A 69622-nucleotide genomic window follows, 5' to 3' on the forward strand; every position below is an offset into this window, starting at 1 on the left:
TGGACATCCTTGCCTCTTTCCCCATTTGAGAGGGGCATCAGTCTCTCACCATTAAGTTTAATGTTTAGTGTATGATTTTTGTAGATGCTCTTTATCAAGTTGTGATAATTCCCCTCAATTCCAAACTTGTTGGAAGTTTTGATCACAAGTGGGTGTTGGATTCAAACGCTTTTTATGGATCAATTAATTGATATGATCATATAATTTTTGTGTTTTAGCCTATTGGTATGATAGATTTCACTGTTTGACTTTTAAATGTTGAACCGGCCTTGAATACCTGGAATAAATCCCAGTTGGTCATGGTATATGATTAATTTTTTAATGCCTTTTTTTTTTTTTAATTTTTGAGGGAGAGAGAGAGCATGTAGGGGAGAAGGGGACAGAGGATCTGAAGCAGGCTCTGTGCTGACAGCAGCGAACTGATGTGGGGTTCAAACTCACAACCTGTGAGATCATGACCTGAACCAAAGTCAGACGTTCAACCAACTGAAACACCCAGGCACCTCAATTAATTCTTTTTATACATCGCTAAATTCTAGTTGCTAATATTTTGTTGGAGAGTTTTGTGTCTGAATTCATGAGAGAGATCATTCTATAGCTTCCTTTTTTTTTTTTTTTTTTTTTTTACTGCTTTTGGCATCAGGGTAATACTAACTTCATGAAATAAACTGTGAAGTGTTCCTTTCTCTTCTATTTTCTGAAGAAAATATGTGGAATTGGCATTAGTTCTTTAAATGTTTGGTAGAATTCTCCAGTGAAACTATCTGTGCCTGGAGACTTTTTTTTCTGGGAGTTTTAAAATTACTAACTCAGTTTTTCTCATGGTTATAGGAAGAATCAGATTGACTATTTCGTCTTGGTTGAGTCTGACAGTTTGTAGTTTTTGAGGAAATGGTCAAATTTATCACTGTAAAGTTGTTTATAGTATACTGCTATTCTCTTTGTAGTAGAAGATCTACAGCCCCCCTTATTTTTTTTAATGTTTATTTATTTTTGACAAAGAGAGACACAGCACGAGCGGGGGAGGGGCAGACAGAAAGGGAGACACAGAATCCAAAGCAGACGCCAGGCTCTGAGCCGTCAGCACAGAGCCCAATGTGGAGCTCAAAGCCACGAAAAGTGAGATCATGACCTGAGCCGAAGTCAAGATGCTCAACCGACTGAGCCACCCAGGCACCCCTACAATGCCCCTTATTTTTAAAAAAGAGAAAAAATTTGTTACTGTATTGTATGTTACAAAAGAACTAGAGTCTGGAATGCAGTTTAAAGACGACATATACCAACAACTGGCTTATGTAATATATCACTGCCATAATTCAAATTCGTTTTTATTTTGGGGTTGTTTAGTATTAAAAATTTGTGTTCACAGGATACATCAAGGTGTGTACCCTGTGAACACAGAAGCAGTGATTTTTTTTAATTATAATTCTGGAGCCTCAAACAAGCATTGTAACTTCTCTGATTATTATTTCTTTCCTTTAATTATTTCTGGAACATGCCACACTGATCTTTATTTTTTTTAAGAAAAAAATGAGTTTTTTACAATATTGTGTGTTAACAGAGGGACCAAATCTATAGTGATATCCCGTTTCATTCTTGCTATTAATAGTTTGTGTCTTCTCTCTGTTTGTCATTCTTACTAGAGGCTTATCAATTTTATTGATTTTTTTTTTTAAGAACCAGATTTTTGCTCCATTGATTTTCTCTGTTGTTTCCCTAGTTTCCATGTCATTGATTACTTCTCCTGTCTCTATTCCTTCCTTCCTTCTCCTTGCTTTGGATTTATTTTGCTCTTCTTTTTCTAGTCCCTTGAGGCGGGAACTTGGGTTATTAACTTGCGACTCTTCTAATGGAAGCAGTTAGTGATACCTTTCTTCCCCCTAGTACTGCCTCAATGCATCCCACATACTGGGATATGTTGTATTTTTATTCATATTCAGTTGTGTCATCATTAATAGTCAGAAGTGTACGTGATTCGTTGCCCATGACCCATTCTTATACAAATGATGAACTTCAATGAACAGACAGTTCTCAACCACATCTTGTGTTTAAGAAAAAAAAAAAAGGAGGGGCGCCTGGGTGGCTCAGTCGGTTGAGCGTCCGACTTCGGCTCAGGTCACGATCTCGCGGTCTGTGAGTTCGAGCCCCGCGTCGGGCTCTGTGCTGACAGCTCAGAGCCTGGAGCCTGCTTCCGATTCTGTGTCTCCCTCTCTCTCTGCCCCTCCCCTGCTCATGCTCTGTCTCTCTCTGTCTCAAAAATAAATAAAAACGTTAAAAAAAAATTTAAAAAAGGAAAATAAAAACACAGATAAATAAATGCTTTCAAACTCAGTGCACATCTGAGACATCACACCAATCTTGGAGGAAAGTCAGTAAGAAATTATATTGTATTAAATTATATTCTAATTATATTGGAAGAAGGGGGTGTAGGGAATGCTGTTGGCCAGCTGTGTGTAAGTTTTCTTCTGCAAGGGGGAAAATTCAGGTCACATTCTTGCTGGTGCATGACAAATCAGTCTTCTTCTAAGTCTGCCAAACAGCATCATGTGAAGACCTTCATGTCTCTGCTTACAACAGGTTTTATAGGGAATTGGACCTCTGTGGCTTTTAATATGGTATCATCTTGACAGATGTCTTGCTGAGATTGACTGTGTTGGTTTGTTTTGTTTTTTAAATTTCTTTTGAGACTTCCCTTCGACCCATGGATTATTGAAAAGCGTCTTGTTTAATTCCTACATGTTTAGAGATTTTATTTGTCTTTCTGTTATTGATTTCTACTTTGATTCCATTATGGTCAGAGAACACACTCTGTATGATTTCAATTTCTTTTTTTAGTTGACGTTCCTCTCGTGGTCCAAGACCTAATGCTAGGGAATGTCTCATAGGCACCTGAAAGAGAATGTCTATGCTGTTGCCGGGGTGTTCTGTAAATGTAATTGTGCTTTTTAGATCTTCTACATCCTTGCTGATTTTGTGTCTGGTGGTTTATCAGTTGCTCTATCAGAGGAGAGTGGAGTGTTGAAGTCCCTAACCACAGTGGTGGACTTATCTCTCCATTTTTATGTTACATATTTTGAGGCTCTGATGTGTGGTGCACACATATTTAGAGCCATGATATTGTCCATCTTCCTGGTGGATTGACCCTTTTTATCAATAGCTTTTAAAATTCCTTTTTTTAACGTTTTTTTTTATCTTGAGAGAGAGACAGAGAGAGCAAGCGGGGAAGCGGCAGAGAGAGGGAGAGAGAGAGAATCCCAAGCAGGTTTCATACTGAGCACAGAGCCCAATGAGGGGCTCGAACTCCCAAACTGCAAGATCATGACCTGAGACAAAACCAAGAGTCAGACGCTCAACCGACTGAGCCTCCTGGGCGCCCCTAAAATTCCTTTTATTGGCATCGAGCCTTTCACGGTTTCCACATATCTTTTTCTAATGTTTTTTTTTTTAATTTTTTAAATGTTTATTCATTTTTGAGAGAGAGAAACAGAGCATGAGTGAGGGAGGGACAGAGAGAGAGGGAGACAGAATCTGAAGCAGACTTCAGGCTCTGAGCTGTCAGCAGAGCCCCCACAAACCATGTGGTCGTGACCTGAGCCGAAGTCAGACACTTAACCAACTGAGCAACTGATATGCGTCCCCGCCCCCCGCACATCTTTGAGGTAGTTTTAACACTTGTATTTTCCCAGAAAATCTTCAGTATCATAGGGGTTCCCAAAGTGTTCTGTTTCACCTCAGCGCATTGTGGGTGTAGGCCTACATGGTGTTTGAACGTTTATACGAAATGAACAACTATCTGCAAACAGCATAGACTTCACCTGCATTGCTTTGTAAGATTTCATAATGTTCCTAAATGTGACCGTCTCTTTGTGTCCATTTGCAAATCGCTTTTTTTTTTCTCACTCAACAGTTCAGTTTTCAAGATATATCCGTGTTGACACATAAGGATACTTCATTGCTCTCAACAGGCTGTGCTGTAACCCTTTGTGTGAATAAACACGAACACTTTATCCGTTCCAGTGACTCTTTGTGTGGTAGGAAAGCCGGTTCTATTATAGGCCTTCGTAGGGTCTACAGCAGGAGAGTAACCAGGAGTCAGTCCCGGCTTTCCTCTTCTTTCTGGTCTTCTCATCTCTCCCAGCACCCCCATGACCCCCCCCCCCCCACACACACACACACACACAATAGTCTTCCCAGGGCCATCTCTTCTTTTCTAGAATCTGTCCCTGCAATTTCCCCATGCCGGCTCTTTGTTTCTGCCTTGGAATGAATGCCTTCTCTGCCCCCTGTTAAATGCTACTCACCCAGCAAGGTCCAAATGCCTCTAAGACTAATCCTTCCCTCTCCCGCCCTGTCGCAGCATTATATCTGAATCTCAGCAACATTCTTACTTTTATTTTGTGGTTCATGTATTTTCTGCTCTATGGGGCACGATTTCTTTTTAAGGATAAAGAACGATGATTTATTCACCTCAGAGCCCCATCTCCCTCAGGAACTATTCATCTGGCAGCCTCGTGCCTAGAACATACTGAACGTTTTGAAATCAACATGTCAATGAACAAAGCCTCTGGCCTTTAAACAACTCCTCGGTCTCACTGCCACTCAGCTATGCAGGGACCCATAAGAGCATGGATCTAAATTGCATGGGGCACAGTGTCTATTTTCCCAGAGAAGCTCTTCTGGAGCCAGGCCCAGGAGTCCTGCCCTGCCTGTGCCCCTCACAGCTTTCCTGAATGCCAGGGAGAGGGCCTTGGGGGTGGAGGCCATCCCCTCACAACCAACTGGAGGGGATTTAAGCTTCTGACTTTGTTTTTAAATTCTCTTCTGAGGGGCACCTGGGTGGCTCAGTCTGTTAAGCGTCTGATTCAGTTTCAGCTCACGTCATGATCCTGCGGTTCGTGAGCTTGAGCCCCGCGTCAAGCTCTGTGCGGGCAGCACAGAGACTGCTTGGGATTCTCTCTCTCCTTGCCTGCCTCCCTCTCTGTCTCTCAAAATAAATAGACTTAAATATTAAATTCGTTTTTGCTTAGGTGATAGATTCTACGCGCCCCCCCCCACCCCCCGCGGCAAAAAAAAGAAAAAAGAAAAGAAAAAAGAAAAAAGCAATAGATTCCCACAGCTCAGAACTCAAACCGTCTGACTTTCCTGCGCTGTTTCGACCTCGGTCCCTCAGTGGCCCCACCGCCTGTCCTCACTCAACAGGGACCGCTGGGTCCATTCTCTGATCGCCCTCACAGAGCATCTTCATTTACATACACGCCTTTACAAGCGAACTTGCAGATTTTTCCCACTTCGGGCTCCAAAGATAGCACAGTACACACACTGTTTTGCATTTCAACAGTTGTTCATTAACCATTGTTCCATACTGTGTGTTGCCTTCTGGTTTCTGGGAAGCAAGGGAGCAGGGCAGGCCCCAGCCTACATTTCTAAAAGGAGGCGTTTGTTCTGTGATGTTCTCTTATCTTCCTACAGCTCACTCCCACCCCCTGGGTCCAGCTCCCCCACTGCTGGCATCACAGGCTGGGCTCTGGACATCTAAATCTCCTTCCCGGTGTCTCTGCAGGTGCCCCGACCCACAGGCTGAAACTGTCACCCCCTTTGGCCTTACCATACCGCTAGTTTGGACTGTATGGCACAGAAACAGGAGTTTGCTTTTTTTAAATGCTTACTTCTTTTTTCTTTTAATTTTGTTTTTAATGTTTATTTTTGTGAGAGAGAGAGAGAAAGACAGAGCACGAGCGGGGAAGGGGCAGAGACAGAAGGAGACACAGAATCTGAAGCAGGCTCCAGCCTTTAAGCTGTCAGCACAGAGCCTGACGTGGGGCTGAAACTCACGAACCATGAGATCATGACCTGAGCCGAAGTCGGATGCTTACCCGACTGAACCACCCAGGCACCCCTAATGTTTACTTCTTTGAGAGAGAGAGAAGAGAGAGAGAGAGAAAATGCAGGTGCACAGGGGAGGGACAGAGAGAGAGGGAGAGAGAGAGAATTCCAAGCAGGCATCACAGTGTCAGTGCGGAGCCTGACGTGGGGCTCGAACCCCTGAGCTGTGAGATCATGGCCTGAGCCGAAATCAAGAGTCAGACACTTAACTGACTGAGCCACCCAGGAGCCCCGTGAGTATGCTTTTGCTAGCCAATAAAGGTCTAAGTTATGGCCTTCCGGGTGGTATAGGGAAAGTGCATTTGGGGAAGGGGCTTCATGGGCGCCGCTGAAGGGGGACCGCTGCCACGTGGCTGCTGCTTCCTGGGGTGGAGGCAGCCGCCAGGTCCGAAAGGCTGCTTCCTCACGCAGTGCCCACACCGCCACCAGGTGAAGGCAGGACACGGTCTGTTTTCCACAGCTTTTGTTCCTGCCAGACCCAGCCCTGCCCTGCTCCTTTATGCACCCACAGCCGACTCGGTGACTCATCAGTGACCTTGATCCCAGCTGCTCCCCCAGAGGAGCAATCACTGACATCTGGCCCCTCCCTTGGGAACTGAAGCTGACAAAGCCATCCCCAGCCCTGCCCTGGGCAGGCCCCATCTGACCAGGGGTTCCATCTTTAGGGAGCTTGACCCAAAATTGAAGAGCTGGCTGAACGTATCCAACACTGAGATCAGAAACCGCTGGCACGGGGCAGCTGGGTGGCTCAGTCAGCTGAGTGAGTGTCTGACTCTTGAGTTCCACTCAGGTCATGATCTCACAGTTTGTGGGTTCAAACCCCACATCAGGCTCTGTGCAGACAGCGGGGAGCCTGCTTGGGATTCTCTGTCTCCCTCCCTCCCTCCCTCCCTCTCTCTCTCTCTCTCTGCTAAAAGTAAATAAACTTAAAAAAAATAAAAAGAAACCACTGACTTAATGGTGGCTAACACACTGAAATCATTGAATAAATATTTGTTGAGAGCCCACTATGTGCCACGCACTTTCTAGGTCTGTAAACAGAGCAGCAAGACAAAGTCTTTGCCCTTGTGGAACTTACATTCTGGGAGAGCAGCCAGCCAATTAAATCCCCATACCAAATAAAATGTACGAATGTATGCACGTGTGTATTTATACCGTCGATGTGTTGGGCCTGTATTGCCCACCAGGAACATGCGCAGATGAGTGACTTGGGTTTAGCACTTGTTGCCACAATGGAGACCATGCACCATGGTCCAAAGGTGTTAGAAGAGCCTGCCTAGGATCTAGGCTTTGGGTGGGCGGTTTGGGAGAGGGCCCAAGGAAGCGGGGCTTTCTCTGGATTGGGTGCTGTCAGAAAGCAGGGATGAGTCTATTATAGTGTTGCTCAATAAACCCTATCTGAAAAACAGGAGACCAGATCAAGGTCACAGCTGTAATTAATAAACAGTACTTACACTAACTAGGAGAGGTGGATGTTTGGTATTTTGTGACCTGGATAATGCTTACATTTGCTGTGTTCAGACACGATTAGGAAGCAGTCTTATTTTTTGTTTTGACCTATCACGGCCAAGAGAAGACTTGTCTGATGCTGACATTCTGTGAGATTCTTTTTTTTTCTTAATGTTTACTTTTTGAGAGAGAGAGAGAGACAGAGTGTGAGCGGGGGAGGGGCAGAGAGAGAAGGAGACACAGAAACCAACGCAGGCTCCAGGCTGTGAGCTGTCAGCACAGAGCCTGAGACAGGGCTCGAACCCACAAACCGCGAGATCATGACCTGAGCCGAAGTCGGACGATCAACCGACTGAGCCACCCAGGTGTCCCTCTGTGAGATTCTTTATTTTCAGCAGGAGAACATCATGCAATACATGCACGTCCAGTTTCTAGATGTCAGGACTGCTTCCCACTTTTCCCCCACCCCCCAAAATATATACATATATAAATATAATTTCAGGCAGAAAAAAGTGCTGTGGAGTAAGGCTAGGGATTCCCAGGATGGGGAATGTGGTTACTTTAGAGAGGCGGTCAGGGAGGCCTATGTGGTCACGTAACATTTGAGCAGACCTAGAGAAGCAAGGGAGTGTTCCTGTGTGGCCATCGGAGCGGAAGAACTTTCTGGGTAGAGCCAGCCAGCAAAGGCAGAGGCCTCGAAGTATGAATGCGTTTGGCTTGTTTGAGGCCTGGCAAAGGGGTCAGGGATTCTGGAGCAGAGCGGGTGAGGACAGGGGAGTGGAAGATGATGTGTGAGAGATGGTCCAGGCCAGATCAGGTCAGGCCAACAGAAGGACTCTGGCCTCGACTCTGAGAAGAGAGGATCCTAAGGGAAGGACAACACATCATGTGGTAAGATCCCTCTGGCCGCTGTGTTGAGAACAAACTCTAGGGGACAAGAGGGAAAGGAGGGAGGTGAGCTGGGTGTCTGCTCTGATGACCCGGGGGAAAGACGATGGTGGTTTGGAGCAGTCTGGTGGTAGCGGTGAACTTGGTGAGACCCATTTGCTCAGACTTGACAAGGATTATAGGTCGGTAAGGGAGGGCGGGGCCAAGACTTCATTTGAGCAAAAGACCGAGTTGTTGTAGTGTGAGCCCTGACAGTTGGGTTTTCTCTTTTTTTCTCTTTGACCATAAGGGCATAGACTTCAAAGATGGCTATCAGGAATAAATACATGGCCGGCCACACACTGGCTGGAGATCAGACCCAGGCTACCCCCAGCCCCCAACTGAGGCTCCTTTGTTTTGGAAATCTTGTTTGATTTCAATAACTGACCATTTGGGCTACTTACATTTTTTTCTATTCCTGCTCTTGAAATTCCAGCTCTTACGTTTTGAACTTACCAAGAAAGGGTCAGCCCATGAAACCCTAGACCCCAACCCTGAACCCAAGGTGCTGTGTTACTGTGTTATCTCAGTAAACACAGAACCCCAGGCCCATGCTCACTTGCGTGCTCTCTCTCTTTACCTGCAACCTTGCTGTTTGGCCCCAAGGGTGCTGTGTAATTTCCAGGTTTTGTAAGTAATATTATTTTTTCAAAATTTCTGATGGTTGTTGCTGAAGAGTGTCTTGAAATCCTAAGTGCAACTAAGGGCGCCTAGGAGGCTCAGTCAGTTAAGCTTCCGTGTATGGCTCAGGGTCACGATCTCACGGTTGGTGGGTTTGAGGCTCGCACCCCGTATAGGGCTCTGTGCTGACAGCTCGAGGCCTGGAGCCTGCTTAGGATTCTGTGTCTCGCTCTCTCTCTGACCCTCCCCTGCTCATACTCTGTCTCTCTTCTCTCTCTCTCTCAAAAATAAACATTAAAAAAATTTTTTTATACCCACAACACTCGTCACTGACAGGGAGAACAGCATATCTTTCGCAGGGTAGTTTATCAGGGGCTCAGGGGGGTATGTGAGGGAGAGGTGCCCTTAGACATTCAAGCTGAGACATGGAGTAAGCAGTTGGACCTGTGGGCCAGGAGCTATGCAGAATGGGGAGGGGGGCAAGAATAGATCAGGAAGTTGCCAGAGTTTTTGCACACATAAGGCACGGGCCTTAGTGAAATCACCTGGAGTGTGAATATGGGTAGAGAAGAGGTCTTACCTCCCTGCACTCACTTGCTAGGCACCCCAGTATCTGGTCCTCTGGGAAGGGAGTGGGAATCAGCAGAGGAAACTGAAAAGGAACATTCCAGAAGGCAGACGAACCAAGAGTTCAATCATCTATTAACAAATTTGCATTGAATTCTGCACATCATCTGAGAAGTTTTAAGACTTTAGATTCTGAGCCACCAGAACACTGGAAAGACGCCAGAGACAGGAGGAAAAGAAAAAGGTGTGGGCCAGAACTGTTGGTTGACATGAAGAACCCATTCCCTCTTTTCTTTCTTGGTAAAAGACCCTTGACTCTGTTTGGAGAGGCTATATACTCACAAACATAAATGGAAGTATGTGTGGGACTTCTGCTTAAATGGAGCGAACACAGTTGGGAGGCACATATCTGCTCTTCTACTCTATCCCATGCTGCCTCTGAAATGTGGGTGCTATTGCTGGAGTTCCAGCAGCCATTTTGGAACAAGAGGCAACTGGAAAGGAAAATCAAGCATTAAGGGTGGCAGAGTGGAAATACAGCCTATGCACGTGGTAACTGTGGAGTTGCCAACCAGTTCCAGATTACTTAATGTCAGCTTTATTTCGCACGGGCAAGAAACAAACTTCTACCTTTTTAAAATTCATAGTTATTTCTGTCACATGTAGCAAAAGCGAAATCTGATAGATTTGTTCATAGGATTTCAAAACTGTGCAGACGACTTGTAAGAGGAAGCAAGGATTCAGAGATGTCGTGATCCCCACTTTCTCAGAACTCCCTGCGCAGTGGGGTGGGCTAACAGGTGGTAAGTGGTTCATTACAGCACAGGGGTAGGGGCTATGACGGTGGTTATGCCCCAGGGTCTAGAGTGAGGACCGAGCAAAGCAAGCTTCATCTCCTCTTTTCCTCTCAAATCACATCTAAATTCAATAACTCAACACGTGTTCTTGGTCTGGTTTGGTTCCGTTGCCGGCATTTGATTTTAATATATTCCAGTAGCTAATTTAAGCCGTGGAGTTGAAGAGGGGAGAAATGATCACGCAAGCTAGATTTTAGATGCTTGGCACTTATAATCTCTCAGAGAACCTGAATGGAATACTAAGCAATGGTATGAGCTTGCTAAGAATCAATTTTGTATGTGGAACTTCATCCAACCAACAATTATATAAATACTCCAGCTCCGCAAAATTGGCAGGACGCTAAAACTACAAATGTGATCTGTGCCATTTCTCTAACGCGCCAATTATTTTGATGCCGCCTTTTCCCCCTGGAAGGCACCTGAACAGCACACTTGGCCAACTGCTTACCGCTGGCCAAGACTGCTCTTAAATACCAGAACCCTCTCTCCAGATCTAGGCCGAAGGGAGACACAAAACTATATTGAGCACTTACTAAGTGCCAGGTCTATTACGTCCATTCTCTTACCTAATCTTTACAGCGACCCTGCCATAGGTTCTAGAATCCTTCTTTTGCCAGTAAGAGTTTGACACCCAGAGAGCCTGAGCAATCTGCCTCCAGTCCTCCACAGCTCCTGAGGGGGTAGAACCAGAATCCAAACCCAGATCGGGTTTCCTCCGCTCTCCTGTGCACCATGCTGCTTCCCAGACACGCCTCCCCTGCCATCTCACACCCTTTTAAGCCTGGAATCTCTTTTGTCCAGTCTAAACAGCTTTCTAGGCATGGGTTCTTCGTCCCACTTTCCAAGAGTTAAAATCCCACCCTCTTGCAAATCTTTTGTGCGCTCCCCTCCCCCTTTATAAACCTTCCTGGCACCTCCCATCCCGGTGACCTCTGCTTCCTGGGAATTCTCCCCGCCCCATAATTGGCTCCTACAACACTTAGGACTTTATAAACTTTACCAGAGCTTTTTGTATCCTTAAGTAACCTACCCTATTATCAATTTGCAGGGGAAGAGACAAAAGAAAACACATTTATTGCACACTTACCTTGTCATAGAAGTTTGTCTCCTTTCACACCGCAAATGATCCCATTAGGACTTTTTACCTGCCGCGTTACAGATGAAGAAATTGTATACACAGCAACCTGAAGTGGTGGAACGAGATACAAAACCAGAAGTTAAGAAATAGAAATTATAGATCATCTCAGAAACTAGCACATCGCGCAGGCGTCCGGTAAACGTTTGTGCAAGGAATTAATGAATGGATGAATATGTGAATATTTGAAGACTGGCTTACATAAAAAACTTAGTGAGCAATGGCAGGAGAGGGAGAGCTGAAGTACCCTGAAAAGTACGTATTCCAAGTACTAATGGGGTTTCGTGGCTGCAGAAAATCCCCAACTTTGAAACAAGCCCAGATCAAAATGAAAGGGTTTCCCTAACACTTTCACAACGAAAAGCGTGGCTCCGCACACCCGGTGCAGAAGAGGCATTTGCAATCTATAAAGTTGCATCCTTCGGAAAGCTCTAGAACACCGTCGGGTTTTGTCCCCCAACTTCGGCGGCGGGGGCGGGCAGGCGCCTGTGCCTTTAAGAATCTGGTCGAAGTCCTTTTCCTCTCCCCGCCCCGCCCCCTCGCCGTGCCGGCGGGGCCCGGGCGCCCACCCCTTTCTCCCACCGCCGACTGAACTACTGGTTCGGCCGCCCATCCGTCACAGAGGCGCCGCTTCTGATTGGCTTCGCGCCGGGAGGCGGGGCGGGAAGGCCAGAGAAACTAGTTTGTTGGCGGCGCCCGGGCTGTACCGCGGCGGCAACGCGCTCCGGCTGTGGCGAGCCGGGAGAGGGGAGCGGCGGCGGCGGCGGCGGCGGCCGGGGCTGTGGAGCCTCGCGCGGGCGACCAGGAGCCTCTGAGCGCGGCGGGCGGCGGCGCCCCGAGCGGTGAGTGGCGGGGCTGGGCCGGGCTGGGGGCGCCCGCCTCGGGCTGTTCTGGCTGCGCGCCCGGCCGCCGGCTCGACACTTGTCACCTCCCCCCCCCCCGACGGGGCCGGAGGGTGCGGGGATTTGCGCGCCTCACCGTCTGAGCTCCCCCCCCCGCCCCCGGCCGAGAGAGCCCCCGCGGGGCTGCGCGTCCCGGGAGCAGCCCAGCGCTGCTCGGGTCCCCGGAGCTCCCGGGCCGCCGCAGGGTCTCGGGGGCCGGCGGAGTCGGGGACAATGGTGGAGAGAGGGGTGGCCGCAGTCCGCCGCCGCCTCCTCAGCCCCCGCGGCTGCTCCCGCCCCGCGCGTGCCTGGGGACCCTGCGAGGGTATTTGCAGAGAGCTCCGGGCGAGGGAATGAATTGTTTTTGCAAATGGATGTAGCGCGCGGGAGCTACAACTCTTTCCCTTGGGAGTGGTTGATTCATTGAGTCCGCAGACTCTCTTTTTAAAAAATTACTATCGATCCTGGAAAGAGGAGGCTGCTCGGCTTTGAGGATGTGAGCGGCCGGGCTCTGCGCCCGGGCCCGGAGAAGTCCCCGCGCACTTGACGCCGAGGGCCAGATGGCCGCCTGCCTCGTGCGGAGCGAGGGCCCGGGGTCGAGCCAGGGGCGGTTGTCCACGCGAGCCGGGACCGGGTCTGGCGCCCCCGGTGCCCTGGGCCGTTCACGTCCCGCCTGACGGGGGTCCCTTCTCTGGGTTTAGAGAGCTGGAGAACAGCGGAGGAATGGTTAAGTCCCACCCACCTGCCCACCGAGGTGGCGCCACCCACGCAGGTCCAGAGCAAGTCTTCTCTAGACAGCTAGCCCGGCTGTCCCCTTGCCTGGCACAGGACCCCATTCGGGCACGCCCCCCACTGCTCCTTTTCTTCCTCTAGTTGCTTGGGAAGCTTTTCCTTTGAGAGATTGGACCCCTCCCCCCGCCCCCAGGGGGCACCTTACACTTTTTTGGTGCTGCTGCTTCAAAGTCCCCAAGGTGCATTATAGCTCTCTTTGAGCAAAGAAAAATCTTTATAGAGGTCTGATCAAAGGGATTGGTGTAAAGGCCGTTCCAGGCCCCTGCAGGTTTAATCTGGGCACTCTGGTCCTGCTGACTTCCTCTGAGCAGGAGACAGGCTCCCTGAGCTTTGGCCCTCCCTGGTGAGGCAGGGCAGAGAACACCATGTGTCTGGGCCTCTGGTTTCACTCTGGCCATGTGGCACTGGGGGGAGGAGGCGGGAACCCCCCCCCCCCATTCTTATCATGGACTGGGCTGTGGTGGCAGCGATGTGCAGTCACTCCCTTTGGGATCCTGGACCTCAGTCTCCCCCTTCGTAGGTAGGACTGGTGCTCTGTGGCCCCCAGTGTGCTGTTCAGTTTCCTAGGGGTTGTTGGTAAAGGCTTGCATTTGGGGGGTGGGGGTGGAGTCCGCCCCACTGCAGGCAGATTTGGTATCCTTCTGAGACCAGGGGTCCTTAGGTCCCCAAGCTGTGCCTGAGGAGTTTGATGGAGTCAGTCTTCTGGGCCTGGCAGCTCTCTTGGTCTGGAGTCATTCCGTTTGTCAGGAAGTGACTCCAGAGAGGCTCTTAAAAGGAAGGTAGAGAGAAATGGTAGAAACCTTCATCCTGGGGCTCGGGCTGCAGCTGGATTTATGGTTGTGGTGCAGAGAAAGAGGGGCTGTGGGCGAGCTGCACCCCCGGTATCGGAGACAGCCTCTGCAGCCCGATGCCCCTTAATGGCCTCTCAAACCTCTGGACACCCAGTGTGGGGGAGGAGAGCCGGAAGGAGGGGAAGATTACCCAGGCCTGGGACTTCGTGGTCTGCAGTAAAAGCAGGCTTCTCATCTACCACTGTGATGCGCCAGGGGGTGGGGGCGGGGGTGGGAGTGTTATTCTGTGAGTGGTTTGGTTTGTTCATTCATTAGTTCATTCTTTTGTTAATTGACGAATGAGTCATTATTTGAAGGGTCTTGACCCTGTATTCTGGGAGCTTCTAGACCAGGGTGTGTGGGCACATGGATTGGGACCTGGATACACAGACACACCTAGGTGTGCACAATACCCCAGTGATAAAGGCAGCAAGGGGAGCTGAGGGGCATGGATGGCAAAGCTTTCTGGGGAGATGATGCCTTGACAAAATAAAGATGAGAAAGGCATGACACAGCCCAGATTCCAGGCTCTGGGTGGCCTCCTTCTCCCACCACCCGTGCAACCTCAGGGCAGGTGCAGGTTGAGGTTAGAAGAGTGTGGGTGTGAGGTGATAGAAAGGTTCACCTGAGACCGAGGTGCTTTGGCTTGTGGAGTCAGCAGTCCTGAGAGTCTCTGGGAAGATAGGTGGCTTCTGGATGCAGCCTCTCTGCTCAGGGGGTCCTGGGAATAGCAGCCCCAGGAGCTCCAAAGACCTGCCCATCACCTGAGCCCTAATCCATCTGGACCAGCCTACAGTGTGGCCTGGCCAGGGAGGGGTGAACAGAGCTGGCAGGAGCAAACAGAGTGGCCAGATGCAAATGAATTGGCTGACTGAGATGCTGGTTTTCATCTAAAGTGGTAAATTTCATAATTGAATTGCCTCAGGCAGACAGAGCCATTGAAGCGTTTTCCCAGGCAGAAAGCACTTAGTTGGGACAGCTGGGGGTGGAGGTGGGGGGGCATATGTGCCTCCACAGCCTTTACTCCCCTCATCCCAGCAGGGCTCCCCCCTTAGCAATCTGGGTCTGTCCCCAGGTGATGGAATCCAGCCCTGGTTCCACAGAAGGTGCCAGCCTCTTTGGAGGACCACCTGGCCCCTGAGCATCACTGCCACTATCCCAGTGGATAGCGGTTAAAGCTGTGACCTGTCACCTTCGGGCACTCGCCTTGCAGGACTGACTCCAGACCCCTCAGCTGTTGGGGTTGAGATGGTGGGAGCCGAGAGAGAGAGCTCAAAGATGGGAGGGCCTCCTGTTAAGACTCCTCAACACCAGGTCAGGGGAAAGAGCACAGGCTCAGGAACCAGACTTGGGTTCAGATACTGCCTGTGTGTCTGTAATCAGCCATCTCTTGGGCCCCCGGCCACCTCCACCCACCCTCATCCCCTCCCTCTGGAGCCAGTAGACTCTGCTTTATTACTGCTGAACCTTTCCTTCCAAGCCCGGACCATGCCCTTTGGATGAAAAAAGGTAGGCACGTGTGGCTCACCGGCCTGTTTTTAAAAGTGCTGGCTCTGGGGGCGCCTGGGTGGCTCAGTCGGTTAAGCGTCTGACTTCAGCTCAGGTCATGATCTCATGGTTTGTGGGTTCGAGCCCCGCGTCAGGCTCTGTGCTGACAGCTCAGAGCCTGAAGCCTGCTTCGGATTCTGTGTCTCCCTCTCTCTCTGCCCCTCCCCAACTCACGCTCTTTCTCTCTCTCAAAAGTAAATAAACATTAAAAAAAATTTTTTTTTAAGTGCTGGCTCTGTGATCTGAGAAATCCAGTTTAGTTGGGAAGTTTCACTGTATTTTCTGCAAAAACATAAAAATCTACTCAGATGTTCTTTCTCCCATGGTGGTCTGCACCCTTGGGATGTGTACGGAGTCTGGACCAGGCTCTCTGGGCCACACCTCATTTCAATGTGTGACCAAGGCTCAGGGCCAGCTCCCCCTCTTCACCATCCCACAGTTGGACCTTTCACACCTAGAGCCTGTTGACAGAAAGACCACTTAAGTGGGGTGTCTGGAAGTCCTACTCTGCCTCTCCCTGGCTGTGTGATTTCATGGAGGTCCCCATACCTTTATGGGCCTCAACTTGCTCTTCTCTAAAATGGGTGGATGCTGTTGTGTACAGTGCTTCTATTTAATATTTTGCTGTAAACTCCCAGAAGTTCTTGCAGCCTCATGAAATTTTATAGGCTTGAGTTATTTGCCTAGCCCTCATGGGCAGGAAGAGATAGGCAGCCAGTAGAGTGCTGAGGAGCAAATGAGAAGTTAGGAGTCTGGGCTTCTAGTTCCAGCTCTGCCTCTGGTGTGTGCTGTGGGGCTCCAGGTAAGTCAGTTTCCCTCTCTGGGTCCTAATTATTCCTCCTGGAGAATGAGAAGGGTATACAGTAGGCAAGCTCCCAGTGTTCTTTCCTTTCTTGGTGAGTGGAAACCAAGTCTGACTCTCCCAGTTTCTCAGGCCTCCCTGGGCTCCCTGCCTCTGCCCACTGGCTAGGAGCCCAGGGCCCAGGTGTGAAGGGCCTACAGGCACTGGTGCCCACAGACGAGGGACTGGTGAAGCCAGAGGACTGGGCCAAAGAAGAACCAAGCTGGGCCCAAAGGAAGGTGGCACGTGGGTGACTTACTTCTCAAGGTTGCTCTGGCTGGTCCCAGGCGGGGAGCCAAGCGGCAGGTGTGCGAGCACTTAGACTGACACCTACCCCACCCCCCAAATCCTGAAATGGATGGGGTAGGACCTCGCCTGCAGGTGTCCCCAGGGCCATTTTGAAGAAGAAAGATAGGCACAGATCTCCCGAGATCAGGAGGGATCAGGAGGGAGTCCAGGGGTGCAGGAGGATCTGAGGCGCCCGACGCACCAGGTTTTGCCCAGGAGGTGCCTGCGAGACCTGTGGGATAGCTCCTCCTGCAAGAAGGCAGGGGCTGAGCAGGGCCGTGGGAGAACTGTCTCTTGCCAGAGGGAGGACCACATTAGCCTGGGGTGTCACTTCCCACCCACCTCTATGTGCCAAGAAGAAACCCTGGACCATCAGCCGATCCATCAGGGTAGGATGCAGGCGTAGGATGGAAACAAAAAGCCTTGCTTATTATCTACCTGTTCCCGTTGGGCCCCCAAGGAGAGGCTGACCACAGATCAATCTAGGGTGAATGGAATTAATTTCCTAATTAAGAGGAGCTTTGCTCACTCAATTCCAGGATGTGCTGCCTGCCAGGTTTGCAGTTGGCCAGGCCAGATTTGTCTGGGCAGGAGTGAGGGCCAAGAGATGCAGGAGTTCTTTTTCTAGAAAGCTGTAGCAATTACATCCAGCATCCAGAGTTCAAGTTCTGCGGCATCCTAGTGGGGCTTGTGAGACCCTGGGCAGCAGGTCCCTTAACCTGTGAATGCCTCTGTTGTTCACAGCTGTGAAAATGCAAAGGAGAAACCCATACAGCTGCGTTCATGCAACAAGTAGGTGTTTAGCACTTTCTGAATGGCTCATCCTGAACTAGAAACTGGGAAAGAGAAGTGGAGTTCAGAGGATCCCTTCTAGCAAGTTCGGCCCCTGGCATGTGAGGCAGACACGTAGTCAGGTGGTTGTAGCACACTGCTAGGGTGTGAGTGGCATGGCAAGAGCCTGCCTCAGTTTCCCCACTGAGAGGTGAGGAAGTAGACTATTTTTAGCATCCCCATTCCCAGTGTATCCAGGGAGTATTTTTTGCCACCTGTTCTCTACCACGCTCTGGGATGCAGCAGAAAACAGGGCAAGGTCCCCACCATCCTGGAGGCCTTATTCAACTGAGGGAGGCAGACACCACATGGACAAAATAAATACAGCTGCCATTAGGGCTGCTGGAGGTGGGTGGGGAGGAAAAGGTCAAGGTGGGAGCTCAAGGGGGCCTAGAGAAGGCCTCTCTGGGCTGGTGACATTTGAGCCAAGACCTGCAAGACTGGACCGAGGTGCCCATGGGAAGGTCTGCGGAAGGGCCTGCCAGCCAGGGAGCAGGTGAGTGTGTAGGCCGGGAACATCGTGGGCCGCGGAGGGGGATGCAGCCAGAGATAGGCGACAGCCATCACATTCTGGAATCTTCTGATCCCTACGGAGGCTACAGAAAACATGTAAAGTTGTTTGTTTTCTTTCATTTCGGTAATACATCAGTAGATTTCCTTTATAAATGAATAACCCCGTAGGAAAAAAATGCAGCCTGGTGTGGAGGTCCACCTCGTCCTTGGTATCCATTGGTGGTTTGGTGCATACCGTTCTGGTCCCCCTTTTCCTGTACAGATTTTGTGTTTATGTCACTCTGTGTGTGGTGGCACCCCTCCTCATGGCACAGCCACACAAACCACCATCTTTCATCTTACCCTGTCCCCCGGGAGATGTTAGGTCATGTCTGATATTTTTTTCTTTTTCCCTTCATACAGTCCATGAAGTCTTGTGCGTCTTTGATCGTGCATGTTTCTGATTTTTAATTTTCGTCATCAAAGCCGAATACCTTTCCCGAAGACTTAGGCACATCACTCGCCCACTGATAGTGTTTGGGAGCCCGGTTGCCCACGTCCTCACCCATACTTGATATTATCCACGTTTTCACTTTTAGCTCATGTGATGGGGGAGGGAATGATGTCATTATTCCTTTAAAACAAGCAAACAAAACAAAAGTGATCCAGTTTATCCAGGCTTTCTCTTTTTGTTTTCATCCATCTTTGTTTTTCCAGAATATCAAGGTTTAGTGATTGCTGGCTCTGCCTGTGCCTGGTCTCCTGACCTCCAGCGAAGCTTCATCTGTGAAATGAGGCCCTTTTAATCCCCGCCCTGCCCCAGCCAGGCTGCTGTGCATTGCGCTTGGGAAAACATTCCTGAAAGTTCATTTTATGCTGAAAAGTTCTACAAACATCATGGGGTTTAGCAGTGAGAGCGAAATATCTGAAGCCTAGAACATGTGAGTGAATCTGAGTGTTTCTAAACAGCCATTGTGTCTAGAGGAAGGGCTGGGGTGGCTTTAGGTGGGACACCTTCCTGGCATCCACCACGTGGCCCGAGAGAGAAGTCAGAGGGCTAGCTGAGTAGGTGTGTTCCTCCCTGTCTCACCTGCAGGAATGGAGAAATGAGCCAGGAAGGTAGAGAAAGTTCTCTAGCCTGTCCATAAAAAGACTCAGAAAGGGGCATTAGCCACCACAGGCTGATCCCCGTATTTACCTGTTGGTGGAGACCGAAGACTGGGGCCCTTAGAACTTTATTGATTCTATTACTTTGGGGGTCCTGGTCAGTTTTCCTGTAACAGGAGGCTTTAAAACAAGTAAAAGACTGACAAAAGGGCCCTTGCACTTGATTCAGAGACAGAAGGATGGGAAGCTCTGGAGATTGGTAGATGAGGAAAGGAGGAATCTGGGGCCAGGGAGAACCTCACCCATGTGGTTCCTGGGTGGCATTGGGCCCTCAGGGGGCAGGCAACCTGACTGCTGGGATTCTGGTGCCTGGTGGCATTTTAGCCAGGCTCTTCTGTCATTCCCTAAGCCGGCTCTAACAGCTCCCCTCCACTTCTTGGGGGACAGCATCCAGGCTGGGCTGAGCCCTGCCGCCTGGGGATGATTCAGACGTAAGTCCTGGTGGAGGCTTCTGTTATCCCCACCATCTCGTCCTGGTTAAGACAGCTGCAGGGGACAGTGGGCCACAGACAGGAAGGTAGACACACATGGGGGAGGGTAATAAAGAGCAGATGAACAAGGGCACCTTGGAATCCCCAAAGGGCTTTGGTGGAAGGCCTCCCCTCTTTGTACCTTGGCAGCTAGTGAGTAGGAGGAGGAGAGGGTGGGAAGCCTGGCTGCTGGCAACTTTTTACCTTTCTCAGATATCCTCTGATTCTGAGGGTTGGGTTTTTCAGGAAGGGAGCGAGGGGAGCATCTCGGGAGCCGATCTGAGGGTGGTTCACAGGGTCAGGGGCACCAGTGGGCTGCCCTTGCTGGGTCCCCCCCACTGCCATCCTGACCCCAGCTTGTGGGCGTTTCATGGAGCTGGAGTGAGCTCAGACCCCAGGTTTCCTTTCCAGCACCGAGATGGACTGGTATATCGGTGCTGCAGGAAGTTGTAGTTGCTATTTTTACCACTGCAACTAGGACTTTTTACTGGAAGGTACAATTACAAGCAAAATGTCAGGGTTTGGTTGGCCAGCTGAGCCCTGGGAGGCTGCCGCAGGCTGAGGCAGGAACCACGGCATGGTCGGTTGGTGTGTAAAGCAAGACACTTTGCACGTGGACACATACCTCCCCTAGTTGCTGGGAGTGGCTTCCTCTGAACTCTTTGCGGGGTCTGGACTTCTCCTCTCGGCAAAAAAGAGGCCTTTCCTGGGTTTTGCCCAGATAATTGCACCCCATCACCTTATAATTGGCTGGTTGTGGGACTGAAGCTAACCAGCTAAGCCATTCTCTTCCTGACTGCCCTAGAAGTTGAAGTTTTGTTCAGTGAAATTGACAGCCTGCTACACGATTCCCGCACTGCTAAGTGCGAGGGGTGGAAATGAGTAAGACAGTCCTGACTCTGAAGCATCACATATGGCAGCAATTAAGGAGACAGAAGGTGCGAGTGGTCCCCAAACCCTTTGGACAAGCACCTGGTATGCTTTTCCTCTATGTGCATTATGGCTAAAGGCCAAGCTGGCCTTATATTAGGTTCTCTTGCTGCATAACAACAGATCACCACAAACTTAGTGGCTTAGGCTGTACTTATTTATTAGCTCATAGCTTTGTAGGGCAGAAGCCTAAGCTGGCTGGACTAGGTTTTCTGCTTAGGGTCTTGGACCATAAATCCAAGGTCAAGGTATTGAGCTCTTACCCTGAGGCCCCGGGGTAGAATCTACTTCCTGGCCATTCAGGTTTTTGGCACAATCGAGTTCCTCGTGGTTGGTTGTAGGACTAACGTCCCCTGTCCTCTCTGGCTGTCAGCTGGATGCTGATCTTGGCTCCTAGAGGCTGCCACGTTTTGTGCCACATGGCCCCCTCCATCTCCAAACCCAAAGTGGGGCATCAGATCCTTTCCTGCTTCAAATCTCTGGCATCCACGTCTGTGATCACCTGGAGAAAACTCTGCCGTAAAGGGCTCCTGTGATTAGGTCAGGCCCACCCCGATAAGCTCTCTGTTTCTAGGTCACCTGATTAGTTAGTAACATCATTAATTATATCTACAGATTCCTCTGCCACATGGGTGACAGTGGCACGCATGCCATGTAGGTCGCAGGAGCAAAGCCAGGGGTGGAGATCAGGGGGCCAGCCATCTTTGCCACAGGGCTCATGCCACCAGGGGCCACACGGACAGTATTAAGAACAGCAGTTCTCATGAGCTGAGTAAATGTTGTGTGCCCTGTTGTGCTAAGCTCTTTACCTGGATTCTCTCCTTTAAAAAAAAAAAAAAAAAAAAAAAAAAAAAAAAAACAATGGTTTTGCGAGAGCAAGAAAGAGAATGACAGAGTGTGAGCGGGGGAGGGGCAGAGAGAGAGAGGGAGACACAGAATCTGAAGCAGGCTCCAGGCTCCGAGCTGTCAGTACAGAGCCCGACGCGGGGCTGGAACCCACAAACTGCAAGATCATGACCTGAGCCGAAGTCGGATGCTTAACCGACTGAGCCACCCAGGCATTCCCCACCCCCCCCTTTTTTCTTTTAAACGTTTATTCATTTTTGAGAGACAGAGACAGATGGATTCTCTCCTTTAATCCCAGGATAGTACGTTCACAGAGGGACAGTTCCTTTCACCCCCATTTTCCAGATGAGAAAACCAAGGATCATGGAATATAAATATCTGGGGTACAGACAGCAATACTGGGCTTTGCAACCAGAGGCTTAGAGCCAGCCTAGCCACCTTATTGGCCTCTCCAGTTTGATTCCTACAACTTATGAGACACTGTCCAGGGCAGGGCAGGGTTCAGGGCAGGGCAGAGCGCTTTCCCATGTAGCACTTAAAATATTTAAATATGAAAGCTGTCAACCATACTGAAAGTTAATACAACAGACATCAGGAACATCTCACCTGGGTTTGACAGATGTCTGGACCTTTCTGATTCTTATTCAGTGGGTATTGTGGCTTATCCACTTTCCGTTGAGCTAATTTATTGAGCATCGCATACATTCTAGGCAGCAGAGATGACACAGAATACTGTCCTGGAGGAGCTGGAAATTAAAATAAGGGCACAACACACAATGACCTGAAGGAGTAAGAGTGCCAGACAAGAAACATCACAATGCTGTAGGAAAGGGTCAACGGGTATCAGAATGTCAGCTGCAGGAAACAAGACAAAAATGTGTATTTACCATGGCCACATCCCTGGTACATAGTACAGGGCCCTGCACATGGTGGGTACTCAGATTACTTGTCCCGTGAATTTGAGCATCATGTATATGCAATCCCCCTACATATCAGCCAGAGAAAGGCGTGACGGTGACATGAGGTTTCATGGAGGAGTTGAGACTTGGCAGGAGAGCTGGAAAGGCCAGACTGTATCTGCATGAGGCAGGGAGAGGGGCTGGGGTGGGCCACGAAGCTGGAGGGGGAGACAGGCTGGCCAAGGCTTGGATGTCCAACCCTCACTGAAGGTTTTTGAGCAGGAGAGATTGGTGGTCAGGAGCAAAGCATTTGGCCTCAGATTGCTGGGCGTGGGAGAGGCCGGGGCCTCTGGTAGCCCAGCCTGCAGAGGTGAAGGCCTCACCTTATCTCCAGCATAGAACCAGTGACACGATGGACCGGGAAGGAAGATTTAATAGAACTTGGTGGCCAAACGATGTGCTAAAAATGTATATGAGTGAGTCGTGATTTCTGGGCACCCGTGCATTTGGCTATAAATATACACACATATGTAATTTCAGGAGACCAAGAACTATCAGCTGCAAAGCCCAAGGGGAGCAGCCCATGCGTGGCCCCTGTACTTTGCTATCTGAGGCCCTGCCCAGTACAAGGTGCCCAAATCTGTTATTTTGGGGGAAAAGGAGGGGGTCCTGTGGTAAGAAAAAAGTGGCTGGTAGTGAAGGGAGGAGCAGGGCAGGTGGGGAGGCCAGCCAGCCGTGGGTTAGAGGGCACTGGCCCATGTGACTGCTCCGTGCAAGCAGGCAGGGGACCAAGACCAGCAGGGGCAGGCGATCCAGCTGTCAGTCACCCCCTGCTCTCCGCAGAAATTTTCCTCTGAGTTCTTCCCAAAAAGCATGGCTAATGTGGAGGGTAAGGGAATTCTGCTAACCCGGTGTTCTCAAAGCGTGGTCGGGAGGATCCCGGAGTCTCTTTTTGGGTCCACAAGGTCAAAACTGTTTCCATGGCAATGCCAAAGTGTTACTTGCCTTTTCCACTGATTCAGAGCACATAGCTTAGTGAGCTGGTGTTTTCCCAGTGACCATTGCACGGTATTACCGAACAATGTGGAACAGTCCATTCAAAGTGTAGGGTAGATGAGGAGGTCGGAATGTCACAGAGTACAAAAGTTCACTGACTCAGGCTCAGGTTCCACACCGCAGTGAATCTCTAGGAAACTACCACTTGTCAGGTCTTGGTGTGGTATCCAAGAAGAATATCCTAAATTATCTGAAAAGGCTCTTGCAGTCTCCCTCTTCTGACAACCTGTCCCCGTAAGGCTGGGTTCTCTGCACATTCTTCAGTGGAAACGTTTCACAGCAAACAATGCAGAAGCAGATATGGGGATCCAGTCAGTATTCTCAATTTAAAAAATTTTTTTAAAAAGTTTTTTTTTGAAAATAGATTTATGAAACACAGTTGTTATTTATGTTAACATACAATGGTTTATTGTTTTTTTCTAATTTTTTTTAATGTTTATTTTTGAGAGGGGGAGAGACAGAGCATGAGTGGGGGAGGAGCAGAGAGAGGGAGACACAGAATGTGAAGCAGGCTCCAGGCTCCGAGCTGTCAGCACAGAGCCCGATGCGGGACTTGAACTCATGAACTAGGAGATCATGACCTGAGCCGAAGTCAGACGTCGAACCGACCGAGCCACCCAGGTGCCCCTGTTGTTAACTAATACACATTTTAAGTTTTTAAGTTTTTTCCCAGTTTTAATTTTAAAACATTTAAAATTTAATTTTGATAACTATCAATAGGCAAAACCACATAAAGAAAAGCCCCTTAGGGTCCTCAGTCATTTTTAACTTGTAGAAAGATCCTGAGACCAAACGTTTGAAAGCACTGTGCTGCCCCATGCACCTGTAAACCGGGAGCTGAGTACCAGACCCTGAGCCCAACTCTCAGTACTAAAGGCTCTCAGCCTTTAGCCCCCTCAGCAATCCTGTGAGGTTGTGTGATTATTTTCATCCCCATTTTACAAATGTGGAAACAAAGGCCCAGAGCATTTGAATACCAGGCACGGGTCTTACAGCACAGTCGTGGCAGTGCCAGCTAGAGGGGAGGCCCCAGACCTATGTGGCTGTTCTCCAGGCAAGGGGGAAGGCAGGTGCCTGAGAGAAAGCCTGTGACACAGACCTGGTGTGTCCCCAGGTCATCCACTGTCCTCTGCAGCTGGCACTCTTCTGGCTTTACTAAGCCCACACGCTCTCTCCTTTCCTGAAGCCCAGGAGGGAGGATGCAGGTCTGCTAAGTGCAGCAGGGGTGCTTGAGAAATCAGGGGTTTTCATTTAAAATATGCTCTTCCATTCTGCTGTATGTACCCAGTATTTGTGGCCAGGAAGGTTCTTTGTCTTCGTAAATAGCCCCCATTGTGCCACTTGAGCAGGGACTTGGGAGCAAAACAGCTTTGAATACTGAAGATGTGTGTGCATTTTTTGTTTTTATCTTCTATGAGCCTCAGTTTGCCCATCTTTACAATTGGGACCTTGAAGACGTGTCTTAAGGATTAAGTAAAAGGATGCATTTAAAGCACCCAGCACAAAGCTCACACATGACAGGGTTTTGAAAAAGTGATACTGTATCTGGCATGGAATTCAGCAGGTTCAGAGGGGTACGGGGTTTCCACTGTTCTCCCCAGCGCACTAATGTCAACCGGTTTCTTACACAGCCTGCCGGAGATAGTCCTTGTACGTATACACGGGTGTGTGTATAGCATGTCTCTGTGTGTGTGAGCATAGGCAGTCTGGTTTCTTATGTAAATATATATATGTATGTATATGTATGTACATATGTATGTATTTGGGGGCGCCTGGGTGGCTCAGTCAGTTGAGTGTCTGACTTTGGCTCAGGTCATGGTCTTGCAGTTTGTGAGTTTGAGCCCCGTGTTGGGCTCTGTGCTGACAGCTCAGAGCCTGGAGCCTGCTTCGGATTCTGTGTCTCCCTCTCTGCTCCTCCCCCGCTCATGCTCTGTCTCTCTCTCTCTCTCTCTCTCTCTCTAAAATAAACATTGAAAAAATAATAAAAAATTTTTCTAAAAAAATATATATGTGTATATATTTGGTTGCACAGTGTTCCACTCGATGAATGAAACAAGGTGTATTTGACTAGGGCTCTTATTTATGAATATTGAGTTGTTTCCAGCCTTTTGCTTGCAGCCAAAGGCCCATGTGCAAGTAGGACTGAAGGTGAGGTTCCTTGGAGTGGAAATGCCGGGCCGAGGGCACCTGCAGCTGTCAGTTTGAAAGATACTCCGAATCGCTCTCCGGCTCCACGGAGAAGACAGAGCTGCATCCTGGGCCTTGGGAGTTGAACAGCACTCAGATTGCAGTTGCACAGCAGCACTGACAGCCTGGAGAAGAATGAACAGGGAGAAGGACCCACACCAGGAAATGGCTAGCGCTTTACTCTTGGTGTTTTTTTAATTTTCCTGTTGTATTCTTCTTCATTTGCCGCCAAGACTCCAGGTGGCTCATTGAAAGTGATATCTAGGCGAGAGTGCTTTCAGCGGCTCCATCTGTGGGACCCTGAACCTTTCAAGGGACCAGACAGGAAAAGAGACTGCCTCCCTCTGGGTCCCCAGCCCCTGCTCTGTTTGCTGAGGGCCAGGCTAATCCTTCTGAAAAGGCAGGAGCCCGGGGTCATGATGCAATGTTTGCTTTGGAGGGGACTGTTCTCTCTGCCCCCTTTGTTTCTCCCTGTGTCACTCTGGATAAGTGAAAGGAAACAAGTTATTTCAACAGATGGGTGAGCCTGAGTGCCGAGTTCTCTGTCCCCTCTCTGATTAGAGCAGCGGTATCCATTACATTGGCCCTGATCCCAGCTGGAGCCAACAGCCAGACCTGCAGACTCCTGGCTTTGGGGGCCAGAGATGGTCCAGGAGGCCCCACCGAGCTGAGGGGGGACAGGATATGGCAGAAGAAGCTGAGTGGTAGCTTCTGTCTGCCCTGCCCTGATGAGTTTGGAGGTGTCTGCACTACCCACCCCCCCTCCCCCTTAGCTGAAAGAAGTTGCTTTGTTGCAGGGGTGGTTTAAGCATGGCAAACAGAACTTTTAGGACTTTGTGACATCAAACATCTAGAATTCTTCTCCCAAGATTGTATCTCAAGAGAATACCAGTAATTCAACATAAGCAGAGATGTGATTTGTTTGATAGAAACTTTTAGAACTGTGGATGAATGACTTCCTAAGTCATAGCTGTTCTGCATTTCACAGACACCAAAAGTTACATGTGACAACCACACAGATGCTGGGCCGTTTCATGAGGGAGCCTGGAAGACTGGGTGCCAGGGCCTGCACCCACCTTTGTTCAGTAGTGAGTGAAGGATAGGAATATGGAAACTGTGTAAATAGGTAAAAACAATGTAAAATAACGTTCTGTGACTGCAACAATGTAAAACGTTTGGGGATAAAAGGCAAAAATGAGCCAACACGAAAATAGTTACTCTGTTCGGAGACTGGCTTAACCTTATCACCTTCCCCCAAAACTTTCTTAGAACTTCCCCCCCCCCCCCACCGATTCTCCTTACCCTCCCATAAATGTTAATACCAGATATAAGTCTGTGTGCTGTGTACATAACTATGCTTTGTCTATAAAAACAACAAGATCTTTTCCACCCCCCCTCCACCCCCCGCCCCCCCCCCCCCGCCAAGAATGAGGTTTTGCCCCCACAGGGCAGTGTCCCCAGCCATCATCCCCCTCCCCCCCTCCCCCTCATGAAAATGCCTGTGTTCCGGGTTGACATTCCAGGGGATTTGCATCTTTTGTATCTTGTGCTTTTCAATCCTACATTGTCTTGTCAGTAAAAATGATTGAGCTCCTGGGTATGCCCCTTGGCCTGTCTAACTTGGTCCGTGGAGCTCACACTGAGAAGGCAGGACTGTGAGCAGAGAATAGGGTGCTGAGCACCGTGGCCGTGGCTGCTGTGGGCTGGGTACGTGGCCCACACAGCCCCTCCTGAGGGTTCACTTCTCTCCTTAGCAAGATGGCTTCTCTGAAAGAACAAAACCTGGCCGGTGCGGAGCTGACAGAATCCTGACCTTGTCTTTGAGCAGCTAGACACAGCGTGGGGGACCATTAGATCCTTTCCCTGAGGTGGCCTTGCTTAGCCGGGTGTCCTCATCTGAACAGGACCCAGAAAATGACCCTAGAGGCCGCTTTCGCACTAGGACCCTTTGCCACGCACAGGAGAAAAGTTGATTCGTTACCCGCGTTGGGTGTCTCGGAGCACAGAGGCTTCATTCTCCTCGAGATGGCGCTGTTCCAAGGTGCGCAGAAGGGTTGACAAGGGTTACTCCAAGGGAGATACGGAGAAGGGTGTCCAGTGGCTGGAGCCCCGGGCTGTGACCCCCAGAGCCTCTCTTCTGTCCCTTTGGTGTGTGGGAAAGAACGATACAGATCTGGGTCACAAGCAGCTTGTGATGTTGGGCTCACAAAGCGCAGAGGTGGGAGCTCTTTGCCCAGCGTCCCTCCCGTGAGGTGCAGGTGAGAGTTGGACATAAGGCCGTGGTGAGGGTTGCACGCGTTCACACAGAAAGCACTTGGAGCAGTGCCCGCGATGGAGCAAGTCCTTGGTAACTATAACTTAGTGCTGGTGGAACTGTCACTGCCGTTAATCTCGGAGCTCCCGTTCCCACGTTCAGGTTACTGAAACAGTGGGGCAGGTGGCAGGATTGCGCCTCTGGCCCTCGTGGGTGAGTGAAGCCATGTGCCTGGTTTGGGCCAAGGAGATGGGAGCGGAAGAGGTGTGTGTCTTCCAGGCCGTATGCGGGGTTCCCAAGTGCCCTCTCTCTTCCCTGTGGCTTACTGACCGGTGACAGGGTGCTGCTCTGTCATCTGGGTCCCTGGGGCTGATAGTGATGACAAGGACACTTCTCACACTCACCCCCCCACTACCCCCGAACCATGATGCAAGTGGTATGAGCCAGAGAGAAATCGCCGTCCTCCGAAGCTTCTGAGATACGGGGTGTTTGTTGATGCTGCAGAACCTGGCCCATCCTGATTAAAGCGGACAGGCCTGAGCGGGCCGGGAGTGGTTGGGGGACCACCCCTTCTGCGTGCGACGCCCAGCACGGCAGAGGCCCCTGGTGGTCATGCGTTTCGCCTGGCTCCCTTCCTGACCAGAACTCTCTACCGTTTGCAACAAGTGTTGCTTCATCGTCCAGGAGGGTTGCACAGCCTTGACCCCTCACCTCCTGTCCTGTGCCTCCTCTGGGAGGGGCCTATTCCCCTGGGTAAACGAGCGCAGAGCAACCCCCCAAGCCCTTCCCCAGAGCAGGGTTTGCACACTAGCAGAGTTGGCTTCCACTTCGGTAGGTCTATCAGCTTGTAATAAGAGCACGGCCTCCTGGCTGGCAGAGGCTGCAGCAGCCTGGATCCCGGCTCAATCTTGGAAGCCAAAGAAGCTGTTCTTCCTCAAGTGTGCTTAACCCGCGGGAGCACCGAGGGAAAAGGCAAGAGCACGTGGAGAAGGTGCTGAAGCCATTGCCCACCCTCAAGGTCTCCTGGGATCCCCATCCCCTTCCAGGCTTTGGTTGCAGGTGGACGGGTGGGCCTTAGGACTAACCGCCCACCACGGGGCACTGTAGGGGAGGCACTGTGGCACTGGTGATCGAGACCTCAGATAGCAGGCAAGAAGCGGGTTGTCCCGCAGTGTGGTGTGTCAGAGGTGTGGAAGGCAGTTGGAAATCTGCCCCGTGAGATGAGCTCAGCGGCGAACCCATCTGCTCTCTGCCTTTCATGGGGAGCCATCCGACGCAGAGTCATTTGGGTACCACCAAAAGAGGAACCTCATTTGTTACTAAGTGCTGGGTGAAGCAACACCCTCACCCCTTCCCTGAGCCAGGCTCCGTTCTCGAACTGCCCTTACAGCCACCCCATTTCCCCTGCAGGAGGGATGGGGTGAGGCTGTGGGCTGGCGTGGGGCAAAGTTGCATCCAGCCGACACAAGGCGTGTGTTACACAATTATCACGACCTTACTGCAGGATTGGAGTCTTGCACAATAAAGAGATGGAAAACAAAATCAAAATAAATACACACACAAAAATACAAATAATTCTAATCCTTTGCATTTTAAATTAAAAACAGGGTACCTACGGGGCGCCTGGGTGCCTCAGTCAGTGAAGTGTCTGGCTCTTGATTTCGGCTCAGGTCATGATCTCACAGTTCGTGGGTACAAGCCCCGCATCGGGCTCTGTGCTGACAGCATGGAGCCTGCTTGGGATTTCTCTCCCCTTCTCTCTGCCCCTCCCCGTTTGAGTGCATGCTAGCTCTCTCTGTCAAAAAAATAAAATTTTAAATAAAAATAATAAAAAGGTACCTACAATTTTTTGAATGTACATAAAGTGTTATTACTTTCTTAAAGAAAGGACCATTGAAAGGCAGAGGCTTTTAGGGAAAGGGCCCTTTGTGTGATAGTGCACTCGTATCTAGAATGATCTGCGCCTCTGATTCAGTTACCCTGGTCATACTGATTTGCTTTCAGTTAACAATTAGATTTGTGTGCTCTACAAGGGTGCTTAGTCTGCTTTCCACTTGGCAAGGGGAAGAAGGATACCCCTGCACCCTGCAGGCTCCCTGAGGTGCTTGGATCCCCAGACGTGGGGGTGGGGTGGGGCAGGCATCTGGGCCGCAGCATCACGCGTCAGTCCCGAGATCCCTGCCTGGGAACGGGTGTTGAATCACACAGCCCTGTGCTTATGTGGTGTTTAATAGCATTTAACTCCTTCCTTTTTCACAGATCTCACAGGCTTGACAGAAACCTTTAGTGTTTTTTTTCTGATCGCAACAATATCATATAATCATTTAAAAAATCCGAACAACCTAAACACGGATAGACCGTGAGCACTGCCTTATTCAGAGCAAAGCAGAGGGACGCCCGGCTGGCTGTCAGTGGAGCGGGTGCCTCTAGATCTCGGGGTCGTCAATTCAAACTGCACGTTGGGCGTAGAGCTTACTTACAAACAAAATAAAACCAGAAAGCGGAGGGTAGGGATGGAGTCAGGATCCGGAGTGTCTGCTCCGTTCTTTGTTCAGCGGACGTGGTAGTAACAGCAACAATACTGGAACAGCTGGCCGTGTGAGCATATGCGCGAGGCCCAGGCCACTGGAAGCGCGTGTCGTGTACTGTCTGGTTTGTCACTTGCTTTTAGTGTCACTCTGTGGTTGAAACAGACCCAGGGAGACCAGTGAACTTTCCCAGCGCCACACGGTCATGGCTGTGGCCTTCGGGGACCCCGTTCTGTCTGCCGTCCCTGAGGAACCCTGATCTTCCCTCCAGGCCACTTTGTCACAGCCGTCAGAATGCCGCCTCCAGAGAGGCATCTGCAGAATACTTGCCTTCTCTCCCCACCCCCAGGCCCCCTCCCACCTCGCTCGCACCTTGGCCTTTCTGTTACGTGTGTCTTGATCTCGACCCCGAGATCAAGAGTGAGAGCCGCCATCTTGATTTGGTGTGGGCCTTCAACATAGCCTGGCCTCCAGCAGTTGCTCAGTCAGGATCTGTCTCAGGGTTTGAGGTTGGGTGATGCGACCTTTGCAGTCACTGGGGCCAGTGTCTGGGGCCCCGGTTCCGACTTGCTGGCGGGGGCCCACCTGCTGCAGCTGGGCCGTCCAAGGCGACTTCCTCACTCGCGTGTGTGGTGCCTGGGCTCCCGTGGCCAGAAGGGCAGGGGGAACGGCCGGGCTGCCCTCCTCCACGTGGCAGGCTGCCGTCTCCTCGCGGTGTGGTCAGGCCTCCCGTTGTCTGGCTTCCCCTGGAGGGGGCACTGCAAGAGTGGAAGCTGCCAGTGTCTGAAGGTCTGGGCCCGGAAATGGGCACAGCGTCTCTCCGGCTCCCTTTGGTCGGTCACAGGACCTGCTCAAAGGGAGGGTACATAGACTCTGCCTGTCAGTGAAAGCCGTGTCAGTTTGTGGGCATCTTTAGTCGTCCCCCAGCCCCATGTGACTGTGCCCCTACCTGTCGGCCTGGCCTTTCTCTCCCCTCAACAGGCCAACCCTGTTTCTGCCCTGCCTTTGTGTCCGCAGCCCTGCCACCTGGAAGCGTCCTTTCCCCTGTCGTCATAGCCTGGCTCATTGGTTAAGCTTCAGCTCACGTGTCCCCTCTTCACAGAAGCCTAAGTGACCCCACCATCTTCTTGTCACCGCGACCCGCTGCTGTTTTGTTTCCTCACTGCTGGTCTGTCTCCGCCTCCCACACCGCAGGCCCACGGGGACAGGAACCTGTCTCTGTCCGTCCCTGTCTCCCACGCCTGGTACGTAGCACGTGGGGATTGTTCGGGAAGCTTATGGTTGATGAGTGAGTCAGAACCACATTACCTGCAACTCCCTGGCGGGGCCCTGGGCTTTCCCGCTCCCTCTGGCCCCCCGCAAGGAGCAGTAGCGTTGACATCCTGATTTTGAGGAACTCGGGCCCCTGGCAGGTGGAGGGAGGCAGGGAGGGGGTCGGTGCTGCGGCCAGATGCAGTCGGGCTTTCTGGACAGTGGCAGCAGTTTGATCCTGTGGCGCATTTCTCCCTGGGAGTGGGGGCCTTCAGCTTCCTGTGGCTGGGGTCTTTGGAGAACATGGCAAGTTTCTTCTGGAGGTCTCACCACTGGCTACTTTGTTTCCTTGTGTGTTTCTTTAACTTTCCAAGGGTGATGGGAGAAATGAGCCGGGCACATTGTTGTTGGGTGCACTTTAACTGCTTCTGTGCAGGTGAGGATCGCAGTGTGAGCAGAAGTGTGGTCTGACACGGGTCAATACCTCTTAGCAGGATGAGAAATTGCTCATTTGGAGCATGGCTATTACTTCATGTGCCTTAAATCCATCAAAGCCCAGGACAACGCTTAGGTAGTCAGAGTAGTTCTGTGATACACACAGCATGAGAGCATCTGATTTATCGTGGCCCCTGAGGCAGGGAGCCAAGGAGGCTCTGGGCAGACACGCTTTTGGGCACACACACTCTGGCACGTTCACCCTTCCCGCCACTGGCCGGGAGCCTGTGTCCTGCACCCTGCGTATCCTCCGCCCTGCGTGGGGCTGCCTGTGTGACTGGTAGTGAACACGGAAAACCATCTCATACAACCCGTTTTCGGTGTGCGGGGGGTGCCCTCCCTGCAGGTGGAGAAGGTAGAAGACCCAAGGAGAGCAGCCCCTGGTCACTGACCCCCAGGAACTGATGTGCAGTGAGTGCTCGTACTGCTTGCGGCTCTAGGTGACAAGGGACGGAAAGCCCTCTCGGAGCAGAAGGGCAGCCTCGCCGTGGGCTCTGCCTCCTCCGTGCAGCTCCCGTCCTGGGTGGCACGGCCACCGACCACTCCCACCCCTGCCCTGCCCCAGTGCTCTTGGCACCTCTACCTTCCCCTGCAGTTCAGGAAACGTCGCAGACAAGAGTCTGCTTGGCCCATCGCGGTGGCCGGTAGGATTGCACATGGATCGGGCTCCACGCTCAGGGCCAGGGCCCGGTGATCTGCCGCTTTGGCCAGCCGGGCCCAAATGCCCAGCCTCGGGTTCTGCCAGCGCTGACCCGAGTGAGGCTGTGAGTGTCCACCACACGCGTCCATCATGGCGGCCCCCTCGAGTGCCTTCTCCAGCCCAGCCTTCGTCTTCTCTGGGGCGGCTGGACGAGCGCTCAAAGTGAAGGGGATTCCGTGCACTGTATGCATCTCCAGGCTTCGTCATGAGCAAAGGCGGGGTTCATTCAGTCGAGGCGAGTGGCCGCTCTGTGCCAGGTCCCACTGGGTGTTGGGGTCGCATCAGTTAGCCCTACCCGTGGTGTCCACCTTCAGCACGTTGGGGAGACTGGGGACGAACGCGTGTTACATAGCAGTGGGTGCTGTGAGGAAGGCAGAATTGGGTGAGGTGTGGAGAGGAGGTGACCCCAAAAGGTGGTCAGGTCACTCTCTGAGGAGGTGACAGAGTGAGCCATGTAGACAGTCAGGGGAGCATTCCAGTCCAAGGAGGAACCTGTGAAAAGGTCCTGAGGCCCAGTAAGAAGTCTGGTGTGGCCTGAGGGGGCGAGCAAGTTGGGAAGTGGCAGGATGTGATGACAGAGGGGTAGCTAGTGAGGAGGGGTCAACTCATGTGGGACCTGGCTGCCACGGTGAGAACTTAGGATTTCACTGAGGGCGCTGGGACACCCCTGGAGGGTTTCGAGCTGGGCGTGATGGGATCATCACTCTGGTCTCTGGATGGAGCACAGATCGTGGAGAAAGAAGCAGAAGCCAGTCAGAGGTTTCCAGAGGTCAAGGGAGGGACAGAGGTGGGGATAAGGATCAGACTCGGGGCTCACTTAGGAGCCACAGGACTTGGTGGGGGCCGGGTGCTGGTGCCGGGGAGGGACGAAGGGAGCCTGGGCATTTGGCCTGAATAAGAAGGAGCATGCTGGTGCCATTTCCCGTTTGCCTGGCCTGGGGAGCAGCGAGTCTGGAGGAAATGCTGAGGGCTCTCCTGGACGCGTGACGGTCAAGGCGAGCCGCTTCCAGATGTCCTGTGGTTGAGGTGAGGGGCCCAACACAGGGCGAGTAGCACCCAGGGCCTCTGGCTCTTAGGCCGGTCCTCCCACGCCGGCCAGCCCAGAGCAGAGGCACAGCCCTGGGGATCCTCAGGGACCTGGGTACAGGTTTGCAGCTCACATGATTCCGTTCCTGTGTCTGGGCCTCGGCATCCTCATCTGTAAACTGGGGTGATGAGACCCTCCACCTTCTGGAATCACGATGCTTCTGGGACATCACCTCACGGACCGGGGCAAGTCCGTGCATGACTGATGGCTGCTGTCTCTGGGAGGTTGGCTCAGATGCAGGCACTGCTCACAAGGAGGTGGGACAATCTGAAGAAACAGCCAGGCAGGTGCCTCTGCCCTCGGCACGGAGGTGCCCAGACAAGCAGCCATCTGGGGGTGGGAACCTGCTTGGGTGTATACGCCCATCCCTGGCTCTTTGCCTGTGCGGGGAATTTGCGTCAGCGGGCAGGCATCTTGGTGCTAAGCAAGACATCAGTCAGCTCTGGGGCCCTGGGCTGCCCACTCAGCACTGGCCTTGCCACCACTTGACCTCATTCCCAGGGCAAACGTGGCTGCTCTGTGTGGGTTTGCCCTGCCTTTTGATGCTTTCTCATTCTTTGAGTCCTGCTTTGTCCCGTCCTTAACCCCCTCCGTAGGGAGTCTCCACCTGGACCCCTGAGTTGGAGTCCTTGGGGCCGCACCCCCAAGCGTGGCGCACAGGTCAAAGGCCATCGCTCCTGTTCAGCCCAGACACAGTGGGGACGGGATGGATAGAGTCAACTCAATGAACGTCCATGTTTGGGAACATGTCTGTGAACAAGATTCGGGGAAACGTGGTGCAGGGTCCGGAATTCAGATCTGGGGTACGTGCCAAGCTGCCAGGAAAGCCTCAGGGGGCTAAGCCACCGAGGCCTCCCGATCCCCATGCCACCCAGCCCCAGGGCCATGCTGAGAGGTCACGCTGCATAAATACTTGCCAACAGCTGAGTGCCCCTGAGGCCTGAGCAGGACAGGGACTTCGTTTTACAGAAGAGAACACCGAGCTGCAGGGAAGGGGTGCCCCAGGATGACGATCGAACAGGAACTATCCTGTCCAGCCTTGGCCCACCTCTCTTACTCTTGTGCTGGCTGCACCCCCCATCCCCGTGGGCTCACCTCATGACCCCAGAGCCCAGTGGCTGGTGTGCACAGCGGTGTCTCTGGTGCATCATCGACTCGAGGTCTTCCTGGAGCTTGGGGGCCAGAGCAGGAGGGCCAGACCCAGCCTGGGCCCAGGGAGCAGGGGCCTTGCCCAGGCAGCTCGGATCACGTCAGTTTGTGGTTTCCTTGGTTCTTTGCCAGGGGAGGAGTGAGGCAGAGAGACAGCACTGTACTTGGACACTAATTTACAATTTCACTGAAGCATGAAATCGCTTCCTTCCCTTACCAGATTATTACTTAAGCAGAAAATTGACTTGGAGTGGGGGTTGGGAGAATTATATACTTTTGAAAATTAAAAAGGAAAAAAGGCTAGGTTTGGGGTTTTTTTTTTTTAACATTTTTTAAAGTTTTGGGGCACCTGGGTGGCTTCAGTTGGTTAAGCGTCCAACTTCGGCTTAGGTCGTGATCTCACAATTCATGGGTTCGAGCCCCATGTCAGGCTCTGTGCCAACAGCTCAGAGCCTGGAGCCTGCTTCTGATTCTGTGTCTCCCTCTCTCTCTGCCCCTCCCCTGCTCACTCTGTCTCTCACAAATGAATAAACATTAAAAAAAATTTTTTAATATTTTTTAAGTTTTATTTATTTATTTTGAGAAAGACCAAGAGAGCATGATCAGGGGAGGGACAGATAGAAGGAGAAAAAAAAAAAATCCCAAGCAGTTTCTGTACAGTCAGCACAGAGCCCAACGTGGGGCTCGAACTCACCAAACCATGAGATCATGACCTGAGCCAAAATCAAGATTCAGACACTTAACCGACTGAGCCACCCAGGTGCTCCTGTCTATTGGACTTTATTGAAGATGCCTTGGAATCCCGTACGTTCAAGTGTGTGACAAGCTCGTGTCTGCCCACACAGAGCAGCCTTCTGAGGGCCAAGTCCTGGGCGGGGCAGAGGAGGACACAGGAGGGAGGCAGGTGAGACACTCACTATGGCCCAAGATCCTGAAGTCGCCTGTAGGGCCTAGGGAAGCTCATTTGGAAACTCAGTTGCTGAGGCAAATCTGGATTGCATTAGTGGTCAGCATGCCCTACTGTCACCTGGACCTTTCTCGTGGCTTGCTTTTTGGGACCTCAGAATTGAGCCGGTGTCTTTCAGGTGAGCCGCTGGTTGGCCCAGCTTTGCCTTCAAACCCTTGCTCATCCCCACTGGGTCAGGTGGCCTCTGAAGACCCTGGATTTGGAGAACGTGTCTACACAGCCCTTAGGCTGTAGTGGTGGCTCTTGGGAACTTCCCAAGGGCAGGGTTGGTGAGGGACTCTGGCCAGTGCTGCTAGGAGCCCAGCTCAGCCCAGGTCTGGCTGGGAGCAGGGGGGTGGGGGAGGGGGTGGTGGCATGTAAGGCCCTGCTCGGGCTCCATGGCTCCCTGGGCTCCTTGTTTCCAGTCTGCCACAGAAAACCTGGAAAGAATCAGCCTCCTTAGGGCTGTGGAGAGTAGAGATTGGGCTTGGAGCTGGAGGGCCCACATGGGGATCCTGGCTCCGGCACTTTGGGCAGCCAGCCACTCTGCTTCTCTGAGCCTTGGCTTCCCCAGCTGTAGAAACGGGCCACGGGAGCCTCGGCTCCAGAGGGCAGCTCGAGGGTGGGATGTGGCCCAGGGCACAGGCTACTTAGCACCGCCCCGACCTGCTATCTGCTTAGTGGCCCAGGGACACCATATTGCATGTTCTCTTGTCCCGGGGTGGGCAGCCACAGCTCACAGCCACCCAGACGTGGCTCATCTCCAGGCCAGAGACGTTCGGTTCCACAGCTGGTCCAAAATCAACAAAAGCAATTTCTGAAGGGCAGAGGTCAGACCAGCCACTGCCACCCGCATGTTCCCTGGCCACGTGGTCAAGGGGAGGGGCAGAGCTGAGAGAGGAGGGGCTGAAGGGTGAGCCAGCACAGGGCCAGCCCTCTCACCTTGTGTGGCCTTGTCCCCTGGCAGGTCGGCTCAGCATGTCGGTCAGCGTCCATGAGACCCGAAAGTCGCGGAGCAGCACGGGGTCCATGAACATCACCCTCTTCCACAAAGCCTCCCACCCCGACTGCGTGCTGGCCCACCTCAACACCCTGCGCAAGCACTGCATGTTCACGGACGTCACGCTGTGGGCAGGCGACCGTGCCTTCCCCTGCCACCGCGCCGTGCTGGCCGCCTCCAGCCGCTACTTCGAGGCCATGTTCAGCCACGGCCTGCGGGAGAGCCGGGACGACACGGTCAACTTTCAGGACAACCTGCACCCCGAGGTGCTGGAGCTGCTGCTGGACTTCGCCTACTCCTCCCGCATCGTCATCAACGAGGAGAACGCCGAGTCTCTGCTGGAGGCCGGTGACATGCTGCAGTTCCACGACGTGCGGGACGCCGCCGCCGAGTTCCTGGAGAAGAACCTCTTCCCCTCCAACTGCCTGGGCATGATGCTCCTGTCGGACGCTCACCAGTGCCGCCGGCTGTACGAGTTCTCGTGGCGCATGTGCCTGGTGCACTTCGAGGCGGTGCGGCAGAGCGAGGACTTCAACAGCCTGTCCAAGGACACCCTGCTGGACCTCATCTCCAGCGACGAGCTGGAGACGGAGGACGAGCGCGTGGTCTTCGAGGCCATCCTGCAGTGGGTGAAGCACGACCTCGAGCGGCGGAAGGTGCACCTGCCCGAGCTGCTCCGCAGTGTGCGGCTGGCCCTGCTGCCGTCCGACTGCCTCAAGGAGGCCGTCTCCGGCGAGGCCCTCCTCATGGCTGACGAGCGTACCAGGCTCATCGTGGACGAGGCGCTCCGCTGCAAGACCAAGATCCTGCAGAACGACGGGGTGGTCACCAGCCCTTGCGCCCGGCCGCGCAAGGCAGGCCACACGCTGCTGATCCTGGGGGGCCAGACCTTCATGTGCGACAAGATCTACCAGGTGGACCACAAGGCCAAGGAGATCATCCCCAAGGCGGACCTGCCCAGCCCCCGCAAGGAGTTCAGCGCCTCAGCCATCGGCTGCAAGGTCTACGTGACCGGGGGCCGGGGCTCCGAGAATGGGGTCTCCAAGGACGTGTGGGTGTATGACACCGTCCACGAGGAGTGGTCCAAGGCGGCGCCCATGCTGATCGCCCGCTTCGGCCACGGCTCTGCCGAGCTGGAGAACTGCCTGTACGTGGTCGGGGGACACACGTCCCTGGCAGGCGTCTTCCCGGCCTCCCCGTCTGTCTCCCTGAAGCAGGTGGAGAAGTACGACCCCGGGGCTAACAAGTGGACCATGGTGGCCCCGTTGAGGGACGGCGTCAGCAATGCCGCGGTGGTGAGCGCCAAGCTGAAGCTGTTTGTTTTCGGGGGGACCAGCATCCACCGAGACATGGTGTCCAAAGTCCAGTGCTACGACCCCTCGGAGAACCGGTGGAGCATCAAGGCCGAGTGCCCCCAGCCTTGGCGGTACACGGCGGCCGCCGTGCTGGGCAGCCAGATCTTCATCATGGGCGGTGACACCGAGTTCACGGCCGCCTCCGCCTACCGCTTCGACTGTGAGACCAACCAGTGGACGCGGATCGGAGACATGACCGCCAAACGCATGTCCTGCCACGCCCTGGCCTCGGGCAACAAGCTCTACGTTGTGGGGGGCTACTTCGGGACCCAGAGGTGTAAGACCCTGGACTGCTATGACCCCACGTTGGACACGTGGAACTGCATCACCACTGTGCCCTACTCGCTCATCCCCACTGCCTTTGTCAGCACCTGGAAACACCTGCCTTCGTGAGGAGCGCATGCAGGACCCAGCCAGGTGAGCCGCCAGCACCCCGGGGCCCGGGCCCGCTCTGGGTCAGGGTCACTGTGTCCTTCCACCTGGGTCAGGGTCACTGTGTCCTTCCAGGGGAGGGTGGATGGGGCAGCAGGTGGCTGGGTGCTCCGGGACCCTTTTCCGGGTCTGGAGCTACAGACTAGCTCTGCCCCTTGCTTGCAGTTGACCTTGAGCAAAGCATGTCAGCCCCCTGCCACGTGGAGACAGCCACCTCAGACAGGTATGGTGCTTCCCAGACACGGCTGCACGTCAGAGTCACCGGGGTCCTCAGACAACACCACGTGGAGTTGAGGCCAGCCGGCCAAGTGCGAGGGCAGTCTCCACATAAGGGCATCCTCTTCACGGTCACGGTCAAGTACAGGGAAGGGATGCAGATTGAGATCAGCCAAGGACAGAGACGAACAGGGCAGGGTCCTCTCCCCACGCGGTCAGGATGGTGTCACTGTGCCCACATCAGTGACTGACCGTACATACAGAATATTCCCCAGCCGGAAGGCTCACACAGGCTCAGATGTCCGGGGTTTTTACCAGGGCCCCATCACATAGGCTCGACTGATGGCCCACGTGGTTACTCTGCCTCCAGGTCAGCTGATACAGCGTGACCCAGAGCCCCTTCCCTAAGTCACACAGATGTGCCCACCCCAAATCCTGCCCTAGGTGGAGACAGTCTAATGGGTATGGCCGATCATCTCCCAGAAGCCAGGGGCAAAGACCAGACCACCTTACAACACGAATGCTAAAGCCCACACCACACCCCAGACCAGGCGACTCTAGCGTGTATCCAACACGTGAGCAGCACCCCGGGGACCTGTGAGGAACATGGATGATGGGCAGAGCCCTCAAGGGGCCAGGGGGGTGCTGGAGCTGTGGGGCCAGGCCCCCCGGTGGAGGCAGCAGGGCGCTCCTGTCCTGCGAGGTGGTGAGAGGCCACCTCAGCGCGGGCGGCATGCCGAAGGAGGGAACCGTGGCCGGGCAGGACGGCTGCAGAGCACTGCCCAAGGTACTGCTCCTACCCTTGTTCTCAGTGCCATTATTACAGGAGATCCTCACCCAAGGGGGAGGTGACACTGGATGCAGGGGGCTAAGGGGCACAGGTGCCCTTTGGGGGGATGGGGGGACACAAGGAGGGACTTGCCCAAGGCCTGAGGGCAGGTGCAGAGTCAAGTGGAGGGAAGGACCAGCTTATCCAGGCCGGCCTCTTTGAGGGGCAGGGTCAGTGCCAGTCCTGAGGTTGGATCAGGGTGTCCCGAGCCAGCCTGTCAGGGAGCTCAGGAATAGGGGCTGGTGGATTTGTAGACACAAGGGAAAGGTTTGAGTTCTGGTTCCATCCTCTTTGGTCAGGCCCTGGGGAAGCCAGGCTGTGTGTCCCGGCCCTTAGTTCTCCTCCTGGATCCCTCACACCTGGGACAGGAGCAGCAGGTTCTGGGATGGGAGGCAGGGAGGCATGGGTCCCAGGGGCTCTGAGAGGCTGGGGCCTGGGGTGGGAGATCCCAGGCTCTGCCTCCGGCACAGGCCAGCTCTCCTTACCCAGGAGGGCTGGTGACCAGTCCCAGCTCTGAGGCTGACCCGGAAGCCTCTGCACCCCCCTGGCAGCTCTGAGAAATCGGCCCTCAAGCCAGGTGCCCCCTTCAGTGCAGATCACAGAAACCCCCTCAGGAGCCAGCCCGGACCGAAAACCTAATTTGCTCCGTGACATGGCGGCTACTGGCCTGCGTGCCGAAGGCTATCCACAGCAGAGCGGTTCCGACTTCACTGGGACTGCTCCTCCAGGCGAGCGGATGCTCCAGCCAGACCAGCATGGCTGGGCCTTCAAGGCCTTGACGGGGACAAGCCAGGCAGGCCCAGGTCGCATCGCCTCCTACGTCCAGGGTGTTCGGACCCCCAAAAGCCAGCCTAGATAGATGGGGGCTTCCGAGTTGTCCTGTTTTGTTTTAATCTACTCCCCCTCTCTTGGAGAGAAAAATCTGAGCGGCCCAAGTTGTTGGTCCCCTGGGGCATAAGCTTTAAGAGAATGGTGGTGCCTCCTGTCACCCCCCCCCCCCAGTTCCTGCACTCTGGGGTGCTCACCTGTGGAGCCTGAGGGCTCCTCCCGCTGGTGCTCACCCCTCCCCACGGACCCGACCAGTGGTTCATCCCCGTGCGGGAGGAGGTGGGGGCAGGCCAGGGGACATAGTGAGCCCTTTACCTCTCCAGGAGTTTCCCCCGTTCCAGGGACACATCATTCCTTGGTTCTGGCTCTTACTGGCTGCTTGACCCCGGTTACCTAACTCCCCTGAGCTCAGTGTTGCCATCTCAAACACAGGAGTGAAAATCGTGTTACTCAGAGTATTTGAAGAGGCCAAGTGAGGGGCGGGTTGAGAGTTGGCGCTGATGCGAGTCAGTGATGCAGAAGGATGGTGGCCGTGATGGTTTGGGGATGCTTTGGGCGGTGGGGGCCCTCTCCACGTCCCTGGGCTAGCCCCTTCTTCTAGAAGGGTCCATCGCCCATAGTCACGAGGCACGTTGTATGTGCACATCTGAGTGCAACAGGGGCCTTGTCCCTCCAGTCCGGCCCAGTCCGTGGCGGGGGTGCTGTCGTCAGCCCCATCTCCGGGACGAGGAAGCAGGTGCAAAGAGGCTGATTGCCCAAGATGGAGCCGGTCCTGGACGGGACCCGAATGCCACACCTGGGCCCTACCCTCCCAGAGCCACGCTGCCTGGTGAGACTGAGCAGCTCCAGCCTGCACGTTTCCCGAACTCCTGCACGAGCAACATCTGCATCAGAGGCAGAGGGCCTTTTTAGGCTTCAGCTCTTGTCCCGCATCCCAGCCATCTCCTTTTTACGTGGCCCAGCAGCCCACCAGCCAGCCTCCCCGCAGTGCCTCTGGGGCCTGAGAGACGGCCCCTCCCGAGGCTCTGCCCTCCAGGTTGACCCTGGGTGGTTCCCGCGCCCTGCACTGCCCTGCTTCAGTTCAGCTCTGCCTGCCCTCGTCAAAGGCAGGGCGGACCTCCAGGACCAGCCCCAGTGTCCCAGCCAGATCTACATGTGTGGGTGATGGCAGGCCCCCAGAGCCCGGGCTGGGTTACCCTGGGTTACTCACCGAGTGTAGATCAGCCGCGAAAGTTCTTTTTCTGTCCCACTGAGTCCCCCTGCCCCCAGCAAGCCCTTTAAAGGCACAACCCTTGCCCTCATGTCTCCTCCCCTGACCCCCACCCAGCATGTCATGCAGGCATTCAGGCCACCAGGAGCTCATCTCTGCACAGGCATTGTTAGGCCCCAGCCACTTGGGGTGTGGGGGCGGAGGGGCCTCCAATCCCAGCTCTGGGAAAGGCTGAGCCGGTTAGTCCCCCTCGGGGCCCCACGAGGGGCTCAGTCACTGCCACCAGAGGGCAATTCAGCACATTCTGTCCTGCCTTCAAAGAAATCACCACCGAGAGGAAATCCCAGAGCGCAGACCTACACGGACAGGCCTGATGTATTGAGAAAGGTGCCCAGGCAAGAGTTCAGGCCTCTTGAAACACATCAGCTCCGTCTGTCTGTCTATGCATCCATCCATGCACCTGGAGTCTTCATTGGGCTTGTGTTTACCAGGGTTGGCCCCATGCCAGGCCTGGGATCAGCACGCCAGCGCCCTCCCTTGCTGCAGTCCGGCAGGGCAAACCTGTTGTGTGCGGGCAGGGTGACCATTGACGCCCTGTCTCTGCAAGGTGGAGGAGTGTCCCCTCTCACAGATGAGGAGACTAGGCCTCAGAGAAGCACCTGCCAAAATTTGGGGTGGCCCATGGCTGTCCCAGTCCTGGGGGCAGCTGTGTGGGCTGGGAGGGAATTCAGGAGCCAGCCAGTGTGGCTCCCCAGTTCCTCAGCCTTTCAGGGTGCCCCTAGGTGCAGTCTTGTCTTCAGCAACAAGGGACAGCCCAGAGGGGTCCCCGTTCCCCAGGTCAGGGTCTCATGGTGTGGGTGGCTCAGAGGTTTGGTTTGGGGCAGCAGTGGGGCCCTGCCTAGAGGGGAACAGCACCCTGCCCCATCTGCCTCATGCGTCCGGAGGGTGTGGGGCAGACAGGCCCAAGGTTTAGGTTTGCCACCTTAAGAGTATCTCAGGGTCCTAGAAGCCTCATGACCCAGCTTCTCGCTTGTGAAGGGCCTTCGCCAGCCCCGCTGAGGGAGCAGTGGCTGCTCTGCCTACCACCTGGGGAGTGCTGAGCCCACAGAGCTCAAGTCAACCTTCTAGAAGCCTTGGCAGGGAGGGAGGGAAGGTGTACCCCACTTGAAAGAAGAAAGCCCCACGGATTCCAGTGCTGGCTTGAATTTTTAAATGTTACTTGAGTACGTGCAGACTGACAAGTAGGTAAAAGCCCCTTATGTGTGTAGTTCTTACACGGCTGTGCAGTGGACATAAGCATGCTGGCTAAATAGAACCAAAGCTCTAAAACCAAGAATGGCATCATCATTCGTTGATGTTCTGCAGAGAGCGTCTTGCCTCTTTGCCTGTTGGCTGCAAGGACACGCAGGCTTTCTGGAGGGCTCCCCCTGCCCGTGCCAAGGGCTGGCTTATCTGTGCCTCTCCGGAGCCACCGTGACACCTGCTTCGGGCAGCTCATCATGCTGGCCAGACATCATCCGTGTCCCGGGCACAAAGGGCCTGCTTGGTTAGGGCCACCTCTGAGCCCACGGCCCTTACGGCGCTGGCCAGAGGAAGTGGCATCTGGTGTTGAAATGGTGCGTGGACGAGCAGGACGCCCGAAAATCCTCCGGAGAACTCCCGGCCCCCTCCGCACAGGACTCCAGAGAACCTGCTCGTAGACTACGGCCCCACCGCTGTCCCAAGAGCTTCCTCTTCCTCTGCCTGCTGGCTCCAGCCGAGGGTGTCCCTTCCTGACACACGTCCACAGCCACATCTCCACGCGAACTCACGCAGGGTCATGCTGAGCTGTCGCAATGGGTTATGCTTTGAAGATGACCGCGCTGGCCAGCTGCTGGGTTATCTTACCTGCTCCAAGGAGGTTCTGCACAAAGCCTTCCACGTGCATTAGACCACATCATCCTCTCCGGGAGGCGGAGATCCATCCCCTCGTGTTCCCCAGGAAAAGCTGAAGCTCAGAGAGAGCAGGCGCTGCATTGATTGGGAAGCTGGCGCTGGAGTGTGAGCTCGGTGGCCGCAGGGTCACCCCTCATTCACCACCGTCAGCCACCACAGCCTGTATCACGGCCCAGGTCGATGGGCTGCACAGTGAATGTCTGTCGAGGGCGTGAATGAATGTGCTGGCTGCCGCCCACAGCTGGCCCGTTCTTCTAACCACATGGCCGGTCCACCCCTGCCTGCCCCCTACTCTCTGACCAGGTCTACCCCCCTCGCTGTTTCCACCTCACTGGCCTACTTTATTTCGATTTTCAAATGTGCCAGATTCCTACCTCAGGACCTTTGCACATGCCGTCCCTCCTGCCTGGACTGCTGTTTCCCCCTCTGGCAAACTCCTGTCCATCCTTCACGCCTCAGGTTAGATTATTGCCACCTTCCCATACCCTCCACCAAAATAAAGTCCTGGTTCTTATCCATAATTTTTTGTTTTTCATGCATAGCACTTCCGTCAACTTGTGATTACTGTATGCACTTATTGGTACAAGCGTGCAGTGTCTCCCACCTGGGGGATGATCCAGGAGATGGCAGCTGTATTTCTTTGCCCTCCTGTCCCCCAGGGCCTAGTGTGGCACCTGCTGGCTCGTGGGTGTGCCGGGCATGTGGTTGGAGTGGCTGAATGGACAGGTGGGTAGTTCCCCTGTTCCAGTGGGGGAGACCAGGGCTCGGGGCTGCAGTGCTGGTAAACGAGAGAGCTGCCTTCTCACACCCAGGCCTTCTGTTGTCGGGCCCCAGGCTCTAGCCCCTCACAGTGGCCTCTTGATTATCACTCTGTTCCAGGGTAGGACAGAACCATGTGGGCATGATTCATACTCTGTCTCCCTCCCTCCCTCTCTTCCTCTGCAGACTCCGTGTGTCTGTCCCCACCCCGCGGCCGCAGCCCTCACCGCCAGAGTGGCCCTGACCCTGTCTGCCACTGCAGGAAGCCCGGCCCGGCCCCACACCAGCACTTGAAGTGGCCGGAAGCTGGCCCCACCGGCTCTGGGAGCAGCATTCTCGGGGCTGTTGTGAGCTTTAGACAAGGGAAGAGAAGCTGTCTCGAGAGCCCTGTGTGTCTGCCTGAGGCCTTGGCCTCTCTGAGGTGGTTTGCAGAGGAGAGGACCTTCCAGAGGGGCGTGAACCGACCCCAGGACTCCCTCGGCCTTGGGGCAGAGACACATCCGCAGAGTCGTGGCCTGTTGCCACAAACCCCGCTCGGGGGGCTGAGAGGAGCCCTGGGTAGGCTGGAGTGGGCGGCACCAGGCGGTCACACAGCACCAACCAAACAGCCTTTGCCTCGTCGCCCTGCTGTGACCGTAATGTCACCCAGCACGGGGTGTGTCGGGCCTCATGGAAGCCGGGTCCACCAGGACTGAGAGCAGAGCTACCTGGGAGAAATGAAGACACACTGTGTAGGGGGCAGAAACCCATAGGGTGACCTCATGGCACCTACAGGACTTCGTTAGCAAATGGCCCCGAGACCCCCCAGCGTTAAAGCAGAAACCCTTGTGCACCCCTCCCCAGGGTGGGGCTGTGCTCTCTGTGACCTCCCCACCTTCCTCCCAGTCAGGGCAGCTGTGACAGGTGCAGAAGGACACTCATGCCCCATTGCAGTGGGACTCTGGGCCCCGTGTTCTGTTGGACGAGGGTGCCCTCAGGGGCTGCCCCCCTCAGAGCCTCCCGGTCCCAAGAGGTGGCAATGACCCCATCATCTCCCAACACGACCGTGCGGGCCCTTAGACCAGGAGCAGGTGTGAGCTGGGGACCCCAGGTTCACCTTAGGGCACCCACTGTGGAGCCCACCAGCATGGAGGACAGCAAGGCCCGTGACCCTCAGCGTCCAGCTGGCCGGTTTGCTCCCTGAGCTGCAAAAGGCAAGTGTGGTCCCCGAGAGAACTGCCAGTCCTTCGCTCATTTCTCCACCTCCCCAGCCACTGGGTCCCTCACTGACACATCCCCAGTATCTGGGGTTCTGGAGGGGTCAGCTTGCACCTGGTGTTCGGGCTTCTGGCTCATCCCTTGCCAATCCCCGGGGCACCACCGGAGGGGGAAGGGGCCTGCACCAAACCTGTGGCTTCCCCAGCCGCCTGCCAGCTGCCTGCTGTTCGCTTGGTGCTACTTGGCCGGTTCAGGACCGAGGCACCGGAGTGGGCTGAACTGGTGGTGGGGCCACATCACAAAGCACTTGCTCTGTGTGGTCTCGCCCTGCCCCCTCACAGGACCTCTGTGCTGCCGCTGGGCCTGTGGGCATCTCTCGGGGAGGGACCTCGGGGGCTAGGTTGCCCCCCACCCCAGAGCACCGGGCACTGGGCATCATCGATCGGCTGCCACTTGGGGAAAAGCTGGAAGCGGAGTGCGTTCCCGGGTCCCTTGGAGGCCGCAGGCCCTTCCGCAGCAGAGGCTGGCCTCCTTTGCTCCGGGAGGCAGCTCCACCAGGGAGGCCAGGAAGGCGGGTGGCGGGGAAGCCGCCCGCCAGAGGCCCCGGGCTGCAGGACGGCCAAGGTGGAGTGACCACACTTCGCGCACAGCACAGCGGGCCTTGCAGTGGTGTGTCCCCCGAGTTGTGTTCCTTCTGTTTCTAACTTAATAAAAGAGCTGAGAAAAATCTTGAAATCTTCTTCCCCTGGGTGCTGGGACCAGTCTTCGGACCCAAGGCGCGGGCAGACTTGGATTTTGCCCCACTAGCCGGGGCTCGAAGTTACCCCCCACTCACTGGCGTCTCCCCCTCTGGTGAGTTGGGGGGTGCGGAGACCCCCTCCCCAGGGACCCTCCGGCACCCAGATGAGAGGTTCCTTTCCTCGGATTATTTCAGCAGCAGAATCCAGATTGCTTTCCTGAAAAGCCCCTGTGAGGGGAACTCTAAATGCACTCATCTCTGTGAGCCCCGGTCGAGGGGTAGGGTGGTGTCATCGCCCCAGGGACCAGCATTACTTAGCCCAAGGTGGCTTCTCTGACGCTCCCGTCCCCTGATGTCCCTTTATGAGCCTTCGTGGCTCATGTGAACGAAGGGACAGGGCAGCGGGTGCTCGGAACCTCGGCGGTGTGCAGGCCCCCGGAACCCCAACTGACCTTTAATGGCATGAAGAGCTGATTCAGATGCCCCAGGAGTGTCACAACTCATTTCTCACCAGGTTCAACGAGCATCACTTGAACTAGTGAGTCGATCTCAAAAAGATGGCACACTTAGAACAGCCGAGCAGAGATGCCCTCCCAGCTGCCTCCGCGGCCCCCAGGCACAGCCCTGGGAGGGACACCCAGCCCTCATACTGCCCACTCCTGCCCCGGTGGTGCAATGACAGCCAGCCACCTTGCAGGCATGAGACCCAGACAGTGGCCATCAGAAGGGGGTGGGACGGCCTCCTAATGGGCCGCAGGACAGCCTGCACAGACGGTAAGTAAAGGTGTATTTCGCATTTATGCAGCCTCAGTGTGAGTGTAAGCGAGCCAAGGCCAGGATAGCTCCACAGCATTGGTCCCCAGCCGTCTCCTATCCTGTTGCTCTGGCAACTTGTGTGCAAGGCTTCCATCTCCTGGCCCAACATGGCTACCCGGTTCCTGCCATCTCCTCTGCATTCCAGCTGGTAGGAAGGGGAGAAGAGGACGTTGGACCAGCAAGCCTCTTTAAGGGCACACCCCAAAACTTGCACACATAACCTTTGCGCATTCCCAAGGGAGGCGGGACACGCCAGCTACAACTCCAGCGGATGTCTAAATCAAGGAGTGGTGGATACTGAAGGCCAAGGAAGGAAGGAGCCTGCCTAAGCCGACCTGCCTCCCGTTCTCTGGAGCTGCAGACGTGGGACACGCGGGCCTGTTCTAGAGCCTGGCCCCATGTGCGTGCCAGCCTCTGTGTTGCCGCTGACCAGCGCTTTGCATAATTGCCTCCTTTAATTCGCACAGTGACCCCAGAGATGGGCATTCTTGTCTGCTTCCTGCTGGTGAGGAACCAGGCAAGAGGTTGAAGCTCCTCCCCACGGGCTCACACCGGTAGCGGCAGGGGGCAGAACCAGCTGGCTGTGGGTCTGTGTGTGTGTGTGTCCCCAATTCAGTGATGGCAGGGCTAATGGAATTGAGGTCAGGTTCTGTAAAGCACTAAATACCACACTGGGTACCCGGAGAGCCTGGCTGCAGTGAGAATGGCTGCCATCCTCCCAGTGGTGGATGTGGGATTTGCACCCAGTCTCTGGCCAGCACACACAATTGCATTGGTTCCTTGGACACCCAGGGGCCAGACCGTGTCTGGGATGGAGCTTTGGGGAGGGGAGCCAATCACTGATGGAGCATGAGGTCCTTGGGAACCTCGTCTCAAGGTGACAGAGCATTTATGTTGTAGTTCCTGATGTGGAAAAGTGGACAGGAAGGCCACGGGAAGCACTGTCAGCCTCCCCGGGGCCAGGAATGGTGGCCGATTATCCCTCCTCCCAGAGCGGGAGCCGATGAGGGGCAAGCCCAGACCACCAACCCCAACGCCATGTGGAGACCATCCCTGTTCAACACCCAAGGCTGTATGTAAATCCTGCTGGGGAAAGAAGGAGCCTTGCAAGCAGCAATTATCTTTAATGAGGCAGCTCAGAAAGAGCTCTTCTGGGTTGTCAGTAGGTGGGTATTTCGTGCAGTAAGAAACAAAGTCCATCGTCCCAGCCCCTGCCCCACAGGAGGGGAACAGTCTTCTGCAACAACACAGGTGGCCTTGGAGGTGGCTGGCTTCCCCAGCGTGGTGCCCCACCTGACCTTCCAGCCTCTGGCCACACAGCACCTGCTGGCCTTGTGCCCTGCCCCAGAGGCAGGTGTGCCCGGGGCCGATTTCCAGCGGGGACAGCAAGCTGCTCTGGCTTTTCACCTGCTTGGTTGCCACCTTGGGCTGTGGGCTTGGGTTTGGACAGAAGCTGTCAACCTGGGATTCAGGATCGAATTTGGGTCTGTGCGCTTGAATGGGGAAAAAATTAACACCTTAACTTTAAGAATCTCTTAATGACAACACTTTCTTCAACTGGGAACGTAGGGAAACACCCCACTGGTATCAGCAGCCTCCATGACTCTCTCTGGATGTTTTCATGGCATTACAGTCATAAATACCTTGAAGTTACACACACTCATGACTGTGTGTCCAAATTATAGTAATTCTTTGGCCACCAGATCACGTTACTAATGTGTGAGTAGAGAAGCATGGACATAAAAGTACAGATTATAAGTTTGGTTTCTAAAATATTTCATAGGTGTTCCAGGCAGAACCGTGTCCCCAGCTCCTATGTTGAAGTCCTCACCAACCCCCAGTGCCTTAGATAGTAGCCATTTTGGAAAGACGGTCTTTGCAGATGTGATCAGTTAGGGTGAGGTCATAGCAGAGTAGGGTGGGCCCCTACCCCAATCTGACTGGTGTCCTTAGAGGGCAGATGTGGACACAGACCCACACACGGGGAATGTTGAAGCTATACCCCACAGGCCAGGGCACTATCAGAAGACAGCAGAGGGGCACCCGGGCAACTCAGTCGGTTAAGCCTCCAACTTCTGCTCAGGTCATGATCTCGCAGTTCGTGGGTTCAAGCCCCGCGTCGGACTCTGTCCTGACAGCTTGGAGCCTGGAGCCTGCTTCAGATTCTGTGTCTCCCTCTCTCTCTGCCTTCCCCCGCTCATGCTCTGTCTCTGTCTCTCTCCCTCAAAAATAAATCAACAACAACAACAAAATCAAAAAAACGAAAAAACATAGGAGAGAGGCCCAGGACGAACTCTTCCCTAGTGTGGCAACAGCACGGGCCTGCCGACACCTTGATCCTGGACTTGCCTCCAGAACTTCAAGGCTGCACATTTCTGTGGCTCAAGCAGTCCTTGCAAACTAATGCAATAGGTTTCCCCCTTAGCTTGCATGTTACCACTTACCTACTTACCACCATTCCTCTGAGGAGTCCACAGGCTTCACCCGCTGACGCGGGGCTGGAGCACCGACAAGGTTAGGGTTGGAAGCCCTGACGTAGGGTGAGCCGAGGGGTGCTGGGTCCTGTCCAGACAGGCTGCCATGCCTCTCTGCTCATTGGAGGTACCCCAGCAAGGACTGCAGTCCTGCGGGGTGCCCTCAGCCCAGGACCCACGCTTAGCACAGTAACCTCATGCCTTCCTGGTGTCCAGATCCGGGAGGGAGCCAAGCTGTCAGCCCAGAGTCCGACTCAGGACTCAAACTCACAAACCATGAGATCATGACCTGAGCCAAAATCAAGAGTCAGACGCTTAGCCAACTGAGCCACCCAGGTGCCCCCCACCCCCCAAATGTTTTTTTTTCATTATTTTTGTGTTAATGTTTATTCATTTTTGAGAGACGGAGACAGAGTGCGAGCAGGGAAGGGGCAGGGAGAGAGGGAGACAGAGAATCTGAAGCAGGCTCCAGGCTCTGAGCCGTCAGCAACAGAGCCCGACATGGGGCTCGAACCCACGAACCACAAGACCGTGACCAGAGCCAAAGTCAGATGCTCAACCAACTGAGCCACCTGGGCGCCCCCCAAATGACTTTTAAGGTCAGAGTGCAGTGTAGTTTTAATGGAAAAGACACAGGCTTAAGGTCAAAGGGCAGGGTCTTCGCCAGCTGACACTCTGGTTTCAGAGCCAAGCAGATCTCGATCACAACCTGCCTTGTGCAAGATATTCTCGGACTTGGCTCACCTGAGCCACCCACCTGGAAGCACAGTTGGGGGGCTTAAACAGGAACACGTGGGTTTCTTTCTTGCCTTATGGGAGAGATCTGCAAGTGAGGAGGAAGGAGTGAGCCAGCCACTCCCCCTCCAGAACGGTCTCCGCCTCGGGCTCCGAGGGGGACGTGGGATGCAGCCATGGGGAGCACGCTTGTCTCTGGTCCCCGAGCTCTCCAGGACGTGTTTTCCCGTGTAGGCCCGCAGAGGTCATTGCCTGCAGATGGAAGCTGAGTGGGACAGAGTGGAGGCCTCTGCACGGAGGGCCGGGTGCAGACGTCCACCGGGAGAATTTGGGGTTTGGTGGAGAGCCTGGCGAGTTTGTACCCTGGTTTGCCTGGGGCCGAGGGGCTCCCAGGATGTGGGAAAATGACATACAGACCAGGATAGGGGCTCACCCCACCTGTGTCCCTTCTGCTGGCCCCCTGGGCTGAGGGGGCCTGGCTCTGGAGCTGGCCTGGACGTCACGGCTGGAGGCTGGCAGCAATTCAGGGGAGCATGACTAGGCCTCACCTCCCATGCCCCCCCCAGTACATACCGGCAGCATGTCATGAGCAAACCCCAGAACCTTTCAGATCTCACACCTATAAAGAGGGCCGGCCATGCCCTCACGGGGTTAATGACACAGGCTGGTATTTGCAAAAGCTCCCAGGGTGACAGGCCCCTGCAGAAGGGCACTCAGTCCCTGCTTCATTGAGTTGAATTGGGGAGGATTGGACTGCCTTCCCGGCCAATTACTTCATCTAATTTATGGCCCAGCAGCTTTGTGCCAGGCACAGGGCTCCATGCTGGTGGCTGCCGTCCCCCCAGGGTCCAGCGACCCAGCCCTCCCAGTGGGTGACAAGGCCCCACAAGCTCTCACCCCATCTCTGCTGCCCCAGTCAGGGCGGTCTGCAGACAGACTCATGGCTGTACCCAACCCCCCCACCCCTCAGCCCCATGAGCACCCAGGGCTGCCTCCCAAGCAGTGCAGCCTGGGCAGGGGAACAGGGGAGGTGGGAGCAAGAGACAGGCTTCCCCCTCACTCCCCCACCCTGTCCGCTGGGATGAGCTCTGCTGGGACAACAGACCCTCATCCAGACACTGGCTCTGAAGACAAAGCATGCTCTGAGATTTCACACGGTACGACAGCTCATTTCAACTCTGTAAGAACTTTATGGGTTTTTTAAATTTGTTTGTTTGTTTGCTTATGTTTATTTTTGACAGAGAGAGATTAAGCACAAGCAAGGGAGGGGCAGAGAAAGAGAGGGACAGAGGATCCAAGGCAGGGTCCGTGCTGACAGCACCAATGGGGGGCTCAAACTCATGAACTGTCGGATCATGACCTGAGCCAAAATCAGGAGTCAGATGCTTAACCGACTGACTCACCCAGGTGCCCCCAACTCCATAAGAACTTGAGAAGGTAACTCTGCCCTCTGTCTGCTTTGGAGAGTGGATGCTGGTGCTCTGTGTCACATCTCTGGGCTCCTCCTATGGCCTTGTCACAGACTGGGGGCAGGACACTGTGGTCTCTCTTGCTGTCCACCTCCCCGCTTCTCAGGGAAAGAAGCGACATGTGAACCTGACAGGTGAAATGTTACCAAGAAACGCAGCTGCTGAGGTTGGGCTGTGAGGCTGTGCCCTGGCGGAGGGACCCGCTCGGGCTGTCGGCTTCATTCTGCCCTCCACGCTGGTGGGTGGCACGCCATTGGCTGCTGTTTTCTAACTCACACTGATGCTCCCTGTATACAGGCCAGCACCGTTCTTGCCGCATCTGTGCCTTCCCAGAGGTCTGAGCTGTGCTCAGGTCAGCATGCCTTGTCCCCAGGAGCTGAGCCCCCGGGTTGCACAGGGCAGGGTGGTGGGGACACACTGGGAGTCAGGCCAGCTGGGATCCAGCCCTCCTTGTACCCAGTGACCGTCCTTGGGAACGTCGCTTTGCTCCTCTAGCTCAGTTCCTCATTGGCTATAAAAGTGGGGGAGGGGCAGAATGTTGATTGTCTAAAGGATTAAGCTGAATCTGGTAGATAAAGAGGTTACTAGGCTTCCTTCAACAACGTCCCTTTCCTTTGCTCATATAAGGTTGTAACTGAGTAATTTGTGCATGTTAGAAGAGAAATTAACTAGAAGGAGAAAGCATTCCGGATTCCCTGAAGAGTCACAGGAAACTCCATTAGCAATACCCATTTCCCTTTTAGCCCTGGCTGCCAGGAAACCCAGGGCTGACTGCACGTGTCAGCACAGAGGCTAGGATTTCCCTCCTCCGGGCACTCTGGGTGCATCCTCTTCCTTCTGCCCAGATATTCATTTCATGAGCCCCCTGTGGAAATGGTCAGTGCAATCACAGGACCTCAGCTTCTGAATGCAAAGTGCACAGAGTCATAAGAAACTTGCTGGGGCTTCTTCATCTTGAGACCTTCCTCCCTGGGAAGCTGACTGCATCCGGAAAGAGTGATTCCCTGTGCTGTCCGCAGGGACGGCCCCCCTCCAGGTCCAGGCCTGTGTCTGGTGGCTAGTAGAAGAGGGCTCTGGTCCGACACAGCTTTGCCCAGAGCCCGCCAAGCATCGAGGGGCCAGCAGCTCACTCGGGGGATCTTCCCCCAGGAGACCTAGGCCATCTCTGGGTGCGAGCGCAGCTCCCCCAGGCCTGTCAGAGCAGGAGCCCCGGCAGGCAACCGAGGAGGCATTTTTCCCTCTCCAGGTGAGGGAGAAAGGGCAGAAGTCTCCCATCCCCCTTGGGAACAGTGCCTGCTGTAAGGTCCCCAACGCTGGGGGAGGCATCACAGTGGACACAAGCTGGGACAGTGGCAGGACCCCTGTGCACACACTCTTTCCCCAAGACTCAGCCTTGCTGGCCCTCCTTTACCACCCTCCCCGATGGGCTGTCCGTTCACTGCACAAGAGAGAAACACCTGTCCGCTCCTGGGACCATTCTGCCGTGGCACCCACAGTGCAGAAACCTCAGGGCCACCGAAGGCATGTGCTGAGAACAGGCAGCACCATGGGGGAGGTTGACAGCAAAGTATAAGGTGACCCAAGAGTATTGCACTGACCGATGCAGAGCAGGGCTCCACATCTGTGTGTCCTCCTGTGCAGACATCCATCCGTCCGTCCCGCTTACCTCCCTACCTACCAATCTGTCCAGTTCTCAGCTTGAATGACAACTCAAAACCAACAGTTGTCCCTGTGCTGACAATTGGATTTAAACTTAAAAAACAAAAAAGATATATATATTTTCTGGTGGAGATGAATTCTGAATTGGCCAATTTGCCAACAAGGGCTGGCTTGGCTAATTAGGTTACACAGTAGGCATTTTGTGTACATTGAACAAGTTAGAGCTTCATCCTTAAATCTGTTTAAGGCAGGTAAACAGTTTGTCCCAAATCATACACTTTGTATCTGTTAAGCTTGTGATACTACTTTAGAGATCAGCTTTTTTTTTTTTTTTTTTTTTTTTTTTTTTTAGTTCATTAATTTGTTTTGAGAAAGAGTGAGCAAGAGGAGGGGCAGAGAGAGAGGGAGAGGGAGAATCCCAACCAGACTCCACACCCTCAGCACAGAGCCTGATGCAGGCCTCAAACTCACACACCATGAGATCCTGACCGAAACCGAGTCAGATGCCCAACCAGCTGAACCACCCCAGGTGCCCTGGGATCAGCTTAAAAATGCAAGACGTAGAGGCGCCTGGGTGGCTCAGTCGGTTAAGCGTCTGACTTCAGGTCAGGTCATGATCTCATGGTTTATGAGTTTGAGCCCCGTGTCGGAGTCTGTGCTGACAGCTCAGAGCCTGGAGCCTGCTTCCGATTCTGTGTCTCCCTCCCTCTCTCTCTGCCCCTCGCCACTTGCTCTCTCTCAAAAATAAATAAAACATTTAAAAAATTGTTTTAATGCAAGAGGTAGAGGAGTGCTCTTAGATTATTTTGAGTGGGGGGGACACCTGGCTGGCTCAGTCTGTGGAGCATGTGACTCTTGATCTTGGGGGCATAGAGCTTACTTAAAAACAAAAACATGCTGAGCATGTAAAATTATTTTAGTGGGACATGTGACTAAGAAGTCTGATGATCACTACCAGGCCCTGGCCAGCGCTAGGCTGGGACTCAGGCGATTTCTTCTGTCCCTCCGGGCCTGTGTGAGGCCCACACCAAACTGGAGGGGGGGTGGGGGGCGTGGGGAAGGGGGTGTATACAGGCCCACCACCACACAAGACCTACTCGGTACTGGGTGCCACCCCGGCGCGGTAAGAGGAGGCAGGAAGGCCAGCAACAAGCAGCTGGCCGGGGGCTGGTTCCCACGGGCTCCCTGCCAGGCGGAAGACTGGCCTGCTGAGTGCTGCAGGCTCCTTCCAGAGGAGGCCAGGCCGGGGGTTGGGGGTGGGGTAGCATGGAAGTCTGTCCCAGCTCAGGTTAGAAAGGGGAGCCCTGAAGCCCACAGGAACACATTAACTACATTCCTGAACGTAAACTGTTATGTGGCCATTAAACAGAGTAATTTAATGACTTGGAAAGTTGCTCATGCTATATCACCATGTGGAAAAAAGGAAGGATCATCCTGTTTCGTAAAGTAAACCGTGTGTGTTCATAAAGGAGAGATTGGAAGGACATACCATGTTGTGAATGGGATTTATTTCTAGATGCTCGCTATAGGTGATTTTTAGAAACAGCTTTATTGAGGTGTGATCGATGTATAACAAATTGCACATATTTAAATTGTACAGTTTTAGGGGCGCCTGGTTGGCTCAGTCGGTTAAGTGTCTGACTTTAGCTCAGGTCATGATCTCACGGTTTGTGGGTTCAAGCCTCGTGTTGGTCTCTGAGCTGACAGCTCGGAGCCTGGAGCCTGCTTCAGATTCTGTGTCTCTCTCTGCCCATCTGTGCTCTGTCTCTGTCTCTCAAAAATAAATAAACGTTAGGGGCGCCTGGGTGGCTGAGTCGGTTAAGCGTCCGACTTTGGCTCAGGTCATGATCTCACGGTCTGTGAGTTCAAGCCCCGCGTCGGGCTCTGTGCTGACAGCTCGGAGCCCGGAGCCCACTTCGGATTCTGTGTCTCCCTCTCTCTGACCCTCCCCTGTTCATGCTCTGTCTCTCCCTGTCTCAAAAATAAATAAACGTTAAAAAAAATTTTTTTTAAAAAAACGTTAAAAAAAATTGTTTTTTAATTGTACAGTTTTAGGGGCGCCTGTGTGGCCCAGTCAGTTAAGCATCTGACTCTTGGTTTTGGCTCAGGTCATTATCTCATTGTTCGTGAGTTCAAGCCCCTCATTGGGCTCTGTGCTGATAGTGTGGAGCCTGCTTGGGATCCTCTCTCTCTCCCTCCCTCTTTCTTCCCCTCCTGCTCTTGCCCTCTGCCTCTCTAAAATAAATAAATAAACTAAAAAAAAAAAATCCTTGAATTTCCTTGGTTTACAAAAGTACATAAATTGTGCAGTTTTATACATTTTTTTCATCACAATAAGTGCCCTCCTTAATCTCCATTCCATTAGACCCATTTCCCGACCCACCGCCCCTCTGGTAACTAGCAGTGTGTTCTGTATAGTGAGAGTCTGTTTCTTGGTTTGCCCCCACCTCTTTAATTTTTTTAAGTGAACTCTCCCCCCAATGTGGGGCTCAAACTCATAACCCTGAGATCATGAGTCACATGCTCTACTGACTGAGCCAGCCAGGAGCCCCTGTACCACATTTTCCTTATCCATTCATCTCTCAATGGACACTTGGGCTGCTTCCTTAGTTTGGCTGTTGTAAATAATGCTGCAATAAACATAGGGGTGCGGGTATCCCTTTGAATTAGTGTTTTACTTATTTGTTTGTTTATTTGGTAAATACCCAATAGTGCTATTACAGGATCGTAGGGTACTTATATTTTTAATTTTCTAAGGAGCCTCCATACTGTTTTCCACAGTGCATTCCCACCAACAGTGCAAGAGCGTCCCTTTTTCTCCACATCCTCGCCAACACCTGCTGTTTCTTGTGTGTTTTTATTGTAGCCATTCTGACTGACAGGCATGAGGTGCTCTCTCCCGGTTTTGATTTTCATTTCCCTGATGCTGAGTGATACTGAGCATTTTTTCACGTTGGTCTTCTTTGGAGAAATGTTGGGTCATTCCTTCTGCACATTTTTTAATTGGGTTTTTTTTTGGGGTGTTGTGTAAGTTCTTTATAGATTTTGATACTAACCTTTTATCTGATAAGTCATTTGCAAATATCCTCTCCCATTCCATTGGTTGCCTTTTAGTTTTGTTAATTGTTTCCTTTGCTGTACAGAAGCTTTTTATCTTTTTTTTTTTTTTTTTAATGTTTATTTTTGAGAGGGAGAGAGAGAGAGCACAAGCAGGGAAGGGGTAGAAAGAGAGGGAGACATAGAATCCAAAGCAGGCTCCAGGCTCTGAGCTGTCAGCACAGAGTCCCATGTGGGGCTTGAACTCCCAAACCACGAAATCATGACCTGAGCCAAAGTCGGACAGTTAACCGACTGAGCCACCAGGCACCCCCAGAAGCTTTTTATCTTGATGAAATCCCAATAGTTTGTTTTTGCTTTTGTCTCTCTTGCCTCAGGAGACATATCTAGAAAAAAGTTGCTTCGGTTGCCGTCTGGGGAGATTACAGCCTGTGTTCTCTTCAAGGATTTTTATGGTTTCACATCTCACGTTTTAGGTCTTTAATCCATTTTGAGTTTATTTTTGTGTATGGTGTAAGAAAGTGGTCCAGGTTCATTCTTTTGCATGTAGCTGCCCAGTTTTCTCAGAACCATTTGTTGAAAAGACTTTTTCCCATTTCATATTCTTTCCTGCTTCGGTGAAGCTTAATTGACCATACAGTTTTAAACAGTTTGATGTATGGGGGCGCCTGGGTGACTCAGTCGGTTAAGCGTCCGACTTCGGCTTAGGTCATGATCTCACGGTTCATGAGTTCGAGCCCTGTGTTGGGCTCTGTGCTGACAGCTCAGAGCCTGGAGCCTGCTTCAGATTCTGTGCCTCCCTCTTTCTCTGCCCCTCCTCCGCACTCTCTCTCTCTCTCTCTCAAAAATAAGCATTAAAAAAATTTTTTTGATGTATGTATACACCCATGAAATGTCACAGTCACTGTGGTGATATAGCCATCACCCAAGAAAGCTTCCTCGCCACATGGTTAATATACAGAACAGCTTTATTGAGCTAGAACTCACATACTTACAATTCACACATACTTACAATTCACCCACATAAGGGTATAATTCAGTGGGTTTTGGTAGGTTCACAGTCATGCGTGCAGCACCACAGTCTATTTTAGAATCTTTTCATTCCCCTCCAAAGAAACCCCATACCCATTAACAGCCGCTCCCCACAGCCTACAGGTGCCCCAGCCCTGAGTTCTTTAAAGAGGATTCCCAGTCCATCTGTACTTTCTGCTTAAATTCCCTCCAGCTGGTCTCAACCCAGGCCCTGTGGGCAAAGCATTGTGTGATAGGGACAGAAACTCCCCCGCAAGCAATAGGAACTGTCAGCTGTGTGGCTGACCCCAAGACAGGGATAGACCAGCCCTTTACTGTCGACCTGCATATTCTTGCCGACCTTGTGTCACATTCTTATATAAACCTGGAAGTGGGGCACCTGGGTGGCTCAATCAGTTAAGCGTCTGACTTCAGCAGCTCAGGTCATTGCACTCAGTTTCTGGGTTTGAGTCCCGCATTGGGCTCTGTGCTGACAGCTCAGAGCCTGGAGCTTTGAATTTTTTTTTTTTTTTTTAATTTTTTTTTTTAACGTTTATTTATTTTTGAGACAGAGAGAGACAGAGCATGAATGGGGGAGGGTCAGAGAGAGGGAGACACAGAATCCGAAACAGGCTCCGGGCTCTGAGCTGTCAGCACAGGGGCCCGATGCGGGGCTCGAACTCACGGACCGCGAGATCGTGACCTGAGCCGAAGTCGGCGCTCAACCGACTGAGCCACCCAGGCGCCCCTGAATTTTTTTTTTTTTAATGTTTATTTATTTTTGAGACAGAGAGAGACAGAGCATGAACGGGGGAGGGTCAGAGAGAGAGGGAGACACAGAATCGGAAGCAGGCTCCAGGCTCTGAGCCGTCAGCCCAGAGCCTGACGCGGGGCTCGAACTCACGGACCGTGAGATCATGACCTGAGCCGAAAGTCGGATGCTTAACTGACTGAGCCACCCAGGCGCCCCTAGAGCTTTGGATTCTGTGTCTCCCTCTCTCTGCCTCCCACCTCAAAAAAATAAATAAACATTAAAAAAACAAAAAAACCCGTTTAAACCTGGAAGTATCTTCAGCACTTAGGGGACAGTCTTTGAGACACTAGTCCACTGTCTTCCTGGTGTTGGCCTCCCTGAAATAAAATCCTTTCCTGTTTTGCCACTGCTCATTTATCTGCCTTTGAATTCTGTCAGCAGCATGTGGCCAAACTTGGTGTTTTGGGGAGCCCTGGAGCCAACACCCCTGCGCCCTGGCTCCACAGTGACCCATCTACCTCCTGTCTATGCATTTGCCTATTCTGGACATTTCATACATGTGGACTAGACCATATGCGCTTCCTTTGTGACTGGCGTCTTTGACTTTGTGTTCAAGGTTCATCCATGTTGTATCGGTTCTGATGGTTAAGTATTTGAGGAGGTGTCCGAATGCTTCCCAAAGCAGCTGCACCATCGTGTGTTTCCATGAGCTGTGTATGGGGGTCTAATTTCTCTTTATCTTCACCAACATTTGTTATGATCTTTTTTTTTTTAATTTATTTTTGAGAGAGAGGTGGGGGGAGGGGCAGAAAGACAGGGAGAGAGAATTCCAAGCAGGCTCTGTGCTGTCAGCAGGAAGCCTGCCCCCAGGGCTCCATTTCAGGAACCATGAGATCCTGACCTGAGCAGAAACCAAGGTCAGGCACTTAACAGACTGAGCCACCCAGGAGCCCCTGTTATAATCTTTTTAAATGTATAGCCCCTCAGGGAATACGAATTCGTATCTCATTGCTGGGCGGGGGAGGGGCAGGTGGGGGAGGGTTTGATTTGCCTTCTCTGACAGCTAATGATGTAAACATTGTTTCAAGTGCTTATTGGCCATTCATATATTTTCTTTGGAGAAATGTCTTCAGATGCTTTGCCCATTTTTAAAATTTTATCAAGTCATAAGTGAGTATTCTTTATATATTCTAGTACAACTCCTTTATCAAATAAATGATTTACAAATATTTTCTCCCTATTTGTAGGCTTTTTATTTTCTTGATGGTATGTTTTAAAACACAAAAGTTTTAAGATTTGATAAAGGTTAATTTATGCATGGTGACAATGTGATTTATTATAAGAAATATATATTTGGTCTCACAGATTCCCACACTTGGGATTCTGGTGTTGACACTGATAAAGGTGTCCTTTGTTATGGTGATGAGGTGACTTTTGGAAAGCCCTTAAGGGTGAGGGCTGGTTGCCAGGGGCTCCAGCCACGTGTTTAGAGCTGGAACTTCCAAACCCACCCATGACCTCCAGAGACAGGCTGGGGCTGGAGGTGCAAACTGCCAGTGATCACCGACCTAATCAGTCATGCCTATGTAATGAAGCCTCCTTAAAAACCTAAGAGACAGGGTTCTGAGGCTTGCCAGCCAGTGAACACATGAAGGTTTGGGGAGAGTGGCGGCCCTAGAGAGGCCCCAGTTTTTGCCCCATGCATCTCTTCCAACTGGCTGGTTGCTGCATTATATCCTTTTATAAAGAGCCAGTGATCAAGTGAGTAAAATGCGTCTCTGAGTTCTGTGAGCCGCTGTAGTAAATTAATTGAACCGAAGGAGGGGGTTGTGGCAATCTGATTCATAGCCAGCCGGTCAGGAGCACAGGTGACACTTGGGCTTGTGACTGGCATCCCTTTGGATGTCGGGGACAGACTTGTGAGACTGAGCCCTTAACCCGTGGAATCGGATGCTGTCTCCAGGTAGAGAGTGTCAGGATTGAGTTCAATGCTCCAACACTGACCTGGTGTCTGAGCATCACTGGTGTTTTGGTGTGGAGAACCCCGCCCCCAAACACGCATACCCTTTGGAATCGGTCTTCGAACTATTCAGATGGTGTCAGAGAAGTGGGATTTGCTAGCTGGGCCCTGGCTCCCAGAAGCAGTGGTTTGGGAAGAGAAAAGAAGAAGGCATTCCTGGGTGGCCACATGGTCACCCTGGGAGTGGAGCTGCAGGCATGTGGCCCCCAGCTACTAAAGGCAAAGTTACCAGTGGAATTCGGAGATGAATCCAATCTTGGGTATGTGTGTGCGTGTCACTGGATGCATCGGGAAATGCAGACTAGTAAGAAAAAGGCAAAGTAGTGTTCCCCTTGGTTCTTGTTACCTATAACAGCTACCCTAAACACAAGAGGATGCCAGGTCGGGCCTTGATTCTGGAGCAAGCTGGGATTTCCTGGGGGTCTGAGCCTGGGCCATGAGCCTCAAAGCCACCCCCGAGGGGAAAGTACACAGGTCAACAGAAAATACCTCTAAGACCTTGGGTCACGGAGAAAGTAGTTGAATCAGAGAGTATAGTAGGAGGACCCGTCTCCTTTTGTGGACCCATCTCATCAGCCTCCTGGGAGCCTTTACCAAAGCGGACCCGGAGAGTAGCCTGTGTGGGGGCGGGAGGTGTCTGGCCATGAAGGCGGCAGGGTGGAGAGCAGGTTTGGATTGATGCAGGACCCAGGGCTCTCTGGGGACAAGCACAGAGGGCCTGTGTGTGGTGCAGACACTCAGGAGGGTGTTCTCGAGGGGAAGGCCAGCCTGTAAATCATGTTTACCCTGAGACGGAGGGACTAGCCATCTCCCCATAAGTGTGAGTGCAAAACCGAAAAACAGTTCCGGAAGCTGTATCAAATTTGCTGTCTTAGCTTCTTCCCCTCTGGGGTCTTACAGATGCTAATAAAAACGTTAGGTTGATTAACATTTATGTCCAATAAACTTGTATTACTTTGAAATGCGAAAAAAGGTGGATGTTATCAAATAGCCCTGCATGTTACTCATAAAAGCAAAAATTTGGAAATACCTAAGTTCCCCAAACGATGTATCTGTAAAGTAGAATATTAAGCACCTGACGTTCATGGGAAATGAGGCAAGGAGGCTACAGCTGTCTATATAGAACATGACCTTAATTTTACTAAAAGCAACCACAGAAATCCCACATACACAGAGAACCTTGGGGATCTTAGTGAAATGTTAAGGGACGGTTGATTTGGGGGTGATGGGATTACAGGTGTTTTAAAAGCGTTTTAAAAATACATCTCAGTATGGAGGCACCTGGGTGGCTCAGTTGGTTGAGCGTCTGACACCTGATTGCGGCTCGGGCCATGATCTCACGGTTCGCGAGTTCGAGCCCCACGTCGGGCTCTGCGCTGACAGCCGGAGCCTGCTTGGGATTCTCTCTCTCTCTCTCTCTCTCTCTCTCAAAATAAATAAACAGTAAAAAAATAAACTCCCAGGATTTCCCTATATTCTTTAGGGGGTGTGAATTACAGTACTAGCATACTAGCCTCCCACAGGTATCACCTCCGGGTTAAGACCGCGTGGCTGTGGAGGAGAGGCTAATGGTAGCCCGGGGAAGGGGAGGCGGTAGCTGGGCCAGCGCACGAATCACCTGGAGGCGCTAAAGGGTCCTGGTGGACTTGCCGCAGGTGTGGCCTGGGCTCCACCAGGTGATTCTAGGATGTGGCCGGCCTCCCACCGGGTTCCGGCCAGGCCTTCGGGGTGGAGGCTGTCAGCACGGCAACAGGAGAAGCAGGACTCCGGGCGGCTCGGCCACTTCATGGCCACGGCAGCCCTGTGAGGTGGAGCCCAAGCCCCGCATCCCGCCCGAGCCACGCAGCTCCCACCACGGTTTGTAAACCTTGTGAGCAGCCCGAGTGCTCATAGAGAGTTGTTTGCAGAACGAGGGGTACCCTCTGTGCTCATTGCTCCCAGGGGCCAGTATATGGGAGCTCCTTCCGACGGTCACCCTCGTTTCTCCTGCGCCCTCCCCCCACCCCGTCTCCCCTGCTCTGCCGCGCAGGAGGGTTAGGGCGCCCTGTGTCTTGAGCTTAGGTATGCATTTGAGACTCTGACTCCTTAAACCTGGGTTTGGCCCAGGGAGATGCGTTTTAACATGCACCCCGGTTGTTCGAATGCAGGAGATCCAAAGACTGAACTCTGAATGCTCGTCCAAGGGCAAACCATGGGCTGCCGGTCAACACGTGTGGGTTTGACACCGGCTGTGGCCGGACCAATTGCCCAACTCCTGAGCCTTCCTTGGGGGTGGAGGGGTCATCCACAGGAAGGGAGCCTCAGAGCCCTCCAGGGTGTCAGGATGGGCGGGATTGTGAACAGGAGGTCTGTGGGTGTCCAGCCAGTGAGCACCCCTCGCCCTGTCGGAGCCCTCTCCAGTGGGGGAGGGGGGGCGGGGGGAGGCTCATCCCAAGGAGACAAAACAGTGACAATGACCCAGTGATGTGCCACGGCATGGGAGCCCTGAAATGGCAGTCAGTGCTCACACCTGGCTGTTTCATCCTTAGAGGACGGACTGACGTGAACTTCTCAAGCTCTAAGCCTTCATCTTTCAGTGCCTTCCTGCCAAGCAGGAAGAAACAATTACTTTTCTTACAAAGGGGTAGATGCCATCATCCCCATTTTGCAGGTGAGGAAACTGTAGCTCCGAGAGGTCAGTGTGTTGGCCCAGGACACAGGAGTGGGGGGCACCAGGGTGGGAACTTGCATCTGCCTCCGGACCCCAGCAATCCAGTCATCCCTGCTGCCTTCCCGGGAGCTGTTCTCATTCCAGTGAGGGCCCCCTGGGCTCCCCGGTCCCAGAGACAGGGGCAGAGCGGTTGGGCCTGCTTCTGGCTGCAAGGCCTAGTGAGGTTGGGGCTCAGCTGCTTCGGAGGGGAGGGGCTGAGTGGCCACCACAGGACCTGGCAGTTGGACAGTCCAAATGGGGTCTCCCAGCAGGGAGGGCTTCCCCTGAAATCACTGGCACTGGAATGCTGCCCTCTGGACCCGGCCTTGCTGGCAGAGAAGGGGCGGTCCCTACCTGCTCAGGCCCCAGGACTCTCCACCTGTCTTTATTCCCAGCACCCCTGCCTTGGGATGAGGATGTGGACAAGGTGACCTTCAGCCCATTCCCAGGAGCAGAGGACGGGGCTCAACCTTCTGTTCTGGCAAGCTGGGGGGAGAGATGAACAGTCTCAGAGCGGGGAGGGTCGAGCCCATGGAAGAGCAGACCAGTGGGTTCTAGGTGTAAGGCACACAGGAAAGGGGCTGGATTTTCCTTGGCTGTCAGGGAAGACTTCCTGGAGGAGGAGACAATTCAGCCACGCCAAAGGAGGGTATTGTGAACCAGGCAGAGGCCCAGAGACAAGAAGGCGCTCCGAGCAGAGTCCTGTGCTGGTGTCCGAGCCAGGCTGGTGGAGAAGGCCTGTCAGCCCTCCAGGGGCCCTCCGGGTCAGGTCTGGACACTGTCCAGCACAAGTGGAGGGCTCCTGATTCGCAGGCTGGAGGTGCAGAGACTCGTGCATTAGGCCCAGGAACAAGCATTCAACCTTCCTCATCAAATCCTCACAGCAAGTCTGCCTGTTAGATACTGTCCGTCCCTTCTGCAAGGGGAAAGGGAGATATATTTTAAATAACTTGCTCAAGGTTGCCCTCCCCAGTCTTTGTTCACAGCCCCCTCAAAATGGAGTGGGGCCCCTGCTTGGCCCACTCCTGAGCTCCTCACCATCCCGGCTCCCGCAGAGAGCATTGTCTGGGGTGCCCAGAGTCCTGCTCCAGAAGAGACCAAGGCCGGGCTGGGAGGGAGCCAGGTTGCCCAGGCAACCGTCAGCTGCAACTCCGAGGCTGGGGGGCTGGTGCGGGTGGGGTGGGAAGTGCAGAGACCCTCAGGCGGGAAGGGGTGACAGGAGGGCTCTGTTCCAGGAGCCACTTAGAGCCAGCCCTGCCCCAGTCAATTCTCCCACAGAGGCCCTCCTGAGTCTCCCTCCCCTTCTCCTCCCTCTGGAGGGTCCACGACCATTTTGCAGGAAGGAGTGTCACAAAGGACCCTGGGTGGGAAGCTGCCCAAATTTTGGAGCTGGGTCCTGCAAGCGATTACCATATGAAAAGAGGCTCCCAGGGTCTGGGGAGGAAGCCAAGCCCTGACCCCTTTCCCACGTGCGACACCTCTGAGGCCGCCAGGGGTGGCGGGGGAGGAGGGGCGGTGGGCGGGAGGGGTGGCAGAGCAGTGTCTAGGTCCTCCCTCTGGGTGGTCTGAGATCCCTGAAAATGTGGGGGCAACATGAAGGAAAAAGAAATCTCAGAATCCAAGGACAGGGGGTGTGGGGAGCGGGGCCTGGGAGGTGCTGCGAGCTGGAACCGTATCTGGTCCCAAGGCTACGCCAGGGATGAGGCCATGGGTCCCCCGGCAGTGAAGGGACTTCTCCGTCTTGTTTCTGATGCTCTAGCACTCCGTTCAGCCCAGCTCTGCTGTTACTGCTTTCCAGAAAATAACAAAGCCTGTGCACTGCATTTTTTCCTATATTGCAAGCTCTTTTCTGGAGTTTTCTTCCCGGATTTCTGGCGCAGATTTTTGTCCCGTTGCATTAGTTCCCACGCTTCCTCTAGAGCAGACCCCTAAGCCGCAGACCTCTCCCAGGCAGCCTGTAGCTGGCCAGCCACCCCTGTGCCCCGGGCTCACCCTGGGGCGGGGGAGCCTCACCCCAAGGCCAGGTGGTGGGTGCTGTGGCTGACCCCAGAGCAGGCTGAGGCTCAGCAGCGCCGCTCACTGGCAGGTCCGGACCGCGGTTTGCGCCTCCACTGTTCTGGAATGAATGAACCTCCTCCCTGCTTTGGCCTCCCAGACAGAGCCTGCCCCTGGAGTGGAGGAAGGGAGGGCCTGGGAAGTGTCCCTCGCCCTGCGGAGGGTGTCTGGGTGTGGGGCGTAGGCCAGCGGCGCCCCCGGTGACAGCCCGCCGCAGTGAGTGGGCGGGACGGCCCCTGGTGCTTCCCGGACTTGCCGGGAGGCAGCGACCGCCTGGCAACAAAAGACTCTTAAGATGAATCTGTGCGCTCCCACGTCCTGGCATTCGGGCAGGACCCTCTCCTTTGTGGGTGGCGGGTGGGGAGCGGTAGTCAGGATCCCCGAGGCTCTAACCCCGCCTTCTTTGCAGGACACCACACGGTGTGGCTTGCTGGGTGTCAGGTGCAGCCGTTCGGACTCGTACAGTAGGCAGCCAGCAGTTTGGGAAAGGAAATGCCTCGGCCTGTGCATTTCTGCGGCTTCTCAGTGACCCCCTCCGTTCTGAGATCGGACCCCCCACATCCCCGGGCAGCTACATGCAAATGGTGTTTATCTTCCCGCATTCATTTTATTTTTTATATATTATTTTTGCCATAAATGCTTTAAAACATTTGCGGGGGGGGGGTGTTTATTTGAGAGAGAGAAAGCGTGCAGGCGTGCACGTGGAGGAGAGGCAGAGAGAGAGGCAGAGAGAGAATCCCAAGCAGGCTCTGCACTGTCCGCCTGGAGCCCAAGGTGCGGCTTGAGCCCATGACCGGTGAGATCATGACCTGAGCAGACCCAGGCGCCCCTAAAGCATTTTAATTCCATCCTAGTTAACATACAGTGATCTATTAGTTTCTGGAATACCGCGCAGTGATCCAGCAATTCTGTACATGACTCGGGGCTCAACACAGCAAGTGTGCTGTTAATCCCCTTTACCTACTTCCCCCCTCCCTCCACCCCCACCCCCCCTGGTAACCATCGGTTTGTTCTCCACAGTTCAACGTCTATTTTTTGGTTTGTCTCTTTTTCCTTTGTTCATTTGTTTCTTAAATTCCACCTATGAGTGAAATCATATGGTATTTGTCTTTTCCTGACTGGCTTATTTCCCTTCGCATAATCTATACCCTCTAGTCTCATCCACGTTGTTGCAAATGGCAAGATTTCACTCTTTTTATGGCTGAATAATATTCCAATATGTGTGTGTGTGTGTGTGTGTGTGTGTGTAATATATATATTATATATATATATACTTTGTTTTTTTTTGTTTGTTTTTTTTTTTTTTTTACGTTTTTATTTATTTTTGAGACAGAGAGAGACAGAGCATGAACAGGGGAGGGTCAGCGAGAGGGAGACACAGAATCTGAAACAGGCTCCAGGCTCTGAGCTGTCAGCACAGAGCCCGACGCGGGGCTCGAACTCACGGACCGCGAGATCATGACCCGAGCTGAAGTCGGCCGCCTAACCAACTGAGCCACCCAGGCGCCCCTATACTTTGTTTTTTAAGTAAGCTCTACGCCCCATGTGGGACTTGAACTCACCACTCTGACATCAAGACTTGCATGCTCTACCCACTGAGCCGGCCAGGAGCCCCGACACCACATCTTTTTCATCCGTTCATCGGTCAATGGACGCGTGGGCTGCTTTCATAATTTGGCTGTTGTAAATAATGCTGCCATAAACATAGGGGTGTATGTATCCTTTCAATTAGTGATTTGTATGGGTAAATACCCAGTAGTGCAATTACTGGATTGTAGGGTGCTTGTATATTTAACATTTTGAGAAACTTCCATACTGTTTTCCAGAGTGGCTGCCCCAGTTTGCATTCCCTCCAACAGCGCAAGAGGGGTCCTTTTTCTCCACATCCTCACCAACGCCTGCTGTTTTCTTAAAGCAGGCAGGTGTGAAGTGTGACAGGTGTGAAGTGATAGCTCAAAACAAATTGAGTTTTGATTTGTATTTCCTAGATGATTAGTGATGTTGAGCATCTTTTTATTTCTATTTGTATTTTTTTGAGCACCTCTTCACGTGTCTGTTGGCCATCTGTATGTCTTCTTGGGGAAAATGTCTATTCATGTTGTCTATCCATTTAAAAAGCTGTTTTTTAATGTTTATTTATTTTTGAGACAGAGTGCGAGTGGGGGAGGGGCAGAGAGAGAGGGAGACACAGAATCTGAGGCAGGCTCCAGGCTCCGAGCTGTCAGCACAGAGCCTGACGCGGGGCTCAAACTCACGGACCACAAGATCATGACCTGAGCCGAAGTTTGATGCTCACCCAACTGAGCCACCCAGGCACCTCTTGTCTGTCCGTTTTTTAATTGGATTGGTATTTGTGTTTTGGTGTTGAGTTCTAGGAGTTCTTTGTATATTTTGGATTCTAACCCTTTATCAGATATGTCATTTGCAAATATCTTCTCCCATTTCATGGGTTGCCTTTTAGTTTTGTTGATTGTTTCCTTCTTTGTGCAGAAGCTTTTCATTTTCATGTAGTCCCAGTAGTTTATTTTTACCGTTGTTTCCCTTGCCTTAGGAGACATATCTAGAAAAAATATCGCTACAGCCAATGACAGAGAAATTACTGCCTGTGCTCTCTTCAAGGGTTTTTATGGTTTCAGGTTTTACTGTCAGGTCCTTAATCCAGTTTGAGTTTATTTTTGTGTATGGTGTCAGAAAATGGTCCAGTTTCATTCTTTTGCATGTGGCTGCCCAGTTTTCGCAACACCGTTTGTTGAAAAACTGTCTTTTCCCCATTGCATACTCTTGCCTCCTTTGGCAAAGATTAATTGACCATAAAATTGTGGGTGTTTTCTTGGGCTTTCTATTCTGTCCCATTGATTTATGTGTCTGTTTTTGTGCCAGTACCATACTGTTTTGATTACTACAGCTTTCTAGTATCACTTGAAATTTGGGATCATGATATCTCCAACTTTGTTTTTCTTTTTCAAGATTGCTTTGGCTGTTCAGGGTCTTTTGTGGTTCCATACAAATTATGGGACTGTTTGTTCTAGTTCTGTGAAAAATGCTGTTGGTATTGTGATAGGGATTGCATTAAATCTGTAGATTGCTTTGGGTGGTATGGACATTTTAATAATATTTTTTTCTTCCAATCTATGAACATGGAATATCTTTCTATTTGTGTCATCTTCAGTTTTTCATCAATATTTTACAATTGTAAATGGAATTATTTTCTTAATTTGTCTTTTTGCTGTTTCGTTATTACTGTGAAGAAACAAAATAGATTAAAAGAATTTCTTTAACATCTATATTTATTTTTGAGAGAGAGAGAGAGACAGAGCATGAGTGGGGGAGGGGCAGAGAGAGAGGGAGACACAGAATCCTGGGACTTTACTGAATTCATTCTTGCCTTTTGGAAGCCTTTTATTCCTTTTTGTTGTCTGATTCCTTTTGTTGTCTGTTGGCTGTTGGCTAGGACTTCCAGTAATATGTTGAATAAAAGTGTTGAGAGTGGACATCTTTGTCTTGTACCTGTCTTTAAGGAAAAGCTCTCAGTTTTTCCCCAGTGAGTATGATATTAGCTGTGGGTTTTTCTTTTTTTTTTTTTTTTTTTTTTTTAATTTTTTTTTTCAACGTTTTTAAATTTATTTTTGGGACAGAGAGAGACAGAGCATGAACGGGGGAGGGGCAGAGAGAGAGGGAGACACAGAATCGGAAACAGGCTCCAGGCTCCGAGCCATCAGCCCAGAGCCCGATGCGGGGCTCGAACTCACGGACCGCGAGATCGTGACCTGGCTGAAGTCGGACGCTTAACCGACTGCGCCACCCAGGCGCCCCTGTGGGTTTTTCATATATGGCCTTTATGATGTTGAAGTCTGTTCCTTCTAAACCTACTTTGCTAATGGCTTTTTAAAAAAGATTTTACTTAATTTTTTTTTTTTAATTTACATCCAAGCTTGTTAGCATATAGGGCCACAATGATTTCAGCAGTAGATTCCTTAGTGCCCCTTGCCCATTTAGCTGATCCCCCCTCCCACAACCCCTCCAGTAACCCTCAGTTTGTTCTCCATGTTTATGAGTCTCTTCTGTTTTGTCCCCATCCCTGTTTTTATATTATTTTTCTTTCCCTTCCCTTATGTTCATCTGTTTTGTCTCTTAAAGTCCTCATATGAGTGAAGTCATGATTTTTGTCTTTCTCTGACTAATTTCACTTAGCATAATACCCTCCAGTTCCATCCATGTAGTTGCAAATGGCAAGATTTCATTCTTTTTGATTGCTGAGTAATACTCCATTGTGTGTGTGTATGTAATACATACACACACACACACACACACACACCACTTCTTCTTTATCCATTTATCCATCAATGGACATTTGGACTCTTTCCATACTTTGGCTATTGTTGATACTGCTGCTATAAACATTGGGGTGCCTGTACCCCTTTGAAACAGCATACCTGCATCCCTTGGATAAATACTTTGTAGTGCAATTGCTGGATC

The 69622-nt window shown here is 52.7% G+C and overlaps 1 protein-coding gene and 3 long non-coding RNA genes across 8 annotated transcripts in view; 2 read left to right on the top strand and 2 right to left on the bottom strand.

The window, feature by feature from the left end:
* Positions 1 to 7698: 7698 nt before the first annotated feature.
* LOC131516063 (uncharacterized) lies at positions 7699 to 12007 on the bottom strand. The gene is made up of 3 exons (XR_009263834.1): positions 11641 to 12007; positions 11392 to 11488; positions 7699 to 8257 (listed from the first exon to the last, which is right to left on the bottom strand). It is a non-coding gene; the product is annotated as an uncharacterized LOC131516063 (long non-coding RNA).
* Positions 12008 to 12118: 111 nt separating this feature from the next.
* On the top strand, positions 12119 to 46403 carry KLHL25 (kelch like family member 25). 4 transcript variants are annotated; one of them, XM_058736657.1, is made up of 3 exons: positions 12119 to 12281; positions 36875 to 38679; positions 44658 to 46403. In XM_058736657.1, the coding sequence occupies exon 2, from the start codon at positions 36886 to 36888 to the stop codon at positions 38653 to 38655; it is 1770 nt and encodes a 589-aa protein (XP_058592640.1). In that variant the 5' UTR covers positions 12119 to 12281; positions 36875 to 36885; the 3' UTR covers positions 38656 to 38679; positions 44658 to 46403. The 4 variants fall into 4 exon arrangements, with proteins under 4 accessions (XP_058592640.1, XP_058592641.1, XP_058592638.1 ...); XM_058736658.1 differs by lacking the exon at positions 12119 to 12281 and adding an exon at positions 31396 to 31523; XM_058736655.1 differs by lacking the exon at positions 12119 to 12281 and adding an exon at positions 34374 to 34615.
* On the bottom strand, positions 29228 to 35095 carry LOC131516064 (uncharacterized). Of its 2 annotated transcripts, none has more exons than XR_009263836.1 (2): positions 34908 to 35095; positions 29228 to 31126 (listed from the first exon to the last, which is right to left on the bottom strand). It is a non-coding gene; the product is annotated as an uncharacterized LOC131516064 (long non-coding RNA). The 2 variants fall into 2 exon arrangements; XR_009263835.1 differs by lacking the exon at positions 34908 to 35095 and adding an exon at positions 31229 to 31324.
* A 14090-nt stretch (positions 46404 to 60493) lies between the features above and the next one.
* LOC131516067 (uncharacterized) overlaps positions 60494 to 69622 on the top strand; it is a 24419-nt gene continuing 15290 nt past the window's right edge. The window contains exon 1 of the long non-coding RNA XR_009263838.1: positions 60494 to 60662. This is a non-coding gene — a long non-coding RNA (uncharacterized LOC131516067). The remainder of the gene's footprint in view (positions 60663 to 69622) is intronic.

Source organism: Neofelis nebulosa, chromosome 7, assembly GCF_028018385.1.
Source record: "Neofelis nebulosa isolate mNeoNeb1 chromosome 7, mNeoNeb1.pri, whole genome shotgun sequence".
Taxonomy (NCBI): domain Eukaryota; kingdom Metazoa; phylum Chordata; class Mammalia; order Carnivora; family Felidae; genus Neofelis; species Neofelis nebulosa.

Excerpts from the sequence above, each read along its gene's own strand:
- KLHL25 (XM_058736655.1), top strand. The coding sequence starts at position 34,519 with ATGGATAGAGTCAACTCAATGAACGTCCATGTTTGGGAACATGTCTGT. Across the intron at positions 34,616-36,874 it reads GTCCGGAATTCAGATCTGGG|GTCGGCTCAGCATGTCGGTC; the intron begins GTACGTGCCAAG and ends GTCCCCTGGCAG.